Source organism: Callospermophilus lateralis, chromosome 1, assembly GCF_048772815.1.
Source record: "Callospermophilus lateralis isolate mCalLat2 chromosome 1, mCalLat2.hap1, whole genome shotgun sequence".
Lineage (NCBI taxonomy): Eukaryota > Metazoa > Chordata > Mammalia > Rodentia > Sciuridae > Callospermophilus > Callospermophilus lateralis.
Window position 1 is genome coordinate 137255159 of NC_135305.1, and position 58410 is coordinate 137313568.

General features: G+C 51.7%; 1 protein-coding gene across 1 annotated transcript; it reads left to right on the plus strand.

Annotated features, from left to right (window-relative positions):
• Positions 1 to 14988: 14988 nt before the first annotated feature.
• Positions 14989 to 40278, plus strand: Rtn4r (reticulon 4 receptor). Its single transcript, XM_076866931.1, has 2 exons — positions 14989 to 15196; positions 38624 to 40278. Exons 1-2 carry the CDS (start codon positions 15175 to 15177, stop codon positions 40021 to 40023), a joined length of 1422 nt encoding a protein of 473 aa, XP_076723046.1. The 5' UTR covers positions 14989 to 15174; the 3' UTR covers positions 40024 to 40278.
• Positions 40279 to 58410: the final 18132 nt, after the last annotated feature.

A 58410-nucleotide genomic window follows, 5' to 3' on the forward strand; every position in this document is an offset into this window, starting at 1 on the left:
CCAGAGAGGCAGACAGGTGGAAGAACATTTCCCAGAAGGTGTTCCCTAGAGATCATTGTGCCCCAGAATGATTTGCTCTCAACTTTGACCTTAAGGTCCATACTTGGAAGAGACAGGAGCTAAAGACCCCTGCAGACCCTCCCCCCCCTCCCACACACACACACATACATGACCTATCATTCTTGACCACACAACTACTTCAGGACTCATACCCAGGAGCTCCAGCAGTACTGACCCTGCCCACTGCTTCACTGGGTTCCACACTCCTATCCTCAGGTGCTCACCATACCTGCCTCCAGGAGCCCATACAAGCAGCCTGAAGCTCCCTACCCTTTATGGGATAACCTAGGAAAGCAGGGCAGGGCCCAATGTGACCCGTGTGTTGCAGTGTGTCCATAGCCAGGCAAGATCCTGGAGTTCATGGCTTGGGGTCTCAGATGAAAGCTAGTGAAACCTATAAGCTGCCTCTTAGGAACTGAATATATACCAGAGCCTCCTCTGGCTATGAAACTAATACCCCACCCAGAGTCCCCACATCAAGTGCCTATTGAGTAAATGATAGTCCAACTTAGAAAGGAGCCTCACCTCTCTTAGGCTCCCCAGATCCCTTGGTGATTGCAAGCCTGAACATACTCAGGTAGGGCTATTGGGTTCTGGGAACCTTCCCCAAGAGAAGTCCCCATAGGGAGAGATATGGTCATGGTGGGCATCTCAGCAGGCCCTGCAGAGACAGTCTGAATGAGTTTTGCTTTGCTTTCCCCAACAGCAGTATTTTCAAGGACAGGCATCTTGTAATGAAAAAGAAGGATCATTAACAGAAGCACCTTTCTTTCACTTGCAAAAAATTTGCTAGAGTTGCCATTGCACTGTAGCTCAAGGAACAAAAGCCTCATACCCTGTCCCTGCCTCTCCCTGGCTGGCTGTTTGTGCCCTCCACTCCCAGATCTGGAGTTGGGTGCCTGGGAAGCTACAAGACTCTTGGGAAGCCCCCATATCTGGGAGCCCAAAAGTCACAGTCTGAGTTTTCATTCCCTAGTCCTATATATGGAGGGCAGATGCTAGATCTCCTGTCTAGATCTCCTGTCCAGTTGTTAGATTTACTGAGCCTCCTGGTCTCCATTATCCCAGGAAGCAGTTCCCATTGTGCCCTCTAATTTGGGGACAAAGGGACACTGGGGCTTTCTTTTCCCCTTCCCGTTGGTCTTTTGCACAGTGGTCCCCATTTCCAACCATGGGGAATTTCTGGAGCAGAGAGGGTAGAAAAGAGTCATGGAGCACTCTTAGCATCACTAGGAACCACTGCTTCACGCAGCTGTTAGCATCAGTTCCAAGAAAGAAGGTTTTCTTGTGGGTTCCTATGTGTATGGCACCTTGGACTCACAACTGTGCCAAGGGATAGTCTTTCCACACAGATGTTAGCAGGGGACAGTATCCATACAGATGCTGACAGAAAGGATGGCAGTGTGAGGGGAATGCTGTCTCTAGCATCTGCCCTCCATATACAGGACTAGGGAATGAAAACTCAGATTGTGACTTTTGGGCTCCCAGATATGGGGGCTTCCCAAGAGTCTTGCAGCTTCCCAGGCACCTGACTCCAGATCTGGGGTGGAGGGAACTCAGCATTTCCCACAAGCCCCTTCAGCCCTGTGATTTGGTTCCTCACTAAAATCTGAGGACCTTGGGAATCGGCTACCTTCAACATCCCTATTTTCTTCTCTTGGTTCAACACCAGAGAATTCATGAAATGTGTGTGCTGCTCATTGAATGTGTTGGTTTTGTATTTTCAGTGAGGTTTTCCCAATGTCACAAAGTATTGCCCCACTTTAGATATTTTCAAAGGACATGGGCATACTGGCTGTGAGAGATAAGGGATGTGGCAGGTGGGTCTGGGGGAACTCTCTCCTTTCAATCTAGATCAAATATTTTTAAAAATGAAATAAAATTTCTGCTTCACAGTGGCAGTTTCTGCACTGCTCCCTAAGTTTCATGTCAAAATTTCCCTCTGGGAGTGCTTTCCTATGTTTGGGTAGCTCAGTGAATAGGGTATGAGTCCTGAAGGGAAGAGCTTGAGGGAAAGATAGTGCCAGTGACTGGAAGCCAGGAGAGGTGGCAGCCTCACCTGTAATAAGCAGGATCTAAAATGCCCAATGACCAAGGGCCCCCTCTGTCCAACGTAGGGAGCCTGTGGCCAAGGTGGCATGGGAATGCAAAGTTCCCATGGTGGACAAGGTCTGCCCCCTTGAGCACCCCACTTTCCCACCTATCCTTAGATACTCCTAGCTCTATCTGCCTCAGGACCTTTACACAGGTGGTTCTTTCTGCCCATGTTTGGTTCTTTTTGATCTCTATTTCTTTGAGGCTCTTCTTTAGAATCTGCTGAAGCAGCCCTGCCTGAGTTCTATTTCTGAAGCATCCAATTTTGGTCTCATCTCACTGCTGGTCCAGCAGGTTCCCATTGTAGCACCTGCCCAGGGGCAATACTCTAGAAACTGGGGTGTGGTAGATGGTGAGGATTCCCCACGAGCCCTCTGGGATAACTACTCAGGCTGGATACATGCTGGGGCTCTCTGCTATGCTCCATTCTTTGTGCTCCCGGCCAGACCAGGTAGGTCAGTGGTGTGTTGGGTGGGCCTCGGCTCAGAGTCCTTGGCTACAAAGCAGAGGGGGTACATATAACCTCAAGACCATGATCTGGCCATAGGCGTGGGTGCAGCTCAGATTCCCAGTGCTCTGTCCCCATAAATAAAAGATTTTTTTTTCCAGCTTTCACAGCCAATGCCTGCTCGCTGGCCAGGCCCTTTGTGCCCACACGTTGCCATGGAGATGGGCCATTCAAAGGCCTGGCACTTCAAGGCTTCCCTCCTCTCCTGAAGGGCCAGGGTGGAGGTAACCAGGATGGTTGCCCAAGTCCTAGCAGGTACTGCTTCCTCTCTTCATCTAACTGAATGCTGGGCCCCACCAGGACTGGTATAAATGTAGCTACTAGTTCACACTTTGGTGTGGGTGAATAACTCCTGGCCCCACCCTGGAAATAGGTGTACTTTTACATTCAAAGTTTAATATAATGAAAAAACCTGAGGCAGGAAAAACTATTCCTAGGGAAAACTGCTCCTCTAGGTCACCCTGCAGCCCAGGAAGGTTCTTGGCTCATGGAGAACATGAATAAGCAGCCAGCAAGCATCCAATTAACTATGGAGATGCTTTTCCTTTCTCTTCCCTTTCTGAGCCTCATTTACCACTCTTAAAGTATGTTGCTTTCCACCAAGAGTACCTAGCATGGTCCCTGAATGTGGGCCTAGGGGGATTTCAGCCTTCCTCCAGTCCCCAGCATATGGGAGCCAATGTCTGACCCCAAGATTTGGGGTAAGCTAAACCTTCAGGGGACACCTAATCCATTCCCATAGCCCATCCGCTCTACACTCCATGTGCCTTGCAGTTTGGAGCTGTGAGTCACTTATAAAGAGCCTAGCAGAGTCTTTGAGGTTCTTCTGCTTCCTCTCCACCCTATGCACCACTCACACTTTTTTATCTTCCCACAATCCACCCTTTAATCATCTCCTCCAACTCATGCAACTAGAAAAATCTACAGAAATTTTCTGGTGACAGCCAGACCCCTCCCACCCATCTTAGTATGGTAGAGGGAGAGGTGGCCATTTGGAATGTGTCACCTGCTCACAGTGGCCCTTGAGGCAGGTCTGGAACAACTTGGATCCTGTTTTCTCTTCTGCATAACTAAAGTGGTCATTCACGCCTTTTACCAATGTCCACATATGTCTGGGGAGCTGAACTCTGTGGTGCTCCAACCCAGGAACTCTGGCGAGGGTGGCTCCCACCTCAGCAGTCAGACCCAGGCTAGCCCTTGCTCTCACCAGCTCCATAGGTGATAACCCTGTTTTTAGTCCCAGCAGTAGACATGGGGTGTGTACTCAAATTAAAATGGTTGTGCAGGCCAAACCAGTGGATGGGGCACTTTGGAAACTATATATAGCATGACCTTAACGTTTTACATTAACCTCTCAGAAGTGGATTCTCACTCCTGAAAGGGCACTGGGGTAGACTAGTGTCCCTTTTCAGTGGAAATGTCATCCATCTGCAGGCATTGCTGTCATACCCCACATAAAGCTCTAAAACTCAACTTTAATGGATATGCAGACCTTGGGCTGGTTGGACTCTGGCTCCCCTGGCAGGAGAAATAGTGCACATCCCCAGCCTCAGCAGAGTCATTCGTTCTTCCTTAGAATCTCTGCCCATCTGGCTGGGTGCCTGTTCTCTGCTGTGTGATTCTCCAGCAGGCCTGCCCCAGACCCAGAACATATCTGGAAGATGGGACGCTTCACCCCAGGGTGACGCACACAGCAGACTATTAATAGAGCTGAGCCCTCCCTATTCTTCCACCTCTGCACTCCTGGAGATGAGCTTCCAGATGCCACCATGGCTAATTTGGGCATAAGGCCCGGTAAGGGAAACCCCTGCAACAGGCAGAGCCCTACTTGGCACCTCCATGGGTGGGCACAGTTGTCTGAGCTCTGCTGCCTTCCTTGTCCTGTGCTATGTGGTGGCTGCTCTATCAAGGGAGCCAAGAGCAACAAAACCAGGAAGGATTCAAGACATGAAAGGGGGTTTGAATTTGAACCATCTGACCTTCAGGACTGGGCATCACCCACCATGGTCTGCTTCCGGCAGAGGAGATAGAATGAAGTCAGAGACCCTAGGAGACTATAGCATTGTCACAAAGAAGAGGGCCGCCAGTTCTGAGCCTGGCCATCTGTGATCCACTGCCCTTGACCTTCCATAAGCTCAGATAAGGACACCTGCATGCATCTGTGGTCTGCACATGAGTTCACCCATGGGGGTAGGGCTGACCTCAGCACACAAGAAAGAGGACTGAGCCAGGTCCTAGGTGCAAGGATGCCCTCAGCAAAGTAAGAACTGACATACGCAGAACTCACTACCACACTCAATAGCAGGACATATAGATAGATTAAACACATCAAATCTGCTTTCAGAAGAAGAACACTTCAGTGTTACAGGCCAGTGTCAGTGTCCTTGAAAGGAAGGGTACAAGATGGGCCTGACCAGGAGGGATATGGGCATAGACTCTCAGAGCCAGGGCCAGGTCTACACAGGGCAGAAACTCAGAATGTTTCTACTGCTTAGTTTTGCACACCCCATATTTTTGCTAACAAATTCATCTTTGGGGGATAAAATAAAATAAAAAATAAACTTTTTTATTTCAGAGCAGTTTTATATTTACAGAAAAGTTGAAAAGACAGTAGAGAGAGCTCCCATATAATACACACACTGTTTCCCCTATTGTTAACATCTTACACTGTTATGTTACCATTAATTAGCTAATATCACCAGTTATTGTCAAATAAAGCATACTTTGGGGCTGGGGATGTGGCTCAAGCAGTAGCGCGCTCGCCTGGTATGCGTGCGGCTTGGGTTCGATCCTCAGCACCACATACAAACAAAGATGTTGTGTCCACCGATAACAAAAAATAAATATTAAAATTCTCTCTCTCTCTCTCTCACAAATATATATTTTTTAAAAAATAAAGCATACTTTATTCCTATTTTCTTAGTTCTAACCTGATATGACTTCAGGTCATTGAAACTTCCCAAGAACCAATGTTAACCCAGAAATGTGTTTATACACCTGGGCCTCCCCTAGATGTTCTGTCCCAGCCCTCCTAAGGAGCTTTTCCAGGGGTCAGGCCTGACAAAATAGGACAAGAGAGCCATCACAGGTCTAGTTGTCACCCTTACTCACTATGCATTGGGCCTCAGTTTCCTCCTTTGTTATGTGCCTGGGCTGCTGCCACAACCACTCCACACTTGGCATCCAGAGAGGGTACAATGGGGCCTTTTCTTGTTTGTGGTTAGATGCTTGTTTGGGCCAGAAACTTCCATCCAGAAAACTGAGGCCACATCCACAGGATTTCCTTGTCCTAGAACCAAATGGGTAGGGCCAGGGAATATGGCCTACTCCACCAGGGACCCACAGGTGGAATGACTTCTAGAGGTGAACACCCTAGTCATCAACTCCCAGTTCTCACTTCCCACCACCATCCTCCCATCTCCAACCTCAGCAGAAAAATGTGATCTTTTCCCAAAAAAAGCTCAGCAGGGACTAGATAAGACAGTAGGAAAGGGATACCTGCTTGCTTTGGGGGCAACAGTTATTCCTATTTCATTATAATTCCTGGAGCTCTCCTTGTGATTACCCAGACCTGTCAGACATCCCTTCTCAGACCTGAATAGATGACTGCTGGGCAGGTCTTGGGTAGAACAGATTCCTGCAGAGGTTGGCAGTTGGCCTTGCCCATCATAGGTCAGGCACTTAAGGAGCAGCAATCTAACCCCTCCTCTAGAGAGTCCTGGATCACTTCCCTCTGCTACAAGTAATTGGTTTCCCTGCACCTTCTTGATGGACAAACATACCCAGGCCCTGAAAACTCAGTCTTGAGTAGCCCCAGCCCACTCTGGGACACCCCCCAAAGGATGTCCCTTCCCTTAAATCCCTCTTCCTGCCCTCCCCGTTCCTGATAATTCTCCTTCCTAGGAAGTAAGTCTTACTTCATTTCACCATCAGAGAAAACGAGGCTGAAAAGTTAAAAGAATTGCCAGCCCATGTCTGTGAAATGCTTGGAATTGGCTGGTCACCTGTGATACTTGGTTTCAATAGAGGTGTGACAAAGTAAAGAGGGAATAGTTTACTGGAACCTTAAGAAGAAGCTTGAGTGAAGTTCACTGTCAAGAGCTAGAGCTTTGAGCTAAAGGACCAAGTGGGCCTCTGTGCCCCCTTGTTGAACTTGGTACTGCTCCTGAGGACCAGGACAAGAGACAAATTAATTAAAGCAGGACTCTGCTAATATGGGTCTAATGAAGATAAAGAGGGTGAGCAGGAGCACTTGGTATGGACCTCTGAGTAGATAGAACAGCCAGGATGGCCCATGTCACTGCAGTATCACTGGCAGCAGCAAGAGGAGCTGGGCATTAGTTGTTTTATTTTTGAACATTACTTTATTTTCTGTTTTGAATGGGTTCTGCCTCTTTACATCCATCTTCAGCCCCAGCTGTACTTGCAAATGCCCCTTTATTACCTCCCACAGTAATATCTGTGTGTGCTCTCCCCTCATCACCCTCCCAGGTACTGTGTTCCCTCCCTCACTCTTCTCCAGTTGTACCTCCAGGTGAACTCAGCCAGCCACTACTTTGATAAGCCCTGCTGCCCTTGTGTGCGAAGTGGGTTTGTGTATATGCTACATCTCATTATAACTTAAATATGCATCTTTCTTATCTTCCTATTTTGATTAATTCATTTCATGTCTTTTCCCATTTTTCTTTTGCATTGTTGTTTTTACTGATTTCTCTATATAACCCAAACAGCCCTTTGTGAAACGAATTGCCAATATTTTCACTTTATCATTTTATCTTTTCATTTTGTTTCTCCCCCCATGCATCTACTTTTTTTATTTTTAAGAGGTTGAATATATCCATCTTTCATTTTATAACTTCTAGGTTTTTTTTTATAATTCTTAGAATGATTTAAGACTGTAGTGTTTTGTGTGTTGTTTTTTTTTTTTTTCCTGTTTTCTTCTAGTAGTTTCATTTTTACTTCTTAAATCTTTGGTCTGTTTTGAAACTTATCCTAGTGCCAAGGAATGAAGCAGGAATCCAACTCTTCCCTAAATGTCAATTTAGTTGCCCTATATTTGCTGCATATTTAGAATAACTTATCAAATAATCCATCTTTTCTTCCTGGATTTGATCTATCCCCTTCTCATACTTGAATTCAAGCATCTTTCTGGACTTTTCCATTATCTGACTCTTCTTGGATTGTGTTAATCATTGTGGTCTTAGAATATAACATGCTTTTGGATCCAACATTGTCAGCCTCTCTCCTTATGCTTTTTTGTTTCATATGAACTTCAGAATTGCTTTAGAAGGGCTTCCTCATTCATTCAAAGAACAAGCAGCCCTTGAGCTTTGCACTTTGGGACTTAGCAGGCCCTGCAGGTGGACTACAGTCATGATGCCATCCAGGGTGCTGGATTCTGGTTCTGCCCATAGCCTTGGCATATAGCCTAGATAGAGGATCTTCTTTCTGGATGTTCTCTCTTGGTCCTAGCCAAGCTATGAGGTTCTGTGAGCCCAAGTGTGGGCCTCTTTGCATACATGCACACACCTCAGCAGAGGTGGCCCAGCCCTGCAGAACCAGTTGGAAAGGCCCAGTGACCACAGCAGTGAACAGTATTGGGTAGGGATGTTCAGATGGACCAGAGAAAATTACTCTAGCCTTTCTGATGAGCTGACTATTCAAAGCAATACTCCTGGAAGGTGGGAAGTCCATGGACCTTTAAACTAAGCCTACAGATGCTCAGCTCAGAGCCTGAGCATCAGTGGGAACCTACCATAAACTTGACCCACAGACAGGATGATTGAGAGTGGCAGCTGATACCTTGGGACCCAGGACATAGGCAGCCCATGGCTCTGTGCCTACACTTCTCCTTACTCCTTCACTTTCACACCCAGGCTCCAGTTCAACATAGTAGCCAACTTCCTAGGAGAGACTTACCTGGAAAAAGTCAGCTGCCTAGAGGGAAATGGCCATGATTGGAGGGTTGGTGGGTTGGGCACTAAACAAAGGGCAGGAGTCAGGGGATGGACAGATCCTAGTTGTCTTGATACTAGTTAGGAGAAGCCTATCTAAGACTAGCAGCAAACCTCAGCAAAACTGGAGTATAAGTGGGAATCCTAGTTAAAACATACCCCGGTATCAGAAGCCACCTGCTACCAAAGCCCCTTAACCTCTCTTGCAAGAGGCCAGCAACAGGGACCACTGGACATGTAAGAAAACTCTAGCCCTACATCTAGTGAGATCTAGCCACAGGCCTCTGCTCTAGTACCAACCACACTGATCTCTGTTTCACCAAAAGGCCAGTTCTGGCACCACCCATAACCCTGAGCAGGGATCAATTGAGGCTCAATCCAGGATCAGCTTGCGCAGTGGGCAAAGGCTCTGTTGGTCTCCAATCTGCATAGACTTCTGTCCCATGACTTATACAGATGCCAGATAGGTTCCATCCTAATCATTCCTTTGAGCTTCCAGGTGACCACATGACATGGACACATCCTTTGTTCTGGAATGACTAGCGGAGTGATCCAAGGCAAGTCCTTCCTCCTTTTAGTTCAGTTTTCCTACTTGTACACTATAGGCATGAGGGGAGGCAGGTCCTCCAGATATATGGGGGTTCTGGACCTAGACTCCAAGAGTATTTGTTGGATGCCTAAATGACTGAGAAAGAAAGCAGATGAAGACAGGGAGTAGATGAAGGTGAGGAGTTCTATGGTACGTTTTGGATGGGGCCACTGAGCTCTGAGTCAGGCTGGCCCTTCTGTCTCAGCAAGATACAGTGGAGCCAGCCCTCAGGCTCTCCATCTGGAAAATGCAGAGTTCTTCATTTCTTTTTTTTTTTTTTTTTAAGAGAGAGAGAGAGAGAGAGAGCGAGAGAGAGAGAGAGAGAGAGAGAGAGAGAGAGAGAGAGAGAGAATTTTAATATTTATTTTTTAGTTTTCGGTGGACACAGCATCTTTGTTTGTATGTGGTACTGAGGATCGAACCCGGGCTGCATGCATGCCAGGCGAGCGCGCTACCGCTTGAGCCACATCCCCAGCCCCAAGATCTTCATTTCTATGAATCATAGTGACCCAGTAGAGTGGCCCTGGTTTTCAAGGAGCCCTGGGAAGAAGAAGGCTGGGCACTGGCCAGCTGTGGCATCCAAGGCCAGAGGTTAAAACAAGCTGAGTTGTGGCAGCAGTAGACCCCTCACTGAGGTTGCAGAAGAGCTCTGTGATGTCCTCCACTCCCATCCAGTCCAGTGAGCAGCCATGGCCACCCCTAGGTGTGCCCTCCTAGCCCCACTAGGGGTCCCTTAGCAGGTGCCCCAACTCCCAGCCCCCACCCTGGTTTTTTTTTTCTTTTGTGTATCAGGGATTGAACTCAGGGGTACTCAACCACTGAGCCACATCCTTAGTCCATTTTTGTATTTTATTTAGAGACAGGGTCTCACTGAGTTGCTTACCACCTCACCATTGCTGAGGCTGGATTTGAACTAACAATCCCCCTGCCTCAGCCTCCGAAGCCACTGGGATTATAGGTGTGCACCACTGCTCTCAGCTTGACTGCCTGTTTTGGACTATCTGTTAGACTCTTTGTATGAAGAGTGGCTCCCAATTTAGCTGTCACTGCTAAATGGGTGGCTCTGGAAGAATCTACATTCCCTGTAGGGACAGGGAAAGGGCATGAAGCCACAATATTACCACAGTATTACCTTGGGCACCATTTGGGAACCTCATCTTCTAGAGTTCTACCCCTGCAGAAGACTGAGTTCACAGGCACCCAAACCATCCCATTTATCTCCAGCCCTGGCTCAGGCTAACTCTGCCTGCTCAGAAGCCAACATCTCTACAACACTCTCTGAGTGCTGTAAACCTACCACCAGTGAGTGAGCATCAGAGTGGCCTAAGGTCATCCCAAGATCTGGGAGCCCTAGGGACTCACCAATCCTTCTAGAAGCCAGGAGAAGGGGCAAACTCAGTGTTGGGGTCCAGTTGTCAGCACCATGTGTCCCTCCTAACCTGAGTTTCTTCCCCTCTCCCTGCTCAGACCCATTCTGGAGACCAGCCACACAGGCCACAGGTGAGGACCAACACTGTAATGCACATACCCCATTGACAATCCCCAACAATTCTCCTAGGGGTCTGAAGGATGTGCGACCTGGCAGGGTGCAGCTTGGCAGAACCTATGATAGCATCTGATAGAGAGGCACTGACTTGGTGTAGAGGTCAGAGGGATTCAGAGATCAGCAGGCCCAGCGGGATTCTTAAAAATGCTGCCAAGGGTTGGTTTGTTGGCCCTTTTCCTGTGCCAGCCTGGTTGCTGCTTTGTGGGACTTTGATGAATAAGAGATGAGGAAGCTGATTAATTATGGCTTAATATGCACCAAAGTTGAGCAGAGGGACTGGTAGGGGTGAGATTCCTCATGGGATACAGTCTAATGACAGCAAAAGGCCAATGAACCCTCCACAGCCCTGAGGTGGAGGAATGGTAAGAGGCTCCTGGAGGAAGCAGGGGCTATAGTTGATCAAAGAAGGACTGCCAAAATGTTCATCTACCTAAATCCCCAGACCTTCATTTCTCATCTGTAAAATGGGTGGTGGTAGAGTTCCCTCAAGCACACAGCAACTCTCTGATGTGAGGGCAGATGGCAGACTGGCATCCCCAGATCCCTGGCACTGAGACCATATCCCCAGCCACCCACTCAGGCTGGCATACTGGAGCTGCAGGTCTGGGTTTGCAGCTTGACCTTTGTTCAAGCTTCCTTCCTTTACTCCCCTTGTGCTTTTCTGGAGTGACCCAGATCACACACAGCAAATTCCCTTGCTTTCTCATTCCTCCCCAGGAGGTCACTGAGGGCCTGGAAGCCTGAGGTTATCACACAGGAATGCCTGAGCACAGCCACAACAGGCCTATCTCTCAGAAAGAAAACAAGCACCTGGAGTCCTTGAAAGCAGTGACCTCCTGTGGAGTCTGAACTATGTCCCTGTCAGCCCAGGGCAATAAAGGATCCTCTTACTCCAAGTTGAATTCTGAGTGGAACTATGCATTTGAGTGAAAATTCTGTATTCTATCCTAGGGTCCCACATGGTCCTCTCAGTGGACAAGAAAGGTAGACAGAGAAGGGACAGTGATCAGCTAACCATACTCAGATTAGTGTCTGCTAAATTCAGAGAGGCCAAGACTCAGGGCTGAGGTCGCCAGCAGGGCAAGGTCCTTTCATGCATACCAGGCTGGTTATGGAGCTGAGTCCTGTGGCAAGGGTGGGTGATGAGCCAATCACATGGCAATACCAGGTCTCAGTGAAGGGATGTGGAAAAATGAGTGAGTTGGCAAGAGGCTGCACCTCATGTGTAGCAGGTCTGACAGCAGAAAGTCATTCAGACAGGTGCTGATGTGGTCCTGCATGACTTGCCCAGCTGAGGCAGGTCATGACATTCATTTCAACCTTGAGGACAGAGCTATCTGCAGACTCCAGTCCATGCCTTCTCCCAATTCCCAGGGTCATCGATCCAGAAAGCTCAGAGAACTCAGATCCACACAGCCCAAAGGCCTGTCATCTCAACACCCCTGCTGGGTCTTCCCAGGAACCAATCAGTATAGACTTTGTTAAAAAGGAAAGTGAGTAGCCAGACTTTCTCCACTGGTTCTCTGGCTCCTCCCTCCAGAGGTCACTTCCTTGGGCAAGTTGTGCCCTTTAACCAGAGGCTCATTCCCTGTCTAACTTTCCCCACTGGCTGTTAGCTCCTATCCCTCTCTCCCCCTTAGGGCCCTGGGTGGTGATGACTCTAAGTCTGCCTCTTTGGAGTGCTCCACTCCCCATGCTGCCCAGCACCTGCCCACACCCTGATAAATATGCCTTACCAAACCCTCCTACACAGCCTGAGTAGGACGCTGTGTCCTCTTGGAGGCAAACTGACCATCTACACAGCTCTGCTCAGTTTCCCCTCTGGCCATCTCCCTCCCTATGAGCCCCTTCAGCATTTCATTCCATAACCAGGGGTTTTACAACAGGTTCAGCTTCCTGTAAGGAAGGTGCTAAGATGGGGGGACACAGGTAAACTTTCCATAGCCCATGGCAGCCCAGCTCCTTCTGTAGGTCTGGCCCTACCCCCACACCACAGACCTGTGGGCAGGTTGTTGGGTCAAGCCCCAACCCAGAGCATCCAGAGACAACCAGGCTTTGGCTGATGGAGAAAGTTTCAGAATCAGAAGCCTCCGCTGCAGTGCTGGTTCCTTGTTCCTTCCACACCTACTCCATCCCTCCCATTTGGGGGACCAGGAACAGAGGGCCCAGAATGACTGTCCCAGCTGCTGCAGAAGCCTTGAACCTATAGAGGGTGGAGTCAAAATCTCTAGTCATGGTGGGAAGCCCTGGGTCATGGATAATTAAAACCATTCATGAGTGGTCAGCATAGAAATGTCCTCTTCGGTCTCTTACCAAGGATAGCAGATAGGGATTGGAGCCCTGTCTTCAGTCTGTCATCTAGCATCACATGACCAGTTTTCTGGTCTGTGGTGGCCCTTCAAGCAGAGCTCAGTTACTGGTCTGGGACCTGCTATATGCAGGCACCCTAGAGGAAGGGTGCTGGCCTAAGGACTAGTCATGGTCTCCCACTGTCTCTGAAGTTGGTCTTGAGTTCTCCATCTGTAAGATGGGTGACACACCTCCCATATGGTTGGGGGAGAATTCACGGGGAGAAGGGCGCCCGCCCGGAAGCCACCACAAGGTCCAGCCTGGTTGAACTCAGCTACCAGCACCCACTGGAAAGATGATTGTGGATGTCCATCCCTCCCATTTGGGGGACCAGGAACAGAGGGCCTGAGGGTGTCTGAGTTCCCCTGTGGCTGGCAATTGAACACACTGCATAGTGACCTGGAAAGCCAAGGCTGGGACAAAGGCAACAGGGACAAACCAGCCAGAAGTGTGGTCAGGGGAGTGAAGGGGTCTGGACACTGTAGCCTCCACATCAGGCCAGAGGGTCAGCCCAGCCCAGATGCCACCACTAGTCCCTACACCCACGAGGTTGCCAGTCTCCACATGCTCAGATGGGAGCAATATGGTTCTGGAAGATCACTACTTTCCCTGGGGAGCCCTGTGCCCTGCTTTTCTCCCCCAGGGCTACCTCTGAGGTCATGTGGCTCCATTTGAGGGGAGGCAGAGTACACTGGACTGTCCAGTTACCAAGTCTCTCTACTTCATATCACCAGAAGATGCTGACTGGGGCTCTATCCTTCAAAAGGGACTAAAAAGCTCTCAAAATTAGGACCCTCCAGCCACAGGGAGGGGCCTGAACCCTGGTCTAGGCACAGTGTCCTACAAACCGGCAGTAGCTCAGTCAGCCAGGAGTACTCTGGGCTCAGAGAGGCCCAGCTCCCAGGATTCCTCATCGTGCAATGCAGCCTGCAGAGACACTGGTGTGGCAATTGGCTGAAGATGCCCAGGCTGCACCCAGGAGCCACCTGTGTCGGCAGGTAGATCCCAGCAGGAATGGGAGATGGGATACTTGCAAATGTATGTGGGGAGGGGTGCAATTAAGTTCTCTGGTCCCACAGCTGGGGCTGGTTTGGTGGAGGATGGGGGAATACTAAGCAAGTGAATTTGGAGGAAATTTTCAGAATTTGGAGCCCCTATACCAAGGAAGGGATGGATGGGACACCTGCAGAAAAAGGGTGAGGACCATGCCTGAATTGGCGCCCTAGGATCATTCAGAAACAGCCACAAAGAAGTTGGGTGCTCCGGAACTCCCTTAATCTTTGTGGCTACATTTTCATACTGAATCGTGGGTCAATACTCCAGCAAAGAGTTTCTGGGGGAAGGGTCCAAGCTTTGATGGAGCAAGGCAGGGAATAAACCGCGCAGAGGCTTGATGCATTTCTCCAAACCCTAGGCCTCAGAACAAAGATCTTGCCTGCTTGGGGTCCGGGCCAGCCTAGACCGCCACGCCCTACAGCCCGCGCCCACAGCCGGTTCCAGGACGCCATTCCCGAGGCCGCCTGCAGGGGCCGCCGCTTCTTAAGGAATGAGCCGCCTTTGTCTGAGGCCGCGCGGTGCGGGTGCTCTAGGCGGGCTGAGCGCCTCCTGCGGCCCGGCCTTCGTGCCCCAGTCCACCAGGCAGCCCGCGCCGCCTGCACCGCCCACGGCCCCCACAGGGTTCACTGTCCACCCTGCACCCGCCCTGGGCCCGCGCCCAGGTGAGCGCCCCGCCCGCCGCGAGGCCCCGCCCCGGCCCGCCCCGCCCCGCCCCGGCCAGCAGAGGGACCGGGCGGATTCCTCGCGCGTCAAACCACATGATCCCATAAAACATTCATCCGCTCCCGGCCCGCGCCGCTAGCGCCCCGCTAGTCCGCGCCGCCGCCCTCGCCCTGCGCGCCCGCGGCCCTCGAGCCCAGCCCAAGCCGGGCGGAGCGGAGTGCGCCGAGCCTCGTCCCGCGGCCGGGCCGGGGCCGGGCCGGAGCGGCAGTGCCTGGATGCGGACCCGGCCGCGGGGAGACGGGCGCCCGCCCCGAAGCGACTTTCGGTCCCCGACGAGCCCCGCCCGACCCCTAAGATGAAGAGGGCGTCCGCCGGAGGTGAGTGTCCGTGCAGCGCCCGAGCGGGGCTGGAGCTGCGAGTGCGGAAGGGGGACGGCTTGCCCCTCTCGGAGGCTCAGGGCCGTCCAGGTTTGCAGAAGCAGAGGGAGGGGTCGCCAGGAAGCTTGGAGGACCACCGCAGTGCCGTGCTGGGCTGGGGCTGTGGGCGCCCGGGCCCTGGGAGGGCGGAGCCGGCGGCAGCAGGAAAAGTTGCTGCTTTCCGAGAAAGTTAACGGCGACGGCGGGGCTGGGGGCGGTGGTTCTGGTGTCCCTGAACCAGGTCTGGGCCAGGTCTAAGTGAGGGCTGCGGACTAAAAGGGTGGGGTCCGGCCTCGGAGCACCCGGACCGCGAAGGGGTTAATAAGCAGGGTTTGCAGAAACGTGGGTATTGAGTGGAGGTGGGGGCATCTTCCTGGCCTCCAGACTCACTTCAGAGCCTCCTGTTTCTTGGGGTCAGGCCAAATGGGGGTGAAGGGGGACGCTGGCGGCAGTAGAGGGCGTGGGGGACAGGGCGGTTCCAGCGTTGCCCTCATAAGGAAGGTGGTGAGAGGAGGCAACAACGCCCCCCACCATCTGCAGCCTGAGGTCCCTTACAGGACTTGATTGATAAGTATGAGGGGTATTGGGGGGCTGTCTTCTCTGACAGCCCTGTGGGACCCCTCCCCCCACCGGGTGCAAGGATCCCGCAGTGTGGGCAAGGGAGGGTGGGCTTCATGTAGGTTGGGTATGCCCTGCCTGGGGGAGCTGGGGTGGGCACACAACCTGTCCCAGGTGTCCATCCCAGCTGGCCTGTTAATGTCCACTGTGCCGCAAGCTGCACACACGTTTCCTTGCACGTGCACATGTCTATGTGGGCTGCACACTTGCACGCCCCACATGCACATGCATGCCAATGCTGCCCCAGTGTGCACATGTACAAACATTATGGATGCACACTCAAGATTCAGGGTTCATATCCATGTCTTTGCCCCATCTTCATGCCCACGTCCACACATGATGCATGCAGCATGCCTACTATGCTCTCCATGTTTGGCACATGCTGGGGCCCATAAGTAGAACCCACTTTCACACCTACATGTTCATGTATTGTGGGGGAAGGGTATCAGGGGCACACAGACAGAAGAGTGAGAAAGCTCCGGCCCCATGTCCATCTGTACATTCTGGAGTCTCCCCTTCAAAGTCCCTTGGGTGTGTGTGTGTGTGTGTGTGTGTGTGTGACATGGTATGCGTCTGCACGTGTGTGTCTGAGCGCATGACCATGTGTGCCTGTGAGCATATCGGCATGTGTTGATTTGCCTCAGGGTGTGGGTGCTCCTTGTGTGGGTAACCAGGAGAACTATGGCCGAATTCTACCCAAATCTGGAGCAGAAGCCCAGGAAAAGTAAAGTGGAGGTTTGTTCAGTGTCCCCATCTCAGGGGATGAGGTGCAGTGTCTCCCAACCACTTCCCCACCTACCAGTGCTGGGACAAAGTAGTGGCTGATGATGGGCTTGAATCCACCTGGGTGCCCATTTCAAACCTCGAGGTCAACATCATGACAAACAGGTTAAACCCTGGATGTACTTGACTGTGGCTGCAGCCAGCTAGGGCAGATGACCCAGTATGACCTCAGGGAGGCCCTGCCTTCAGCATCTCCATTTCTCCTTGGTGGCAGCCTTCAGGTGAGAGGTTTCAGGTGGTCTCACCTGCAACAGGTATTGTATGAAATGCTGAGGGGATGGACACCAGGCTGGTGCAGATTACAGATAAAGGTGATAGTGATCCACTTGCTATGGTGAATAGTACCCTGAGGTGGAGCTCAGAAAGGCAGAGCCACACGCCTGTCTCCCAGCCATAACCAGTATCTTCATCTGTAAATTGGGAACAAGTAGGTCATCTTTGTAGGTTGTGTGAAGGTAAAATATGCCAATAGAGGTTTGAGCAGTAGGACTGGCCATTACTCTTTACTAAGCCTCAGCCTTACTGTCTATAAAGTGAGTACTGCTTCAGCCAAGGTAAGGAAGAAGCGAGCTCCCAGACCAGGGGCTGAGCTAGGTGGTGGTCAGCACCTAGACTCCACCTGGTAAAGGGGAGCTCACAGGGCCTGATTCCTGGGTATGGCATGGCAGAAGAATAGTGGCCTAGATTTGGGTTCAGGCTCAGCCATCCATTAGCAGTGTGACCTTGGGTGTAACAAGTCACCTCTCCCTGCCTCAGTTTTCTTGTCTGTAACATGGGTCAATAATAAGTGGTTTGGGGGGCATTTCAAGGCTGACGCCTGGTGGGGCTGGCCTAGCTTTCCTGTGAAATTTTGACCCCCATTTTCTACCTTCAAAATTCCTCAGACACCTCTCCCTGACCTATCAGTCAACAGAGGTTTGCCTGAAACCCTTGCACTACCAACCAGGCTCCTCCCTCCTCCCTATTCATAGATGGAACCCTGGGGGCGTGGTTGTACACAGGCTGAGGCAGGAGGATCACAAGCTGAGGTTAACTTGAGCCACTTAGCAAAACCCTGTCTGAAAGAAAGAAAGAAAGAAAGAAAGAAAGAAAGAAAGAAAGGATGGGATGTACCTCAAATGCAGAACATTCCTGAGTTCAGTTCCTGGTACCACAAAAAAAGACAGAGAGGAAGAGACATCTACAGATGGAGCTATAAAAGCCCATTGAGGCAGACAACTCCCCTGGAGGCCACTAGTGAGTAGGGGTAACAGAGAAAGTGGAGGGCATCTAGGGAGCAAAGACACTGCAGAACACATTTCCTCAGCCGGGGCAGCTCTGTCCCTCTGCCCCTCGCCAAGGAGGGTCCTATAGAACCACTGAACCTGTTTTGTTATTCTGGGGATTCTTCAATCAGGACTGGCCCTCTTCCTGGGTCCAAAGGAGTGAGAGGGGAGAGGTAGTGAAGTCTGTCCCAGCAGGTGTCAACAAGCAAGAAGACTTGTAGAGGATCTGTAGAGGAACCCCCATCACAAGGCTGGGTTGGGGCCCTTGAATGGGGGAGATCCTTCCATCCTAGGAGACTGGGGGCTAGTTCTGTCTGTGAGGGTCAGGGCTTGAGGAACCAAAACTTCCAAAAGTGTTCAGGCCCTGGGCTCACCCTCCCTCTACTGCCCAATCCCCAGCACCTCCCCCACCCCTTGCTCCTGCCCTGGCTTGAAATTCTGGCTTTGTGGCATGGATGCCTATGGCAGCCAGTACACACCAAGAGGAGTCCAGCTGGCAAAGCCAGGATGGTAGAGAGGCAGAATGAGCCCTCCTGCAGTCCTGGGCCTGTGGCCTAGAATTTTCCTCAGGGGTTCTCAGTCTGTTCATCCGGAAGAAGGGTCAGGAGAAAGAAGACATTGAATGAGAGAGAGAGAGAGAGAGAGAGAGAGAGAGAGAGAGAGAGAGAATGTGTGTGTGTGTGTGTGTATGTGTGTGTGTGTGTGTGTAGTGGAAGGAGTGAATGAGCAAGTAACACCTACCCTAACCCTGTCATAGGGTTACTGAGGGCCCTAGGTACTTGGTTGTGCCTGGTCGGTGAAGTTCATGCTTCCAGGTACCCAGCCTGGTGAGCCCTGACCTCTGACCTTCAGGCAGGACTGTCCAACTTTCAGTAGCCACCCATGGTATAAGCCCTAAGAACTGTGCACCCTACCTCCTCTCAGCCCCATGAGTACTCTCTCAGGGGCCAGTCTCTGCACTTCTTAGTGTCCTTGCCCTGTAGCTAGATGCACCCATACCTGATCAAGGTCGCTAGCATCCTCCTTGTGACCAAATTCTAGTTGTTGCATTTGCTCACCACCATCTACTCATTCGTCCATTCATTCCTGGTCTGCAGACCCTACTCTGAACCAGACAAATGAAGGAAAGTGATCTTCCCCTAGGGTTAAGTGCTTTAAAGGACAGACAGTCACAGAGCTACCACTGAAAGCCCAGCCAGCAGGGTGGGCCCACAGTCCCACACCCCTGTATCTCTCTACACCATCTCCGGAGTGCGTGGGCCTGGCTGGGTCCCACCACACCGGGTGTTTTGTGCTGCAGTTTCTTCTTTTGTCACTGTATTTTAAACATTTTGCACATCGGAAACTATTCTTATTCATCATCCTTTACTGGTATGTGTGGAATCCCTTCCAGAAAATGCACCATAATTTATTTATTTAAACCTGCCTTGGCCTCTTATACTGGCCACAGCCATGTAGCCAGACTCTAGAGATGCAGCTCCTCTCTCATACACATACCCCAGCAGGTTCTCAGCTCTAAGGATGGCCATCTCTGCAGGGGTTGCTTCAGGGGCCCTTCTCTCCTACCCTCTTCACACAGCTTCCAGCCTCACCAGCTATGTCCTAATAGTCTTCCCTATCTCTGGTGGAGTCCATGGCCCTGCCCTGCTGTGGGAGGATAGAGACTGAAATGATGGTGCCACTGACCTGCCTGTTTTGATGGCAGTCTGATGCCTTGTTCTGACTGTCTTGTTCTGATGGAGGCTGACCATGGTCCCTGATTACCCTCCTCAGGGTAGCTAGACCCAGGCAGTGGAGCCAGGAGACAGGGGCTATTGGTAGACCTTCCTAAGCAGCCTTGGAGAACTGCTGAGTGGACAGAAACCAGAGTTCCCAGGTCAGCCCAGTTGGACCTGGCAGGCAGTGAGCCCCGTTCAGCACTCTGATACATGGACTGGGCTGATCTGGGATGTAGGGGTGTTAAGAACTGACTTAGCCTCATTCAGATAGCCTGTCTCATGCCCAGGGGTGCTCTTTGGCCCTCCAGTCAATACCTCAGCATTCTTAACTGGCCCTCATTAATCACAGTCCATGGAATTGAAGCTCCACTGTTGGTAGATGTCAAACAAGGGTTTTATGGTCAAATTTGGGATCAGTTGGGTTAAATGGTGCTGAAAATATTTCTTTTCTTCTTTCCTGCAGAATATCTCAGGGCCTTGGTTTTAGAGTGGGGTAGGTAGTATTCTCTCTGATAGATATCCCTATGTGCCAAACTTCAGGGCCTGCTATGCCCAGGAACCCACTTGGGGCCCTGGTGACTGGGGTGCCTTAGAGAAGTGGAGGGGGAAACCTTTGGGTCCTCAGCAAGCACAGGCCCTGAGATAGGTGGGCAATCCCACACACACCTATACCCATGGGGTTCCTGATGGGTGGAGGGACCATGGTTTTTCCCAGCAGTGCAAGGCAATGTGCAAATTTAACCTTTGGATTTATGACTCTATTTCTTTGCAGCAAATGTCACGGGAAATGTCAGGCCAAGGCTGAAGCTGGGCGAGGGGCCCATCAAGAAAGAGGGTGGGGTTAAGGAGGCTGGAGGACCCAGGGACTTAAGCCAGGGTGGGACTTCAGGCCCCTCACCACCTCCCGGTAGCCCTCTCAGATTGCTCCTTGCTTGCCTAGGTCCCCAGCACTGTGTCCTCAATTTGTCCCAGCCATTGTGACCTTGTTAAGATGTTGCTTTTATTCACCCTCCTGCCAGGGCCCAGATGGGGCCGGCTCAGGGACCTGCCAGAAATTCCCCCCTCCCCCAAGTCTGGGCAGCCATAGGATCAGCTTGTGCAATACTGGCTGGCTGTGTGACCTTGGGTAGCACCGCCCTTCCCTGGTCACTGGAGGCCTCATCTATAATCCACGGCTGTTGACCAGAGGTGGTGTTCCTGGCTCAGTGCCCTCATGAGTAGGAAATACTCCAAGTCCTGGGATTGTCGGGTGTGGAGCTCTGGGGGAGCTAGGTGGGGATGGGTATAGGGCCAGGATGAAGATTGGCTTGTAGCATCCCATAGCAGCTCCAAGGCCTGGAGCAGACCCTACACACTGTATGTGCTCAGTAAAAATAGTGAGTGAACATGGAAGGCAGAAAAAGTCTTAAGCTGGCTGAGAATCCATGTTCACCATGGTTACTTGGCCCCCTATCCCTCCCCCACCACATACAGCTCAGCCTGTTTTGTCACTGGGCTCTGCACTGGTTCTCAGATCTGGAAGGTTATTCAGTGAATGCTGACCACCTCCCTGCCATATGTGGAACCTATGCAGCTGAACAGAGGGTCTCGGACTCCCTTGGCTACTTCCTCCTAACAGCTCCACATCACCCCTGTACACAGCTGCACTCCACTTGGCATCCAGGATCCCCAAATTCAATCTATGTGATATCATATCCTTTGTATTGGACATCCAACCCCACAATCCTGGCCTGCCCACTCTACCTATCCCCAAAGACACGTTCATTGAACAAAGTCTGATCTTCTCCCTTTTATTCCTCATGGCAGGCCTGCCTTAGTAGATCACCCCCTCCACCTCCTGGCTCAAGACCACAGACACCTCTGCCTACCATCTTATTTTCCAATAAAATGGTATTTTCCACCCTTCCTGCCTAAACCCTCCCAAGGCTACCTCTAGGTGAAACTTTTTCTCCTTACTTTCAGGGCCTGGGCCAGAGGGTCTCATGTAAGAACCTTTTCTTCCACTTTTGCTGGAGGAAGCTCCAGGTGCTATTTCTTGTCACCCTATCTCCATGTCTCCCAAACAGTCTAACCCTGGCATGAGTGTGCAGAGAGCCATTAAAATTGGGGTGGATATATCTGCAGCACCCCATATAGGGAGGGCCCAAGTGGCAACTGTCAGCGAGAAGCAGCATTCTCACCAAAATGCCTGGGTTCCTCTATGCCCCAGAGTCAGCTCTGGGAGATGCCAAAGCCAGGGACCCTTAGGGCTGGCTGTCTAGCATGGGCTAGTTGGTAGGCTCTCTACCCCGAGCCTCTACCTCCAGCCTCCCTGTTCATACATGGATGGTATGAAGGTGGATTCACTGGTGAGGGAATGCTGCCTATAGTGCCTGGATCCTGAGAAATTCTTTTGGACTCCTTCCTAAGCACTTTAGAAAACCTCCTATACTTCATGCCCTGAGCTTGGAAACTCACTGGGGAAATTGAGACTGTTGATGGCACTTCAGGCCCCTTAGTAGGAAATGAGGCCCCTATCTCCCTGAGCCTCCTTCCTACCTATCCTGCTCCAAGGAAATCCAGGATAGAACCCAGGCAGCCAAAGGAGATAGGCATGTGTACCCTACAAAGATTCCTGGAGCAAAAACCTCTGCTGGGCTGTGGAAGGCACATAGAAGGAACTCTTGTCTGGCCTCTCCCACACAGGTTCTTTTCCATCAAGGTCTATGCTGGCCATTCTATGAGGAGTAAAGCATTGGTTCGAGCTGTGGAGAGCCCAAATGGGACCTAAGTCAATAGTAGGATGAGGGTGGGGCTGCACAGGTTCCAGGCAGGTCTAGCATCTGGGGATTCCAGAGGAGAGGGGTGTTTCCACTTCTCAGTGAGGAAACTGAGGTTTAGCTCAAGTCCCTGAACAGACTTGAGCCATAGGAACTTTGTGCTTAGAGGGACATTTGAAATTTTCTGTCTTGAAAGTTTGGAGGCTTTTGTCCCACCATTCACTTTGAGCTGGTTTGGTTGATGATGCCATGCATGTATTCCTGCCTAGTCCTTGTAGGAGGTCTGGGCAGTGGGAGGCTGGCCCACCTGTCCTCTGGGTATGGCCTCCACCCCAGAAGCTCTTTCCTTGGGCTATGGAGTATGCTACCTCCCCAGCATTGGCCAGCCAACAGAATGACTAAGGGAAGATTGTGGGCCATCCCAAGAGGTGCCATACCCAGCTTTCTTGGCCCTACCTGTCTGCATGCTATACCCAGCCAGGAACCTAGGAGTTGGCCCTAGTGTATCTCCCCTTTCATCAAGCCCAATCAAGTGCCCTCCCCATATCAACTGTCAGCTTCTCTCATCTACCCTGGTGGAGGCCTCAGGTCTCCCTAGATACATTCAGTCCCCTTTGTCCTCAGAGAGCACACACAGCTGGCTAGTCACACCTTGCCCAGCCCCTATCTTCCAGTACTCACTGGCCTACAAGGGATGAGGTATGTGGCCTATGTGCCCGGGACTTGCCTCTCAGGTCTCTTTGAGGGCTACAAATGAACCCTCCAGGGACATCTAAGGAAGCAACAGGACTATTCATATCCTCTTAGCTGGGAGATTCTCCTGCCCCACCTGCAGAGTCCATGAAGGCTATGATCTTGAGTGTGGCTTAGCAGGTGAATTGGCAGCATCCCCTGGGGAGCACACCCCCACAACCCTCTGTGGGATTAACAGGTATCATGATGCACATACAGTGGAGAGAGAACAGATCCTGGGCAGGTTGTACCATGAAGGAGTCTCTAGAATCAATGACCTCTCCCCCTATTCTCTCAGTGAATTATTCCTGGCATCAGTTCTAGGTCAGTCCTGTGCTGGGCAGCAGGGACCCTGAGAATCTTGCAACATAGTCTGCTTTCAAGACTTCCCCAGGTTCCAAAGAGATGCTACAAAAAACCCATGAGAAAGAGAAGTGGTAGTGTTGAGTGCCAACAGGGCTTGTGGAGAGAACTATAGGGCCCCCACCAGGTCTCATGGAGGTACTGAAGCTGCTGGCCCAAGGGGAGTGGTCCCTGGCTGCCAGAATTCTCAGAGCAGAAGGGTAAAAAATGCTGAACAGCCCCCTGCACTAAGGGAGTGAGTAGGGCACTGCATGAGGATGTAGAGGGTGGGTTAGCCTGGCCTTAGGTGGAGAGGGGTTGGGTAAGAGGAATAGTTGAAGAACTTACCCTCCCACCACCATCCCAGCAGGAGGTCTGCCAGTGATTCTTTGTGCTCTGTGGCCTGACACGTGGCCCCTGCACACTGGGCCGTGTCCAGGCTGTCTTTCATCTCCTTGCCTCGGCCCCAATTTATGTCAGGCAGAGGCTGACACAGGGACAGGTGTGACAAGTGTCTGGCTTTCTGTTCGAAAATTGGCAAAAGAAAAACTCTCCCCATAAAGATATTCCATCTACATACCTCCCGGATGTCACCGGGAGGACCCGTCACGGCCAAGACAGATGGTGGCCCTAATGGACTCCATTCTTCACCTGCTGCCGGAGCTGCAATCCAGCCCCAAGGCAATGGAGCCCTCCCTGACACTGTGGCCTGCCCATTCCCTCCATACCCACAGAACCTCTGTCACAGTCAGACCCCAGGGTCCCAGCATCGCTACCCCCTGCTTTTAGGACAGAGCACATTTGAGCCTCAGCTTTGGCACAAGGCAAGAACGCCTTTGTTCCTTTCTCTGGCTAAACTCCCTTCCAGTTAGTCATCCTAATCACCCCACCTGGGGTACCATCACTGTCCCAGGATGTCCAGGGAACTCTGGAAGTTGGGATCCCAAGCACAGAGGTCACATGACAATCTTCATCATGCTGTCACTGGGTTTCAGCTGTAATAAGGGCCCTTGGGGGTAGCAGGATGTTGCTCTGCAGTGGAAACTATAGGCCTATAAGCTCCCAATCTTAATGGCTCATTTCCTACTAGATACCAGACATTATGTTCATTTCCCCACCTTGTGTGGGGCTACCAGGACCAGTGTATATGTAGACCTCACTCAGCCAGATTGATGCTCTTTCCCCACCAAGTACTCCACAGATGGGAATGGATAATGGCCCCAGGCAGGCTTTCCAATTCTTTGGAGGAAGACTGTTGTAAGATGAAAAGGGGAGTTGGGAAGAGTCCAGCCTCCTGAGGGGTCCAGGAGAAGAGCAGCCTGGGGGGAATATGCCTGAGACTGTGGCAGGCACTGGAGGAGGGGAGTGGCCTGAGCAAAGCAGGCATGAGAAAGCCAGAGCCTCGCAGAACAGTTAGTGTGCCAGAGTTAGGGTTACATCAGATGCCAGCAATGCCCCTTCTAGCTCCAACTTGACCTTGGAATCTAGGTTTGGCTTTCTTCTCTATAGAGTGGGGACAATGGTGAAGGCTGCCAAGTCCTGGTCTGATGAGCCAGGCATTTCCTCTTTGCATTTGCCCTGTATATATGTGGCCCTGTAGCACCCTGTGAGGTAGATCTTGTGATCTCCATTTTCCATGTGATGGAATGAGCGCAGAGATACTGCAGGGCCTGCCTGAGACAGAGTTCAGGGCCTCCCTGCAGGGTTATAGGTAGGGACCTTGTGCCATAGAGACTCATGAATCACCCACCCTTTCACCTGTTCTAGCATTAGTATGAGACCAGCCAGAATAGACCAAAAGCAACTTTGTGACATTTTACAGCATGCTAGTCAACCATGATACTGCACTCATGGAGCCCACAGACCAGGGACAGTCAACAGAAATAAGCCATGCAGAGGCCTGCTAAGTTGAGCAGCAGGAAGAATGAGGTAGAATGGGTACCCTGGCAGTGGACACGAGGTAGAGGGTGGATGTCAGGAGGACCCTGGGATTGGTCCACTGATGTGCCCCTTCTGTATCCCTAGTCCTCTCATTTCACAGATAAGAAATCCAAGCTCCAGATGGGCCTGAGCTGGGCCACATAGGTGGGCTTGGAGGTATCTGAGTCTCACTGGTTTGCTGCAGCCACAATGAGGGGATGAAGGAATGTTCATAGGAGCAAGTGGGCAGGCTTCCTGATGGCCTGGCCTGGCAGGGAGGTGTCACTGCTGGTGGGTAGGATGTAGAGTTTTAAATGTGCATTCACAGGACTAGGTACTGAGGCCTGGGCTAGGGTACAGGGCACTGCTCCTAGCAGGCTGAGGCTTTGGGAATCTCTGGAAGTTGGAGAGCTGCCAGGGACATTGGGTGCAGGGAGGACAGGTATATCTGACCCAGACCTAGGCTTTCCAGGGACCCTTTTGTATTTGGCTAGAGGAGAAAGGGAAGAGATAGGGTGGCTGTGTTCTGAAATCGTTAGGACAGTTACTAGGAAAAAGACAAAAGGTCTTTCAGGTTTGATAATTGAGAGCCTGTGGGTAACCTGAGCAAGGGGTCCAGGGAGGGCAACTAGGAGGTAGGTGTGTCCTCTGGGGTGAAAGATCAAACAGTATAGATCCTCAGGGGTTACTTGGAAGGAATGAGTACAATAAGATCTGGGGATAGCCACTGATTCCTGGTGGCTCAGCTATGGCTACTGGTGGTCCCTTGGGCTTAGAGTCTCCTTTCTGAGGCTGGTCCTTCCTCAGCCCTAGGAGCATCTGTGTCCTGGACCAGTAAACTGGATCAGGCCTCTTAAGAACTGCAAGGGGTAAGGTGGGTGGGAGAGGCAGTGCTGGGAGCCTGAGCTGACCCCCTCCTGAGTCCTGAACCAAGGTGCTAAGGAAATGAAGCTAGAAGTTCCCTGCCTTCACCACAGCCCTAGGGCATCCCACCCTCTTTCCCTCATTCCTGTAGGAGCACCCAGTACACGTGTCAGCCTCAGGATGTAGGGATGTAGCCAAAATACACTGACCTCCTTTTCTAGGAGGCAGTGGCGCCTGGGCCTCCCACCCGTGCAGGTGAGAAGCCGCCAACAATTTCCATCCCAAATTGATTTCAAATAAGCAAGAGTTATCACACACAATCATATAGGAATAATTTATCACTCGTTAATAAAAGAGCAATTACTTATTCACATTGTCCTTGCCTGAGCACATAGCAAGCTCTATTGCAGGAATGCATTGGGGTCTCTCACAGAAGTGGAAGATGCTTCTTCATTTCCAGCCAAGGTCAGGTCTAAGGCCCAGTGGCTTCAGACCCTATTCCAGTGGAAGGTGACCCCTGCTGGGTGACCCACCAGCCTGGTAGGGGAGGTGCCTTGTGTCAGAGGACAGGAGCAGGCATAGATGAGGAGGGATCCAGGAGTGAGTATTTGTCAGGATGTTAGGGGCTGGGCCAGGTGGCCATGAAGGAACATCAGGCAGAGCAAGGAGGAGTGACAAAGAAAGCTTGAGCACAGAGAATTTTAGGCCAGAAGCTGCCCTTCAAGTGTCTGGATTGCAGAAGCCTCTGTAACCAAGAGCCCAGAGTATCCTTGGAGACCTGATGTGTCTTCAACCACATTTGGCTGAGTTGGGGATCACAGAGCAGTGTTTAGGGCTCAGACCCTGCCCCAGATGCCAGATACCCAAGGCTATGTGTGCAGGGGCTTTTTTCTGCTGCACCTTGGAGACAACACTTTCTAACCCACATTTGTCTCCACCTTCTGGAGGATGCACTTTCCTTTCTTTTTTTATTATATCTAAAATTTCAGTGCCAAATATTCATGCTTTTGTTTTTAAACTACAACATTTTGGTCAACAATATCTTGTACAAGGTTAAAATCTCTACCCAGCTATTGATCTGGAAAATTGGTTTGTTCAACTCCTGCCTGCAGTCCTCCCTGGAGGCAGCCACTGTTACCCCCATTTCCTTTGTTAATGATGACCTTTGCATTTCTGAGGCTCCCACACTAGCCCCCTCTCTTGCATGGTCTTTGGTTTTTCCTGGGGTTTATACTTGACTTTGGTTTTTGGTGTTTTGTTTTGTTTTCCCTCTTGTCCCATTTCATGAGCTTATTCTTTCCCATGTCAGAATTTATAGTGGGTTTCTTATTTTCTCCCTGGAAAGATCTTAGGCCCTTTTCCTTCTACCCCCATGAATTCCCTTAACCACTATTAAGGTTACATCCAACTTTCACTGTATGCACTTTTTTCCCTCTAGGTTTACACTCTTGTTTAGGCTGAAGCACAACGCCAACTAAACAGTCTAAGGAAGGTATAGTGAAGAACATTCTATGAATCCTCCCATGGCTGCAAATTTGTTTAGCTGGATTGGCTGGCTCCAGAATGCCATTTTGAAAAAGGTGTCCCCTCAGAGTTTTGAAGCTATTGTTGTCCTTTGGCATTCAGTTTGTTATGGGGAAGTCTAATGCCACCTTGCATCTTTTGTGATCGACTTTTCTTCCTGAAGCTTCAGGCCTGTCTTGATCCCTGTGTTATGAATGCACAGTGAAGTACTAGGTTCTCATCTTTGGGAAATTTTCTGGTATAATTTCTTTGATTTTTTTTATTCTCTATTTTCTCAGTTTCCTCTTTATGGAACTACCCTAAGACAGATGTTTGACCTATATTTGTCTTCTGAATCTCATTCATTTTTTTTCTTCCTTTTTATTTTTCTTTCTGAGAGATTTCCTTGACCTTGTTTTCCAACCCTTCTATTGATTTTTTTTTTAATTTTAGCAATTCTATTTTTAATTTCTAGACATTCTTTCTTGTTCTGGTGGCTCCTTGGTCATAGCACCCTGTTCTTGTTTTAAGTCCCCTTCTATCTGTAGGAGGATACTAATTAGATTTTTCTTCTAATTTGGAGAGAGATCAAGCTTATCCTCTGATAAGTTTCAAGTATCAGGCAGGAGCTATCCTGGGTACCCCCAGAAGACCCCTTCTCTGAATGTTTCCATAGGGGAAACATTTCCATCATCCTGTTTCCTGCCTTTCCAAGGGTGTTCTCTGTGTCACCATCATCTCAGGAAGGGGAACAACACATGTCTCTAACGTAGATCAGAGTGTCTAACATGGTGGTAGGAAGAGGAAGGGGACCACCAGTGTTGTATGCAAAGCAGCAGCAACTTAATGCTGAGTGAGGGTGGGCATCTCTCAAGGTGAGGCAGGCTATGCTGGGCTCTAGATTTATCTGCCAGCTTTCTTTCTCTGCTGAGACTGAAATTGGGAAATGACTGTAGGTATGTTTGTCATGCAGCCTGGCCAGCATTACCTCCTCCAACTTAGACACAGCTGAGCTCCTGCCTACATATAGCAAGGCCACGGTCACACCAGAAGGCTACCTATACTGGTCTTAGGTACCAGGACCTAGATTGGCCTCTAGATAGGCAGGACACTGTTCACAGAGGCCAGACCTAGGTGAGACTATGTCTGAGATCCTGGGGAGGTGGGTGCTAGCCCATCATTATCCTCATATTGTTGGTGTGATTACAGACAGAAGGGGCTGACAACGTCTCCAACTAGTCTTAGAGCGGGTACAAAGGCTGCATCTGAGTCCAGGGCTAAAGAACCATCCCAGGGTCTACCCTCGGCCAGTCCAGGGAAGGAGGCCTGGGTTAAGGATGAGGTGCTTTAGGGCATCAGGGTGCCCAGAGTAGTTGCTGTTTCCTGCTGTGTGGTCTTTGGGGCTCATAGTTGGCTCTGAGCATAATGGAGAGGTACCCTAGGGCCTCAGTTATGTGCCCTATCCCCTGGCCTCTCTGATGCCTGGCTGGTGATCTTGTTATGCCTCAACACTGTTGTTTGAGGAGTGGTGATGATAGTCACCTCTTCACTGTGCTATGGGAGAATGCACTGTGGGAATGTCATGAAACTTCCAGAAATAAGAAATATCCACACAGTGGACTTTCTCAAAGAAACCAGAGACTACCGTTTCCCTCTTCCTTTCCTCTGCTTTCCCCTGCCCTGCCCTGCTACTGGGCCCTGGTGATTCTAGGGGTATGACAGTGTTCTGACAGTGCCTCCTTAGGAGACAGATGTTCATCCAAAAAGCCCCTGTATGACCTCAAGGCTCTGATGCTAGAATGGGATGTCCTTGGGCCAAGGCATCTACCCAGGGATTTCTGATGTCTGTATAGCCTTTGGGGCTCTCTGCCCTTGTATGAGACTGGCTGTGTTCCACGTGGTTCCAAGTCTGCCCCAGACTGCCCTTCATCCAAAAGCTTTGCATAAGATGGTGGTGATGGTGATAATAGTGGTGGTGATGGTGATGATAATTGCTATAGTTTGGATCCTAAAAGTACCCCAAAGGCCCATGTGTTAAAAGCTTGGTCTATTGCCTGAGGCAGTATTGGAAAGTATAGAATCGTTTTAGAAGATGGAATCTTTCTAGTGGAAGGAAGTTAGGTTACTGCAGGCATGGGCTTGAAGCGCATACTGGAATACTGGCCCCTTTTCTCTCTCTCTCTCTCTCTCTCTCTCTCTCTCTCTCTCTTTTCCTAGCTGATGAAATAAGCAGCTTCCTCTCCTATATCTTCCTACCATGATGTGCTGCCTCACCACAGGCCCAAAGGCAACAGAGATGAAAGACCATGGAGTGAAACCATAAGTCAAAATAAATCTTTCCTCCTTGGAAGTTTATTTTCTCACATATCTTGTCATAGTGATAGAAAGATGACTAATGCAGTGACAGTGATGATGACGATGATGAAGATAATGATGGTGGTAGTGGGGGTGATGATAATAATGACAAGAATAGAAGACACCTCAACAGCCCACATTCCCTTCATGATGCTGGACATGGAACTCCATAAGTGGCTGAGCCCATGGCCATCAAAGGTGGTCCAAAACTGCCTGTTTGTAAAGAGGCACTGACTTGCACATGTATACTCCTTCCAGACCATGCCCACCCTAAGGACTTAGCTTGGTGCAAGTAGGTCTGCAAGCACCTTTGATGTGACTAGCCAGAGCCCCTGGAACATGATGTAACAAGAGGCCACCCAACCTCAGCAGGATCCTGGGAGGGTTAGATTGGCATGGAGAAGCCATGGCCCCAGAGGCCTCCCAGCTCAGCTAAACCACTGCCTGCTCAGAAACCATCTCCCCTAGATTTGTCACCCTTGGAAGTGCCATCATCCTTTCCTTCCACGTGAGGACTGTATTGCTTTGTACCTCCTCCCAGTGCTTAGGATGGCTGAATGGTTCTTACAACTAGTTTTATTCTCTTTCTTGTTCGTTTATTTGTTTATTTTGGTATCAGGGATTGAACCCAGAGGTGTTTAGCCACTGAGCCCATCCCTAGCCCTTTTTATTTATTTCTTTATTTATTTTTTAATTTTGAGACACAGTCTTATGAAGTTACTGATGACCTCACTAAATTGCTGAGGCTGGACTTGAACTGGAAATCTTCCTGCCTCAGCTTCCCAAGTTGCTGGCATGACAGATGAGTGCCACCTCACCCAGCTCTTTGTATTTTTAAGTTGTCCTTTTATGCATGTTTGGTTACAAGCCTCCTGACAGCCTCTTCAGCAAAATAATTGTTTTTCCATGGGCCTGCCCAGTATTTCAGAATTTGGTACGTCTCTCCTCATATCCTTCACCTGCAACCCAGTGAGATGCTAACCTTGCCCAGGTCTCCTGGGGGGTTGACACCACATCAAGTGAAATGCCTTTTGGCTTTTCACATTCAGTCACATGGCCTCAGCAAGACAGTGGTCCTCTCCAACCCTTGCTTTCCTTTTCATTAGCTGAGAAGTTGAGTGGCTTCTACTGGGCCATTGTGAGAGTGAAGGTGGCATCACCCACATGTAGCAGGGGGTCAGTCACAAACCAGGTCAGCAAACTGTTTCTGTAAAGGGTATAACACTAGATCACCCCAGTGTTATGGGCCACATGGTGGTGTGTCTTTAACAACTCAATCCTGCCAATGAGTTGTCTCAGACAATACTTGAACACATAGGTGTGGCCTATGCCAAAAACACATTATTTACAAAAGCAGCAGCCAATTCTTGAGCCAGTTTGCCGAGTGCTTATAGAAAAGGAGGTAAGAAGGCCCCTTGTCTTTGATGAGGGCTTCCCTCTGGCACCCTAGACTGGGTTCTCTGGTCTCACCATTCTGGCGTCAATGAGAATTACTCCAGTGGGTGTCCTACCTGTCCTGGCCAGGCACACTCACCAGCCCTCACAGGGATTCTTTGTGTGCTGCCAATGTGCCATGTGCTGCTACCTCCCTCAGCTCTTTCAAAGGCCTCTGGGAAGCAGGAGCAGCCCCTGGTCAGGAGGATGTGCCAGGCAAGGGCTATACTTAGATGGCTCCAGTGGCAGCCTGGCTGGCTGTTCTCCTAACAAGAGGCTGAGAGGCAGGATGGGCTGATTCCAGAGGGTGGCCTTAAGATCTGCATGTATGTGACTTTTCAGAGCAGAATGAATTCTGCCTGGGAAGAGGCCATCTACCTGCCTGGCTGGTCATGTTTTACAAGTGCTGAGGGCTCAAGAAGACATGGAGAGGTTTCTAACCACTTCCTCCCACTATAGTGAGAGTAGACCCTCTACCAGCCCCAGATCTTTGTGGCCCCAACATAGCAACCCCAGCAGCCCAAGACCTAAGTATACTTACTCCTGTTCTGTGTTCCCAGGATGTTCTCCTATTTTGCATACTAATCATGCTAACAGTGCATTCTATTGTGTGTGCCCTCTGCATTTACTCCCATTTTTGTCTCCCCCATGCACTCTTATTGTCTGATTTTGTGCCTTTGAATATGTGTTCCTGTTGTACATACCCCTTGTACACACCTGGGTACTTCAAGCATCCCTGTCAGAAGCTGATACTCTGAGCCTCACAGGCAATGGTCAGCTTGGTGTCAGCAGAAGATCCAGGGTTAGCAGCTCAGGTCAGGGTGCTAGATCTGGGAGTGGGTGTGGGGCACAAGGGAGGACAAGACCCAATACTGTGGACCCTGCCAAGCTGGGTATCCTGGGAAGGGGCTGGGTGGGCAGATGGATGTGGGGGGAAGTGTACAGCAGTACTGGAGCCCAGGCCATGGCACAGGAGTTTCCATTCTGAAAACCCCACTCCCAAGGGCAGGGGCATGTGGGCTACTGGCTAGCTCCTTATCAGTTCTCCTGAGTACTCAGAACTGGATCCCAGGCTGGTTGCTGGACTAAATTAGCCACAGGACCATAGTGAGCTATCTTGAAGACAGAATCCTTCAGGTAATTAGACAGTGGGTGTTTGCTGCCACCTGAAGAAGGAGGCACAGGAGTGGCTACCAGCCAACGTTAAAGGAGACATTGACTGAGTCCGTGGAATTGGGCCAGCCTGAACTATCTGTGTCCTAGGGCAGCATGGGGCTTTAGAGAGAGCCTCCAGGTACTTATGGATCCCCAGTGTAAGGCTCACAGGTTGGGACCAGCAAGGTGGGCATCAGATGGGAGCATGTGATGACCAGGTGAGTTTCTGGAGCCCTTGGATGGGCAGCTCAGCCTTAATCAAGAATGAATTCCTGAGGTCTGGATCCTGAGTTGTGAACTCTACACACCAGAGGGTCTGCTGACAGTGGACTTCTGGGCTTCTTCCCAACATCTTCATGCTCCCTTGTGCTGACTCTGGCCCATAACACCCCCCATTCCCCCCTCCCAGTGAATGGCACCTGCTATTATACTTCTTCTTCCATCTGCAACACACAGGACAGACCCTGGGGCAGGGACCTCCTGACTTATGTTTGAGGGAAACAGGGAGGAGTGAGTGAGTGGATGGCCTCTTTTGCAGTGTTTCTCTTTGTGAAGGGGCCCTCAAGCCAGGACCCTTCTCTGCCAGCCTCCATGTCCTTTGCTTGAAAAGGGCTCAAGGTAGACACTAAGGGTGCTGTGTTGGCTTTTTCTTTTCTTTGGTGGGGGAAGGGTGGAAAACTTGGGTTAGGGGTATATAGGGTAATAGTCTTTCAGTGCCTCTCTTGTCATGGGGTTGGGGTAGGAATCCTAGCTTCTCCCTAACCAGCAAACTTCATTTTCTTCATCTATAAAATGGATCAACAAAATTTGACTCTTAGGAGTCATTAGCAGACTTAGGGACTTAGCCCCAGGCCTAGGTCTAAAGGCACCCTATTCTCTCAGGTAATCCCAATGTCACAAAGCAGACAGGCTGGGCAAGAGCAAGGCCTATGGCCAGAGGGGCAGAGGGAACACCTAGCAGAGTCAAGTTGGTCCCAGCAGCTCTGTCCCAGTCATGGTAGGATTGCAGGTAGGTTTCTGCCCAAACTAGTCCGTTTCCCCACGGACTAATGGGCTTTGCCCATTATTGACCTGACATGTGTGCCCATCCCTGCAGCCAAGATTAATAATGAAGGGGCCTCTGGGACCCCTGGACAGTGTAGCAGGGGTTGGGAGCCACACTCCTAGAAGACACAGGGTGATCTGACCCCCTCTAGAACTGCTGCTACCCTCCTGTCTCCAGCATTTAGGGTGTGGAAAGGGCACAGGAAGCATCATGGGAATTTGAATTTCCCCTTCACGTGTCTGCAGGCCTGAGAATGGATGGAGGATGGGTAGTGTATGTGAGAAGTGAGGATGAGGGGGACAGATGGCTGGTAGGGGGTGGTGAGTCAGTGATGGGGGGCTGGCAGGAGTTGGGGGCAGGCACAGTGAGGGGTGCCCTGACCCTTTCCAGTGTGGGGATGACACTGGCCCCTCCACCCCCGCCCAGAGCTATTTCTGGTCTCAGTGTACTGAGCCGTTCTGCCTTGTAACTGTGGTCTGTGACGTGACCACTTCACAGGGACATTGTTGGTATCTGTTGGATCTATGAATTCTGAGATGACCAATGTCCCAACCCCTCTACAGCCTTCTGACCCCAGCCTCTAGGATAGGGGGCCCCAGCTCAGGACCTCCCTGAAAATGTCCCCTTCCAGCCACTAATGGCACAAGAGAAAATCATGTGCTCCCAGTACCTATCCAACAGGCTTGCATCCCGGACCCCAGCACCCTCAGGGCCACTGTTCCTGCCCAGGCCACACAGAAGCCAAGCTTAGTGTGTGGGCTGGACTCTCTTAGAGGTCACCTTCAGGCCGCTCTGTGGCTCCTGCCCTTCCCTTCCCTTCCTACTGGATGGTCTTGTGATAAGAGCAGGACAGGCCTTAACCATTCACTGCCTCAGTTTCCTAATCTGAAAACAGACTGGTAATATTGATCAGAAAACTGATTCTTATGTAGTGCCTGCCACCTCAAGCTTTTTTATCCAGCTAGTCCAATCTCCCAATGACTTTGTAGGGTGTTTCTCTTGGGGCAGGTATGAAGACACTAGGGCACTGAGCTGGTGGTTGATGCTTTGGACTTGTAATACTGACAGCCCTGAACTGTCTCTTGGCCTTGTCAGGTGGGGACAGAGATGTCCCCAGGCTAGGGGAAGGCACAGAGTAGGAGGTGCTGTGAACAGAGGGTCCCTGGGGAAGACACCAAAGATGCCAATCCCACCTCAGCTCTGTGGGCTGCTGAGGTGAGCTGCTGACCTCAGCAGCAGCCTGCTTGCTGGCTCCTGAGCTCCTGTGGTTGCTGGGTGAGTCCCGAAACCTCCCTCCGCTCCCCCTCCTTCCCTCAGCACATCCTTCTATCCCCCTTGCCCCCTCCCCTCTGCCCCTGCCCTCCTCTTCCTGGCTCCTCCCATCTCCTTCCCCTCTTCTCTTTCCCCTCCTCCCTCTCCTACCCTCCTCCCATCCTTCTTCCCCTTCCGCACTCTCCTCCCTCTTCTCCCTCTCTTCTCTCCTCCTCCCCTCTCTCCCCCTCCTCCCTCCCTCCACCCTCCCTCCTGCAGTGAATGTGAACCTGGGCTTTTTGCTCATAAGACCTGATGGTGCAGGATGAATAGTATGTAGCTCAGTAGTTATATCCCATTCCATCTGGCTGCCTGGGGGGACTCTAGACTAGTATCCAGTCACTGTCCTTCCTGGGAAATTTCGATGCCTTCTGGGCAGGATGGATAGCCCTCTCCCAACCATGTCCTCATACCAGCATGGTTTCTGAACCAGACCTAGGAGCCCCTAGCCATGACCCAGCCCCACCGCCAGAGGGGTCATCCATGAGGAGAGCCCTGGAAGAGACCCCCTGGCAGGTCTGACAAGAATTGACCTGAGAATAGCAAGAGGGGCACCAGTTTGTGCACAGGCTCAGGTGGCCACAGGGCTGGCCTGTCCTTGGGGTGGCTGCAGGGGTCTGAGGGGCAATCCACGTGGTTCCTATGTGTGAAAACTGGAGCCCTTGCAGGGCTGTTTTCTCCCCAGATGTGTCTGGAGTCACACTCACACTGGATGATCCCTGAGAGTTGGGACCTGAATGAGATGATGAGAGTGGCAGGGGTGGCCAGGCTGATCTCCAGGAAGAGGGCAGAACCTCCTGGGAGAATCAATGGTCAGGTTGGGGAGAAAAATAGGAGAGGTGGGCAAGGAGGGGACCGGCCCTGGAGGTCAGGAGCCCTGTAGTTCAGAAGGCTGCAAAGGCCAGGGGGTTGGGCCAGTGAGGCTTTTTGGGGGTAGGGAGGGGTTGCTTTCCAAGGTGGAGAGCAGGAAGAGGTCAGGTGGGGCAGCCGTGGCATAAGGTCAGGGCACACCCTCCCGACTGCCTGGTTGGGTTTTCTGTATTCCCTGGGCCCCCACTGTGAATATGAACCAATGCCGCAAAGTTGGGTTTGATTATCTCATATAAAGATGCCCCCTCATGCTTGCTCAGTGGAGGGGTTGCTATGGAGACCAGCGGGCAGGCCCCAAGGGGGGCCAGGCTGGAGCCAATTACTGTGGCTGCAGCAGAAGAGAGCCCACCCCAGCCGCTGTGCTGACAGCAGGGCCGGTGCGGAGGGCCGACTCTCAGAAGTTGGTTTCCAAAAAGCAGTTGTCTCGGCAGGAATAGAGCCTTGTCTTTGTGCCTGATACCTGCTGCTAGCAGGGCTGAGTGCCACGTGGCCACTCTCCCAGTTGCCTGCCTCCCCTGCGTGGCTCAGTCTGGAGTCAACATGGGCATCTATACCAGTGCACTTGCAGACCACACCTCAGGTCTTGGAGGCCGCAGGACATAGTGCAGTGGTAGCCTAGCTCAGTCATGATGTGAGGGACATGGTCACCATGTATGGTAGGTAGCACAGAGAACTTATCATTATGGCACAGAGAGGTTGGTGGGATGGCACAGTTGGTGATGTGCACAGTCTGTGGCATGGCTTGACTGGTGATATGGCCCAGTCATAGCAGTGAGCCTGACCAGTGAACACTGAGGGCCCCCACCCCAACCAGCCCCAGGTCTTTCTGAATTCCTGGGCTAGGAAATACCGTTTATATAGCACAGTGCCTGCCTGTGACAGCAGGTGAAACACTGTGGGAAGATGCATAAGAAGGAAGCAGGGGTGTCAGTAGTTTAAATAGAACATCAGGCCAAAATGCCTCTCATGCATAGCCAGCCTTGGGAAGGTTACCCAGGGCTTGGGGTTCCTGGGCTTCTGACTTTCTGGACCAACAAATGGCCCCAAACCCAGCAAGGCAGAGTTCAGAAGAGGAGACTCCTGGACAGGCTCCCAGGACCTGGGGACATGTTTAATGACTGTTACACTTAACTGGTTTGCTGGGACTCTGGATTTAGAGCAATGGTTGTACTCTAGGCAGAAGAGGACCCCTGTGGCAGGGGGCCCAGCATAGCATGGAAGGCCCAAAGGTCACAGTCCTGGCTGGTTGAAGCTGGACCATGGCTCTCTCCCTTCTCCCTCTCGACTCCAACCCCAGCACTTAGCCGGCCTCCTGTCTGCAGAATCTTGCTCTTAGCTAGCTGCCAAGGAAGGTGTTAGCTGTCAACACAGGTGTTAGCTGTCAACGAAGGTGTTAGCTGATAACTCAAGTGTTAGCTGATAAGCTATAACCCTCCCAAGGGGATTCACATTTTAATAGACTCACTCCTGAAGGTGAGGCAGGCTGAAAAAACCTTCAGCATTCAAAGGGGGCAGGGAATCTAATGGTGGGATAATAGACCCTGCTGTTGAGGCCAGGTCGCCCTAGCCCCAGGAGAAGTCACTGAAGGTCCAGGAGTGTCTGTCCCTTCAAGGGAAGAGAGGGTGAAACAGCATGAGCAGGGGGGATTGCTGCTGGGAGGCTGTCCCAGTTGAGTGTGCACCTGGGTTGGAGAGTTGAGGGCAGCTGGGACCATGCAGTGACTGGCTGGGAAGAGTGAACTCCTCCCCTGGGAGGGGATCAAGCAGAGAATGAGGCCAGGGAGGAGGCTGCAGGAAGTGTTCCAAGCCAAGTCAGGAAGTGCTTAAAAGGGAGGATGTGTGGAGGAGGGAGCAGCCTGCTGGGGGCAGGGTACTCTGGGATGGGGACTTTACTCCTTCACCCATGCCCTTCCTATACCCAGACCCCTGTTCCTGTGATAGCAGAGGTGCTACTTGGTAGACTCACTCCATACCCCCTGGAACCCATAGTGGCTGTCATTTGCAGTTTTTTCATTAAATCACAACTCCCCATTGTGAAATGAGGGGGGCTCCCCAGACTCCCAGATGCTAGGATTTATCAAGAGCTACAAGGGCCTAGGCAAGGCATAGGGTTCTGAACCTCAGTGTGCCTCCTTCTGCAGTCTGGGAGGAGGATTTCTGTATAAACTACCCAAACCTCAGGAGCTGACAGACTAGGGATGAGTGTTAGATTGCAGCTCCACTGCCTGAACCCCACTTGCTAGTAGTCCCTGAGCTCAGTCTGGGTGGTCCTACAATGTTTGCCAAGAGCTGGTCTCCTCCTCTCCAGCATGGCCTGCAAGCTGTTAGAGGGCTGGGTGCAGGCAGACCAGGATAATGCTTGGAATATGGGGATGGAGACCAGGCCCAGGGAGACTCTGTTCACTAGAGTCCCAAGAAGGTATATGCAGATGTGAGCAATAGTCCTTCACATAGGTATTTGTTGTGTGACCTAGTAGGCTAACTTTGATAAGTGGGTATTAGTATCTGGACGGGTGTAGTGGGGAGTCTATAGACATGGTTTCCCAGAGTGTATGGTTCCAGGCGCAAGTTATAGCCAAGCATCATCTATGTAATATGAAAGCAAGGATCCCCAAACCTCCAAATTCCAGGCCACATCTCAGACCTGGCCCCAACATGGCCTCCCAGTCCCTTAGGGATCTCTTACCCCTAACCACCCTTTCTTCTACCCACAGGAAGCCGGCTACTGGCATGGGTGCTGTGGCTACAGGCTTGGCAGGTGGCAGCACCATGCCCAGGTGCCTGTGTGTGCTACAATGAGCCCAAAGTGACAACAAGCTGCCCCCAGCAAGGCCTGCAGGCTGTGCCCATTGGCATCCCAGCCTCCAGCCAGCGCATCTTCCTGCATGGCAACCGCATCTCCCATGTGCCGGCTGCTGGTTTCCACGCCTGCCGCAATCTCACCATCCTGTGGCTACACTCCAATGCACTGGCCCGGATTGATGCCACTGCGTTCTCTGGCCTGACCCTCCTGGAGCAACTGGATCTCAGTGACAATGCCCAGCTTCGTACCGTGGACCCTGCCACATTCCAAGGCTTGGGCCGCCTGCACACATTGCACCTGGACCGCTGTGGCTTGCAGGAACTGGGCCCTGGCCTGTTCCGTGGCCTGGCCGCCTTGCAGTACCTCTACCTTCAAGACAATGGGCTGCAGGCACTGCCAGACGATGCCTTCCGTGACCTGGGCAACCTCACGCACCTTTTCCTTCACGGTAACCGCATCCCCAGCGTGCCTGAGCGCGCCTTCCGTGGCCTGCACAGTCTCGACCGTCTCCTCCTGCACCAGAATCGTGTGGCCTATGTGCACCCACACGCCTTCCGTGACCTTGGCCGCCTCATGACACTCTACCTGTTTGCCAACAACCTCTCAATGCTGCCTGCAGAGGCACTGGCACCTCTACGTGCTCTACAGTATTTGCGGCTCAATGACAACCCCTGGGTATGCGACTGCCGGGCACATCCACTCTGGGCCTGGCTGCAGAAGTTCCGAGGTTCCTCATCTGAGGTGCCCTGCAACCTGCCCATGCGCCTGGCTGGCCGTGACCTCAAGCGTCTCGCTGCCAATGACCTAGAGGGCTGTGCTGTGGCAGCCAGGCCATTCCATCCCATCTGGACCAGCGGGGCCACTGATGAGGAGCTGCTGGGGCTGCCCAAATGCTGCCAACCGGACGCTGCAGACAAGGCCTCGGTGCTAGAATCTGGGAGGCCAGCCTCTGCTGGCAATGCACTCAAGGGGCGTGTGCCACCTGGTGACAGCCCACCAGGCAACGGCTCAGGTCCACGTCACATCAATGACTCTCCCTTTGGGACCCTGCCCAGCTCTGCTGAGCCCCCACTGACTGCACTGCAGCCAGAGGGGTCTGAGTCACCAGGAGTCCCCACCACTGGTCCTCGTCGGAGGCCAGGCTGTTCCCGCAAGAACCGCACCCGCAGTCAGTGTCGTCTAGGACAGGCGGGAAGTGGGGGCAGTGGGACAAGTGATGCAGAGGGTTCAGGTGCCCTGCCAGCCCTGGCCTGCAGCCTTGTGCCCCTTGGCCTTGTGCTGGTACTGTGGACAATGTTTGCACCATGCTGACCAGCTACGACCCCAGAACCTCTCAGCAGCCAGGTGTGTGTACATAGGGGGTCTCCCAACATGTCGCCAGCCAGCGCCAGGGACAGGTCCCGTTGGGCAGGCCAGTCCTCCCTGATGGACGCCTCCCCACCAGCCCAACCCCATCTCCACCCCATCATGTTTACAGGGTTTGGGGCAGCGTTTGTTCCAGAACGCAGTCTCCCACCCGGATCGCGGTATATAGAGATATGCATTTTATTTTACTTGTGTAAAAATATTGGACGATGTGGAATAAAGAGCTCTTTTCTTAAACTATGGTCTCTCAGGCTGAGGTGCTATGAGTGGTAAGAGGCAGGGGTGGGACCAGGTGCTGTGCCTCACTGGACACCATCACACAAGACCCCTGAGGAGAAGTGGAGTCACCCAGCTGCATGCACCAGGTATGACATGGTATCCCTGCCAACCTCTGAGCTTGTTCCTGAGCCCAAACAGCTACCCTGAGAGCTGGACTGACAGAACATATGCCAGGCCCGTGGGTCTATATGAGGCTGCTTTTGTGGGGACATCTGCTCTAGTACCTTCCACCCAACTTTGCATTGCCCCCAAGAGGAGACTGAGGATAAGAGATGAAGAACATTCTCCCTCTTCTGGGAGATGGACAGGAGTAGGGTAGCCCTGAAGGACAGTTGAGTTGGTAAAGCCGGGCTTGGGGCCAGGCAGGAACTGTATACACCTTCCTACCACTGCCCAAGGTTACAGCCAGATTCCTATTCCTCTTACAACATACCCACAGCCCAGAAACAGTCCCTTGAGGATTTGCATGCCCTTGTACACATGTGCACAACACACACATATGACCAGGCAGGAGCTACATGCATGCATGCCTATATTTGAAAAAAGCACCCGCAGCACAGACAAAAATATAAGTGTGTGCACACTTTCCCAAGGCCTAGGCCAGGGAGGACTCAGAACAAAAGGGAAAGGGGCCATGTGACCAAGAAACTATGTAGGGTGCTTACAGGGAAGGCCCCTCCCCCACAGGGCAGGGGCTGGGGAGGAGGAGGAGAAAAATTCAGTGATTTGGGGGAGGGAACGGCAGAGGGGAACATTGCTGGTGGAGCCAGATGGCCGTGGGGGTGGCTGGGGCTCTAGAAGCCCAGGGGAGGAGGAGAGTGTGGGGGAATGTGCTCAGCAACCAAAGCCCCCAGCTCTCCCTCAAGCTCCTCAGTGCTGCCACCCAAGGTGGGGGACTCAGGACAGATTCAGGTTGCTGTGGTCCTGTGTGGCCTTACCTCAGCAGGTTATGCCCACTGGCACTGCCCACTCCCTGCATGGTCCCCCACATTTGGGCCTGCAGTTTCCCCTCTACTTGGTGGACACCAGCACACCTGAGCTTCTGGGGCTACCCAAATGCTTCCACAGATGCTGCAGACAAGGCCCAAGTGCTAGAGTCCAGGAGGCCAGCCTCTGCTGGCAATGCACTCAAGGGGCGTGTGCCACCTGGTGACAGCCCACCAGGCAATGGCTCAGGGCCACATCACATCACATCAGTGACTCTCCCTTTGGGACCCTGCCCAGGTCTGCTGAACCCCCACTGACACTGCAGCCAGAAGGGTCTGAGTCACCAGGAGTCCCCACCACTGGTCCTCGTCGGAGGCCAGGCTGTTCCAGGGCAAGTGATACACCAGCAGTCAGTGTCATCTAGGACAGGTGGGAAGTGGGGGCAGGTGATACAGAGGGTTCAGTGCCCTGCTGGCCCTGGCCTGCAGCCTTGTGTCCCTTGGCCTTGTGCTAGTGCCTGGAAACCTTACTTGCCTCTAGGACTGAGGATGGGGCAGCTCAAGCAGGCAAGAACACTATTTGCCCAAGGCTCTGCCCAAGGCAGCTCAAGCAGGCAAGAACACTATTTGCTCCAGGAGACCCCATTTCTCTCCTTTGAAGACCCCAACAGAGACAGCTCTATGAACAGCCTGATGTAGAGATCTTAGTGTCTGCTCTGTGCCTACACCATTAGTGTCCCTTTGCATACCAGAAGTCTGCCAGCCTATACCTGATGGGCAGATGGAGCATGGGCAGGGATTTCTTCAACTGGTTTTCTCCTAAGTGGCCCCTGCCACATCCTAGCCGACAAAGCCAAACTGCTAGGTCTGAGGTAGGTGCAGGACTCTGTGTGGGGTGGGGTGGGGGGTTCTTGCATGTGGGTCAAGATTGGGAAAACTCTCATTTGCAAAGAAACTTGAGGCCCATCAGAGCTCACCATGCAATGGATGTTGATATATTTAGTGGCTTTTAAGACAGCAAATCCCATCTCTGCTTGCATGCCTCCTGGGACAGGGATCTCACTACATATGCTGGGCCCATTTCTCACTGACAGTCTCCTGTCTGGCCTCAGGTTGCTTTCTGTGCCTGTCACCAACAATTGGCCTTCAGGTGAGGGCTGAGAGCCCACCCCTAGTGATGAATCAGGAGACTCTAAGGCTGAACACAAAGCTGTGACCAAGCTGACAGCTCCAGATTCCCAATCTGAGCCCTGTTTCACATACCAGCAGAGACTCTAGCCTGTCCCTCAAGAATCTGCACTGTATTTTTCCCTTAAATGAGAAATCCAGGGCACATCAAGTTAGTAGGGACAATGGGCTGACAGGGCCTGCCTGGGGTTTGGAGGGTGACAAAAGGTAAAGGTGAAGCAGAAAGACAAGGTGCCCAGAGGATGTGGGGTGCTTAGTGAGATGAGGCGAGGCAGAATCTAATTTCCTAAGATGGTCCCTCTGGCAGTCGCATGCACAGTGGAGGCCTGTGCCCTGGTAGGGATTGGGAGATGGTCCACAATAGTGTGGCCAGTCCTGAAGAGAGGGGTGGGAGGATACAGAAGGCAGTGGATGTGTTTGGAATTGGACTTAACAGGATGGGGCGGAGGCGGCGGGCATGGCTCCCAAGCGTCTGCCCTAAGCAGCCGGCACGGGGTGCTGGTCCCTGAGGTAGGGGTGCCAGGAGGAGCGGCCGCCTTGTTGAGGCCCAGGAGACATCTGGGCGGGGGTGTCGCGTGGGCTGTGCAGGCTGAGCTCAAGAGAGGGGGCTCGGCTGGAGGACACATTTGGGAGTCGTGAGCGTTGGGTGATATTTACAGCCCAGAAAGAGATGAGATCACCGGCCGGCGATGACGAGAGGCCAGAAGGGGGTGGGGAGCTGGGCCAGAACCTGGAGGCTCTGTTCTTGTCCATCCTAACCCCTCCTCATCCCCATCTGCCCAGCCCTGGACCAGCTAGTTCCTTAAGTCAAATACTAGACTGGATGGGTGGGCCACTGTCTAATATCCCAATCTTATTCTCCAGGACCCTCAGGCTAATTAAAGCCACGTGAAACACTGTTGAGCGTGTCAACCTCCCCCTGGGTACCCACTGCTGGTTTGCCATGGATGCTCCTGGCCCTCATCCAAGGATGCCAAGCCAGCCACAGAACTCCCTGTGGACAGACTCCTTCACGGTTCACAGGCTCATCCTTATGTCCCAGGTCCTGTTAGGGCTGTGCCACCAACCACAATCAGTAGAGGTTGACATCTAGAGCTGAGTTTATAGTAGCTACAGCCACTGGGGGTAAATAAGCCAGAAGCAAACACCTCAAGGCATTGGGCTCACGGCAGCACTGCTCCTGAAAGTCAATCTCAGGCAGCCATGGCCTCCATCCCTGGAGCCCTGGGAGGGCAGTGAGGCACCACTGCAGACCCTCTGGGGACTGAGGTATCCCTGGAGCTGTCTAGGAGCTGCACAGCTAGCCTCAGACAGAAGCACCTGCCCCCTGTTTAGCTCTATGCCCCGGGCTTTGCACAGTAATTGGGAGAATTATATTTTAATCTTTAAATTAGTTCTGAAATAATAGAAGCAGCAGAATGTTCAGCAACTGATGATCGACTAATGTCCGGTGAGACTAAGAACATGCCAGAAACATGTTTGGAGAGAAGTGAGAGTTTATTTGTTAGATGAGCTGAGGTCCAGGGGCTGGCCACAGCAGCAGAAGGGTAAGGCCCACTTCTCACAACAGGGGGACACATGTCTCAGTCATAGGCCCCAACTCCAGTTCTCAGCCTCCCAAAGTGGAGCAGGGCCTCACTCTCAAGTCCTCACAGGAACTTGATGTCCCTAGTGTGCAGATGAGGAAATAGGACCAAGGACATGAAGTGACATGTCCAGGCAAGACTGGGCATGAGGCCACATTTGTTCAGATGCCTAGCTATGAACCGAGGCTCTGATTTAAAGCATTATGTGGTTTCTTCACCCTTGTACCCAGGGATGTCATAGGATTTTAAGTGTCAATCTCTCCTCCTGGGTCATTCAGTCTGGGTTTGTTGCTTGGGAGGGGAGACACACTCTAGGTTATGGTAAACACATAGTAATGCTATGTCTGGTCAGGTGGCCCCCAGGCCATTTACAGCTACAGGGGAGGCTCAGCCTTCAATTTGACTTCTCAATAATGCCCCGGGTCCTCTGCTGACAAGCTTCATTCCAGTTCCTTACTTAGTCCTGTTCACCTTGCTCCTAGTTTGCTCTTTTCCCATCCTGTGCCAGATTGAGGCTGCCCTAGACTCCTGGGCCCTTGTCTGACAGGCCTGGATCCCATGCATATCACAGTTTGGGGGCTTGGCAGAGATTCCAACACAAGGTCCCAGGAAGACAGGTGATGAGTGTCCCTGACTCACCCATGGAGATGCAGCATGAGGGCCCCACTGCTTGGAGGCCATGGAGAGGGAATATGATAGGAGTGGGCATGGTGGCCTCTAGAGCTGTGCTCTTGGGAGGTTGTTTGTGACGAGACCTGGTGTTTCTGAGGCTCCCCAAAGCACCAACCCTAGGTCTGGAGCCTGAAAATGGCTCTGCTGGCTGAAGCCTGCCCAGAATTAGGGTCTAGTGCTAACGTCTGCTCCTGGGGGCATGGGGAAGCTGCCAGGGCACACCTCTGCAGTAGCCCCTCACAGGTAAATTGTCCCCCAACCTACATCTGTGCTGCAATGACTAGATCCTGCCCTTGGGTTTGCCTGGCTGTTGCGAGGAATGAGTAAATACTGGTGGAAGCAGTCCCTGCTATGGGGTGGCATGGGAGGGACTACCAGATTGCTATGATGGCTAAGGTCCCCAGCAGGGATCAGATAGTGCTCTTCTGCCATATTGTCCCACCCAGAAAATTATCTTCTTATCCTTCAGATCACAGTATCAAGCTCACACCAAGATTCCCAGCCCCAAGAAAGCCAAAGGAGTCCCTCAAGACCATGGAACAAATGATGGAACTATTTTGGCCTGGGCCTGGCCACCCAAGCACACCTCATTCTCTGTGGGACCATCTGGAGCTGGCTATGACAGCCTGATGTTCTGAGCTTTATACACACGCATTTCTCTTATTCTGGCAGCAGATTCATATGATGATAGGAGGCAGGAAGCTGGCCTGTTGACTACATGGGGCAGAGTAAGACTTGCAGCCAGCTGCTGGGGTGTCAATGAACACCCAGCTCCATAAAGGTCCTGCCTTTTTGACCAGTGCTCTGGTTGGGCTTGATGGAAGGTCCTTCATGGAGAAGGAACAGGGAGGTGTGGGGCCAATTTATCCAGATATCCAACCAGTTCACCCTACATTTGTTAAGTACCTACTGCGGGCAGATAGATCTTCTTAGATCTTCCTGGGGGAAGGTAGGAGCACTCCTGGAGCCACCATAACTCCCTGGGCCACCTGGGCAAACACAGGCCTGGGCTGCTGATGTGTCATGTGGACACAAGGAGGACATGGCCACATTACATATCTGGCATGTGAAGTCTGCACAAATGGATATGTGAGGGAGGAGCAGCACGTTGTTCACTCACATGGCCCAGCCTCAGTTCCCCTAGACAAAGGGAGAGGGCAGAGGATAGCCCCTTCAGCAGACACTGTACGGTGTTTGCCAGCACCTAGCCTCTCCAGAGCTGCTCCTGCCTGTGCTGAGGGCTAATTAAACCCACCACCGACCGGCCCCCGACAAACACTGGGGAACAGGAGGCCTCTGATTTGTCTTCACAAAGGGCTGTGCAGAGATTTATGGGCAATAAAGAAACATCCATCTCGGGGCGGGCAGAGGAACGGCAGCTTGGCCAGTGGGGCGGGGGCAGTCCTCTCCCAACACAGGAGCGCCAAAGCTGCATTAATGATGCCGCCAAGACTTGCAGGGGCTGCTCACCAAGGAAGGAGAAAAATAAATGTGAACAATTAGGGAATAATGAAGACTTTGCAGGGAAAACACCTTGATACCCACAGCAGTCAGTGAGGCTAGCCTGAGAGTCTCAGGACACCAAGCCAGTGTTGACCTGGGATGTGGGGCACCTGTGGGGAGGGGCAGAGGCATAGCTTGATGCAGCTGCCAAGCAATTATTTTTGAAAAACGATGAAGCAGAAAGAGTGGAGGTGGGGCAGGGCTTGCAGCCTCCAGGAGTGTCCAAAGCTTCTGGGAGGCAGTCACTGCATCTCATGGGGGAGTAAATTTGTCCCAGCCTCAGCAGCAGGAACTGGGACAGAGGCCTCAGCCTCAGACACCCTCCCTGAAGCCCCTTTTCTAGACATGCCCCCCTCAAACCTCTCTCCCTGGCTCCAGTTCCATTTCTCCACCCTGGAATCCTGCTTCTATCACCAGCAGGCCTTCCAGCCCAGTCACAGATGAGCTCTCCCTCTACTTCCTCTGACAAGAATGTATAAGCTAATGTCCTGTCCATCTGTCCCTTGTGTGCCTGTCCATCTGTACACCTGCCACATACTCCATTCAATAGAGGCCCTGCTCTTCCCTTCAACAAGCCCTACTCTGATGGAGTCCCGAGGAGGCATGGTCTTCTCCCTTTTCATCCACCGTCATCACTATTCAGGGCTCTGCCCTTCCCTACCTCCTTTCAAGGACCCCACTTGTCCCTGTAGAGGGAAAAATTGACCATGAAACATCTAAGCCTGATATGAATGGGGACCCCTAGGCCAGGAGAGTCACATTATGGTTCCCAATCCTGCCACACTTGGAGGAAGCATTTGCTATTAAGTCCCTGGGTCCCTCCTGGCCCCACTGCTGTGTCTCGGGCTGAGGCTAGGGACTCAGAGGTGTCAACCCCACCTGCTTGCCTGCCAAGTACCCAGTAAGATGGGGGCATCTTGCCTTGAGGAATGGGCAAGATTGCACACCAAGCCCACTACCCACATTCAAATTAACCTAAGCCTGAAGAATGTGCATATGTTGCCTACAGGTCTATTCTGTAAAGTCTAATCTCAATAAACAACCACACAGAAGAAGCCAGTCTTACAAAGTAAGAAACACTTGCCCTGGTGAGGAGACACCTGACACCCTCCTTCCCCACAGCAGCCTTAAGCAGGCACTGGGGAATCAATGCTAACCCTGCCCTGTGCCCTCCTCACTGAGAGACTAAACAGTGGGGCCCTCACTCCCACCCATTCCCCTCACCATGGGCATGGGGCACTTGTAGGCCAGTCAGAGGAACAGAGAGCCTAGGAGGCTACAGGGATAGCTACTGGAAACCACTATCTGAGACATCCTAGAGAAGGACCAAGTCCCCTCAGTCATTGCACCTTGGCTGACAAAAGTGTCCCAATCTCAGAAGTGGTGAAGAGTGAGGGTCCCCCAACCCAGCCAACTTTCATGTTGATGTGATATTAGTACCTAAACTCTATGAGAGCCAGTCCTGTTGCCCAAGGTTTGCTGGGCCAAGAGTTAGACAGAGTCCCCATGTCCTTGCCAATGTTGTAGGTGCCCCCAAGAGAAAAGGCACAGTATTCTACACCTGGGTTTCTCCACTCCAACAAGTCCTACCACCACCACCACCTGTAAACTAGTCCTGATTATACTCCACTTAGCCCTGTGACCCACTGGTCAAAGGACTAAGTGGAGTATAGACTTGGTGCCTGGGGTGACCAGTTCAGTCAGGTGGCTCGATCTCCTGGGTGTGACAGACGCGTATCAGGCATGTGCTTGATCTGGCCGTGGACATAAAGAAGAGAGTACAATGGCTTCTGGAAAGGCTTTGTTGGTCGAGAGAGGAGATTGAGAGCAACAGTGATGTTGGAACAACATCTACCATCCAAATACCATAGAACCAGTCAGAACCAGAGCCCTACCACCAAGAATGGATGGTTCAATTGAGAGTCAACCTCCACCAGCCTGAGCCTACTCCTCCCAGGATATCCTAGAGGCCTGCCATGTTGTCCATTGTGTCAGTTGAACTGTGTCTCCTATGGCCCTGAGGCATGGGTCCACTGTCCCCAATACGGATATGAGGAGGGAAGTGGAACTTAGAGAGACATAAAACTATGGGACAGGCCACAGGGCCAGGAGCCAAAGCACTTAAACCCAGGCACCAGTAACCTCTCACCTTCTACACCAAATGACCCCCAAAAGACCCCCAAAGCCTCAGTAGGCCCTCCAGTCGAGGCCCCTTCTAACTTCAGAGAGGGGCTAAATATATCTCAGCCCCATGTATACCCATGGTGGTCAATGTCCTCTCCTGTTCTAAGTACCCAGCTGCACACCTTCTCAGCTACTCCATCCCTAAGGATTCATAAAAAGAGGAAATCATTCCATTCCTCTACTTGGCTAAGCTTCTTAGCCTAGAAAAAGCTGCATCCAGAAGGAAGTTTTTGTAGGGGGTCTAAGGCAGGAAAGTAAGAAGTTCTCTCCAGTTGGGGAGGGACCAGAATATTCACCCTGAGTACAATGGCACCTTGGTGGGACAGGCCTGGGATCTGACCCCAGGGTGCAATACTGAGCCAGGTCAGTGGGCAGGGTGGGAGTAATCCTAGATGACTGTGGAAGGATGGGGCTTCAGAGTTTACCCTGTTTGCCTCTGAGATCCCAGTTCTTCTTGCTGGGCATCACAGTGCCTTCCCTACTCCCAGTTGGCCTCCAGCTCAGTATATATCAAACTGTAGGCAGAGCAGGAGCTCAATAATGCAGGATTTGACTTGCAAAATCAGTGAGAACACAGCAGCTAATAAGGATAGGCTCAGAGGGGTCTGGGGGTAGGGCTGACATCCAGATACTAGGGGCAGGAGAACAACCTAGGGCTCGAATGAGTAGCTATAGAGGAGGCTCAAATGAGTAGGTATAGAGGGTCTCCTGGGCCTGTCATACTGGCCACTTCCCTCTCAGGCCTGGAAGACACACAGTATTGTGAGGCAGCTATCCCAAAATGGGGGATGCAAGGGACAGTGTCTACCATCTACTAGAACCAGAGCCTTAGATAAGCAAAGCCATGATAGGGGTACCCAGCAAGTGTCATTCCCACACTTCCCTGAGCACCTGTGTAGAAGGGGTTGAATGAGGGGCTTTCCTGACCCTTCCCACACACAATGTTGTCTTCCTTACTCTATTGCTCCAGCTGAAACACTGCTACAGTGGCTTCAAGTGTGAGTGGTCTTCAGTACTAAGGAGAGGAGGGCTGGGCTGAGTACAGCTCAGGGGTAGAATGCTTGCCTACCATATGAAAGGCCCTGGATTCAATCCCCAGCACCACCAAAAAAAAAAAACAAGTACTGAGGAGAAGAGCTCACCACCTTATTCAGTCCCTCATCTCCCTAAGGCTATCCAATGCCCAGGCTACAAGGAACTTGAGGGTTGGCAGAGGTCATGAGTTAAACATCTTCAGCAAGAGCTAAGCTGTGCTCTCTGGTGGGGTAGTCCAAAAATGATATATAAGGAAAAGATGCTGCATTGGGAGTAAGGTGGGATGCATTCATGGTACAGTCCATGGCAGCAAGATAGGGGTTGAAGATGAGACCCCTCCCTAGGCTGGGCCCAGTGGAAATAAGATGGGTCTTCTCCATGTAGGACCTCCTTGGTGGGCCCTCCAATTCATGATTTATGTGTTCCCTGGCCCACTCCTGTGGAAGAGTGATGAAAGTTGGAAGGAGAGGATATGGCTATGAACTCACTGAGTCCTGGCATCTGGATGACCCCTTGTCCTTCAGCTTTCAACATATCCATGACCCTGTGCCAGCCACACCTGGGAGTGCACTCTGCCTTTGGTGCCTGCCAGGGAGGCAAATGAAGACCGAGGATAGGATACAGTCCAAGATAGATGTGGTAACCAGCTGTCAATTTAGGCAGGAAATTCCCTAGATGTGGTTCTGTCATATATACTGAGAACACCTTAATGAGGAGAGGACTGGTATCCAGGGGAGGCTAGCACCCACCAGGGGCTTTCCCAGAGAGTTGCCACTGGCTGAGTGAGTTGAAGGTATCTCTGGCTTCCAGCCTCAACTATCTACAACAGATGCTCAGGAACTTGAACATTGTCCTGTGCCCACCATCACAGCCCCTCTGCAGCTGACTATAGGTCCAGTCATTCATCCGCCTGTTAGACCCACAGAGGAGCCTTTGGTAGCCACATTCTGAAGCCTCCATCTCCTGCAGGGATTCACTCTCCCAACCACTCTTCTAATCCCATGCCTATCCCAAATCCTGGGAAAGCTGAACCCAGTGAGTGAAGATCCCCAAGGAAGGTGACCAGGAAAATCCACAAGGTCTTATAGCCCAACTAATTTCTACCAGGTCCTGCAGCCTAGTCCCTGGAATCCACACTCCAGACACTTAGACCCCAGGAACCAACCCAGGCAGGACAGACTAGAGCCTGGGCTTAGATCAGGCACTGGCTGGGAGAGCAAGTTATGTGGGTCCCTCCCCCACCTCACTTTCCTGAATTTCCAGTTAGTTCTAACTACCCTGAAATGGCATAAAGGAGGAGCTTAGTCATTCAAGAAGGCCTACCTTGAGGTCCCCCTCTAAACAGAGAGCAATAGCCCTCCTTCCAGGTCCTTGAGGTGGAAGTTATGGCTTCTCCCCTTGCATTATCAATCTGAAAAGAAAAGAACATGAATCTATACTTGGGGTTTGTAACTCAGGGGACCCCTGGCCTGTGTAGGGTGTTATGTGCAGCATCCTAGTCCCTATTCCCTGTGAGGTAGATCCATGCCCCAGACACATGGCTTTCTGGCACTCCAGAGCCTGCACCCAGCCTAGAACTGCACTGGGGTCTCCATTTGCACTCAACTCTCCATTGGTCCCTGAGACCACACTTCTGGTGGCCTCTGATGTCCTTGGATGACTTTTCAGGGCAGGTCTCTGCATGTTCGGTCCTACACCTGGACACATTGGCACCCAGCATTATCACCACAGGGCTGTACAGTGCAAGGGCTGATGACTGAGATTGTGTGTGGCCTTCCTGGCTGGCTAGTCCTGAGTGCTCTTTGTACTGAGCAGAGCCTACCCTGCCGCCACACTTCCCCTCCTAATTGGGCTATCTCCCTGACAGTGCCACACAGGCACCTTATTACCTGTTCTGTTGATGTCGGCACCATCTGCTTGAAGCTGGCAGGAGTGGAAAGGTCAGTGCGGCCAAAATAGCTTTCAACCTCTGTGAGCCCCACAGCAGAAGCTGAGAAGGGTGCAGATCCTGGGGTAGGGGTGCACAAACTCACTTGCTCAAAGCCATGACTTGGTTCAGGGCCCAACAGTTCCTCAGAGACTTGGGGAGCCTAGTTCCAGGCCTCAAAGTATGAAGCTAAACTAACATGTGCCGTTAGCATCAGGCAGGGAGTAGCCTGGGCAGCAAGACACAAGGCGTCCCAGGATCCCCTTGAAGCCAGCCACACAACCTCTGCTGAGAACCACGGGAAAACACAAAGCCTACCTCCAAAACCAACTTCTCCCAACCTCAACCTGCCCGATCCATGGAATCTCTGGGTTCTTGTTAAAAACTTGAGTCTGGCTTTCTTTTCTAGAGATAGGTTGGCACATCTGCAGTGTCTGAGGCTGATCCAGTGTCCTGGGTGACTTGCATGTTGGGTGCATTTAGGACACAGATCCCAAAGTGCTTCTCCTCAAAGGGAGAGAACTCAGCAAAAAAAACCAAGAGTAAATGTGGTTTTGGTAACTGGAGAAACTACTCAGAGGTGAGGACAAGGCCTAGGAGGAAAGCGGGAAGATGAGAAGGCTGGTCACCTGTTGCTGGGGTTGATGTTTGCAAATAACTGACCACAGGCCTCAGTTATCCTTTCTGTAACATGGTATAGGAATGAATCACAGCAATGCTGGCAAGGACAGGAGCCTTGAAACTGAGATGCCAAATCCTCTATGCTCCCAAGAAACAGGACTCCACTCACAGGCCAGCACTGAAGGTAGGGCCTGGGAAGGGACAAACCACACTCCATACATGAGCTCTTACATATGTATGTATGCTGTTCAGAGGGATGATTCAAGTACAGAACCACCATGTCAGCCAGCCCATCATCTTTTGGGGCAGAGATTTCCACAGATTTGTTCTCTTGAGGTTTCTCCCACCTGTGTCTCCCAGTCTGGGGTCTTCCATTTGAGAGGCCTGATTCTCATCTGGTTCCTCACATATGGCCTCCTTCTTCAGCATGCAATATATAACCAGCCCAGCCCAGAAACCCTGAGCACAGGGGTCCTCATCCAGGTGCAGCTCCTAGCTCAGCTCCCCATGGGGAGAGTCTAGCTCCTGGACTCTAGTTTCTGTTGTGGGAACCAAGCTGCCTAAGAGTGGATTTTCCCTGACATGCCAGACCCAGGAAGGTCCCTTGTGCTAGCATTTATTTTCCTCTCTAGATACCTGGGAAGAAGCATTTATTGTCATCTCAGCACTGGGAAGATAAATATGGGCAAAGGACTCCACTTTTTAGTCCTCTCATCTGTGGGGACTGGGGCTGGGGCTGACCCAAGCAGAGTATGGTGCTCAGGCAAGGAAGCCTATCCTCAGGTTGGGTTGGGATCTGAAGCCTTGACCTTCTCCTCCCTAGTACTGCTCAACCTGAACTGTGAGGTTCCTGTGGCCAGTTCAGAGTGGGTGTATAGGCTGGAGAGGCCTGTTTCCAGAAGACTCCAGAAGCAGAGACTCCAGAGACCCAGTCCTACTTTGAAGCCTCTCATGGCTCTTCATTACTACATAATGTGTTACTCAACATTTACTTGTTGGAATTAGAAGATGCTGCAAATCCTTCTGGAGAATCTTGGCCCCAACAGGCAGTCACTTCCTTGAACTGTGGACTGTAGGAGAGGGGCTAGCTTGACCTGGGCTGAGTCCGGAGATAGGGGAGAGTGCAGGGCTCTAGCCCTACAACAACAGTACAAAAACAGAGACAAAACCCTTCCTTAGCATGGGACCCTTGCAGGACTGTGGGACAGCAGCACCCAGAAATGACTACGTTCTGTTGGAGGATATACACTGATATGGATAGGAAGTTTCCCAGTTGTGGTCATTGGAAACATTCCTCAGGTATCTGGGAGTCAGAGAGGACAGCTGTTTCACAAGAGACCACAGGGCACACTGCTGTCCTCTTTCTGGTCCCTTTCTGGCCTTGAAACTGAGATGCCAAATCCTCTGTGCTCCCCAAGAAACAGGACTCCACTCACAGCCCAGCACTGAAGGTAGGGCCTGAGAAGGGACAAACCACACTCCAAACATGAGCTCTTATATATGTATGTACACAAGGGAGGATGTGGGGTCAGGTTGAGGATCCTCAGCCATATCTGCCTGGGCTCAGCTTCTGCTTCCTTGTTCCTGAGGTTTTGAATCTCAGGAGTGTCCTGAGGTAGGGGATACCTTGTCCTCTATTCACATCCTCAGAGCCTTTGCATTCACGGGCTCCGACACTGGCAGTTTCTTAATCTACATCCAGAAAGACCAGCTCAGAGATGCAGGGGGCAGCAGGAGAACCCTAAATTTGCATGTCATGGGCCTCAAAATACTCTGTTCCATGACTGTCACTTTTCAAATTGAGCAAATGTTTGTTGAGTGCCTACTGAATATGCACCCAGGGGAGGTGGCGGGGGGGAGAGACAGTTTTATTCCGTTTACAGGACACAGATAAAGAGATCTGGATAAGTTGGGGTATCAGGGCACTGTTCCCTTGCTTTTACCAGCACCCATTCCAGGGCCCTTGAAATTGCTGGTTCCTCCCTTGGGCCTGGGCTCCCAGTCCACTTTCTCAGCAGAACTTCCCTGACCTCCTCCTTGCATTCCACATACTACAAGCACTGATTCTCACTCCAGATCCCCTCCCTCTATAGTCACCAGAAACAGTCTCACAGGGCACCATTCTATCTTGCAAACTGTTTCATTCTTCCAGAAAGGTGCCCAGAGTCCCTCTCTCTCATGAGAGAGGCCAAGGGGATATGGATGTGGTTGGAAAGACCATGCTTCAGACCTAGTGGCCTACTCAGCCCCTCCTTCCCTGGCCCGAAATGACCATTCCTCACTGGAAAGCAAGGAATGGCTGGATCTATCACCCCCAGGGCAGCTCCCACATGCTGACTATAAACAGCTGCTAGTTTCTTAGAGAGCAAAATAAATTGTTTTAACAACATAACAGTTTTTTCTCTGTGCAGCTGGGGACTATGGCCCCAGGAACTCCCATGCCCTGCTAGAGGACCCTACACCTGGACCAGGCCCCAGACAATTGTGAAAGCCCACAGGCCTGGATCCCAGTCAGCTTCAGGAAATTTGATCAAATTTCTTTTCCAGGGAGTGACAGATCCCACAAAGGCCTGGGTTGGGATCCCTTAGACCCTCAAAGGCCCCGAGCCAGGCCTGGAGTACTTATGCCCATCTTCACTAAGAGGATGAAAATTGTGCCCCATGGTCTCCCATATTTCCCTTTTCTATTTTTGCCCCATCTATTGCTGCTGGACTGGGGTATGCAGGGATCTTGCAGGCCACCTGGCACATCCAACAACTCTCAACTTCAGGGACCACACTACAGAGATCTATCATGTCCTGGCAGTTCCCAGAAACCACTGCAGGGAAAACATGGGGGGTCTCAGAGACCCCTCCCCAGAGTCAGGGGCTGACAGCCACTCTTTGACTTTGGAGAAGGTGAGTCGGGCCCATCTACCAAGATCCAGTTATCACACAGTAGCCAACTCTGCCTGCCTGACACCCCTGCTGTTCTCACCATAGACTTCACAACATGTTCTGAGCACACATGTATTTAAGTGTGTTGCCTGTGTGCATGTGTGTCTGTGACCTGGCCATATGTGTGTGCAGCATGTCTGTGAGTATGTTGCCCATGTGCACACATGTGTACAGGTGTGTTTCTCTGTGTGCACATGTGCTTGGGCATGCTGCACACATATACATATGTATACACATGTGTATACATGTATCTGCCTACCATGCTATGGCTTCTGTCCTCCTGGCTTCACATTCCCACCTTCTCTCTACATTAGCCTCTGGTCCTGGTTCCCCCTCTGTCCAATATCTTCCTCTTCCCCACCCAGGGGTCCCCATGCCTTTCCTCAGCCCACCTAGTGCCAGTGAGGGAAATCAAGGACTAGCATGTGTGCCTCTCCCAGCCCAGCTGTGTGACCATCAACCAATGTGCTTCTCTGGGGCTTCTGCCACTACACTGCCTCCTAAGTGAGGTCATTTTCATGCCTCATTAGACCAACTTCAAAGATTATATCACATTCACACTATCTTAAAGGCCCTGGGGGTGGTGCTAGGGGCAACAGTTTCTTGTCTTGGGGAATGGATCCTATCCTGGGACAGAAAATAGAACCTGAGCTAGACTGCTTTCCACACTATAGGGCAGGTACAGCTTGAGTGACCCCAAGCCAAGTAAGGAGCCACCAACAGGAGCCATGGAATGACAGGCAACAAAAGGAGCCCAAGTTCTGAGATGATGGAGTCCACACAGCCCTTGCCCCAACTAGCACAGAAAAAATATAACCAGACCTGGCCATTCTCTCAATTTCTGAGCCCAGCTGGCACGGCAGCCTCACTGAAGACAGGAAATCCATACCAGGCTGAGGGACGCTTCCAGCAAGGTCAGACCTACTGGCAGGGGAGGTAAGAGAGAGCCCAGGCATTGAGCCAGGCCTCCTCCCCTCACCATCTCACAGGCTAAAATCAGACCAACCACTTCCAGATCTGCTCCCCCTATTCCTTCCAAGAGAGCCACACTGGGCAATCACAGGCCAGGCCCCTCTGGGCTTCTTCCAAGCCTTGGGGTCACCCAGTACAGGAACCTTGAGCCCAGATCCTGGAGGGTACTGTGGCTGGTCAAGATCTGCCCATGGACTGTGGAAGTAAGGGCACCACTCCACAACCCTATGGGCCCCTGAATAAGGAGGCTAGATCCTTTGCTGACCAAGACAGAGCAGTCTGCTAAAGATGGAGCTGCTCTGCATGGGCCCCTCTCTAGGGCCCTTTCACTCTCCCCTAATTGCCCCAGGGGCTGGAAGGGCTTCAAAGGCCCCTGCTGGGGTTCCCCTCTACTGCTGCTGCCTGAGGGCACAACTCATCTTCCACCCAGGGGAGTCGTTGCCCTGGATACCACCTGTGCCCTGCCAGCCTTTAGCTGTTAGTTACAGCTCAGAGAGGCTCCCTAGAACCCTTGCTCAGCCTAAGAATGACTGATAGAATCAGCACCCTCCCTTCTTAAAAGAGATTCACCCGCCAAAGTATGCCTAGGGTTGCCCAAGAGTGTGAATGAATGGATGAATGAGTGAATGAGTGAATGAACAAAAGAACAAATAATCTGCACATCCCCACATACTGGGATTGGCCCAGGCTATGCAGGAGCAAAGTGTTCCATGATCCCTTAGATAGGAGCTCTGTTCACAGACCCTGGACCCAGCTTTGTTTTGGCTCCTGTGTTAGACAGTGATGCAATGCAAGGCTCTCCTTTTGCACATGGTGGGCAAATTGCAGCCTGCTGGGGAGGTGGAAGCAGAGGAGGATAGAAGTTCCTATCACTGCTTTTCAAGTATCTCACAATTGTCCCTGCTAACAGCCCATCAGGTTGGCCCTTTCTGGTGGGACACAACCAAATGGGATGTTCTGGCCAATTGGTGGGACAGGTGTGAGGTATGGTAGATAGGCTCCCTCTCTCCCCTTGCCTAGAATCTAGGGACATCCAAAGAGACTCTGAGTCATCGGATGACAACAAGACCAGCATTATGTGAGCCTGAAATTCTCTTCTGCTACATTAATGCTTTTAGGTTTGGGACTATTTGTTACTTGGTCATATCCCACTCATCCTGACTGTTAAACTGGACAGAAACCAAACTAGCTCTTCACTGGACACAGGCCTTAAGCAGGATCTGGGGCTGCCAAGAGGAAGCATAGCTAGTAAGGCCACAGATTAGGGTGAAGGCAATCTCTATAGACTTGAACCCCATGAAACTAAGCCCCAGAGAGGGGATTGATTGAGATGAGCCAACAGCTCTGCAGGACAGGGAAAAGTCTTGGGCCATGAGGCTGCCCTTCCTTGGAAGTTTTAGCCCCCTTTGTTCAGCTAGGCTGATTCAGAGGCATGTTCACCCAGATGTTCCCTGAATTGAATAATTTTGGCAGAACCAAGTTACCAGATTTTGTCTCCATCTCTCTCCTCCAGGAGGTAGCTCTACCACACAGTCTGGCCCTCAAGCCCCCTCCTTCCTGGGCCTGTCTGGGAAGAGGAGTGATCTGGTCACTAGTACCCACCTAGTGATCAGTGACCACCTAGTGACCAGTACCCACTAGTCACTCCAAGCCAGTCTATCTCTTTGATCCCCTGATGAGCTCCAAGTCCTAAAAAAGCCATCCCCTGCTGAGCTCCAAGTCCTAAAATAGCCCCTACCTGGCCCTTACCTAGACTCAGCACCCACACTCACTAGATACCCATAAGGGTATTTGTAATGGGAACCTTGTTACCCCCATTTTACTCAGGGGACACTAAGGCTCATAGTCAATTACCTGATTCCTGGGGGCTGCCACACAGAAGCCCCTCACTCCTGTTTCTCTACCACCTATCCTCAAGCCAGGCTTCCTGGGAGACCTGAGACCCACATGTGGAGGAAAGGAGCCCTGCCGCCTGCAAAAGCATGTTTTCATTAGTGAAAGATGAATAATTAATATTGTGGCGCCTTTGAAAACTGTTTTGGTCTTTATTTTAAACATTTTTTCTATGTATAGATACAACACTTCCGTTAGGCACAAAATTTATTTTTTAATAAACATTGCAGTTATTTACTCAATCCAGAGTTCTTCCCAGGGTGAGCTGCTATAGGGGCAATGAAGAATTGCCATGGCTCTGCCATAGGGCCCCACTGAGTTGCAGCTCAATAACCCATGCACACAGTGGGGGCAGCAGGCAGTGGGAGAGGCCTAGCCATAGGTCAGAGCTGCAGCACAGTTGCATGGTAACTGAGAAGTGCTGGGATCCCTATCTACTTCCTCTGACCTCTCTCATCATAGACCTCAGATGCGTGACTGTGGGAGCCCAGGGCAAGGATGAGTTCCAGGCAAAGGCTCGGAACTCCCCCATAATAGGGACAACACAAGTTGGGACAAGAACAGCAGGGTCACCCATTCCTGAAGGGCAGGCTCAGCAGCCTGGGGGGTA

What these genes read in the sequence shown, in the direction of transcription:
- Rtn4r (XM_076866931.1), top strand. Translation starts at nt 15,175, where the DNA reads ATGAAGAGGGCGTCCGCCGGAG. An exon ending in GAAGAGGGCGTCCGCCGGAG is followed by an intron (nt 15,197 to 38,623) that starts GTGAGTGTCCGT and finishes TTCTACCCACAG; the next exon opens with GAAGCCGGCTACTGGCATGG.